Source organism: Phytophthora cinnamomi, assembly GCF_018691715.1.
Source record: "Phytophthora cinnamomi strain GKB4 chromosome Unknown Contig11, whole genome shotgun sequence".
NCBI classification, from domain to species: Eukaryota; Oomycota; class Peronosporomycetes; order Peronosporales; family Peronosporaceae; genus Phytophthora; species Phytophthora cinnamomi.
In genome coordinates this window covers 466,329-531,515 of record NW_027150944.1, presented here as the reverse complement: position 1 = coordinate 531,515, position 65,187 = coordinate 466,329, and the positions used below count along the sequence as shown (strand labels likewise).

The following is a 65,187-nucleotide window of genomic DNA, read 5'->3' as shown; positions in this document are numbered from 1 at the left end:
GTTCAAGCGTGTAAGGGACAGTCCCTGACCCGAAGAGGTCAGGTCGACAACGACGCGTCGGCTACGCACCCTCGGTCATGAGGGGCTCCGCCAATGAATGGCGTCGAGGTGACGAAGGCGTGGCGCTGCAAACAGTGCGGACGGTTGCAAACGTACCGCACTGACGCAATTTGCATGCTGTCGTGCAGCCGGGCTGCGCGACGAAGCGCCATGCGATCAAGCCGGGCTTGATATCGCGCGCCCGCAGACCGGGTCTGCCGGCGAAAGGACACATTACCGTGCAGCCGGACTGCACGAAGGAACATGCGGTCAAGCCGGGCTTGATACCGCGCGCCCGCAGACAGGGTCCGCCGGCGAACAACTGTCCACGGCCGGGACTGGACCAGAAGAACAACTGTGCGGAGCCGGGCTCCGCACAACAAGAAGACGGCGCAAGCGGAGAACGCTGCGCAAGTCTCGGTCCGGAACCGAGACGCAACAAGAGCAGTCTGCTGGGCAGACTGGGGCGGTGACGCCGGATGTCGAGACGCTAAGCGTCTTGACGCGCACCGATACTGGATTCCAGTATCGTGAAATGGAACTCGCTAGCCCTCCGACGAGGGCGTCGGAGTTGACTTCGCTTCCAGCCATGAGCTGGAAGCGCTTCACACGCGACTTGCACGATGGACGCATCGAGCAGGTCTGCGTTCTTTCGAAGAGCGAAAGAACGGAGAGCGAGAGCGAAGAGCTGAGGCAACTCTTCATGGGAAGTACCACTGAGAGTGAAGACACTCTCAGTGCGAAGACGAAGCGAGAGCTCTTCGAGGAACAAGGTTGGGACTCGCTGAAGTCGATTCCCTATTACGAATTGTTGAGGGAGTACAAAGGCGTGCTCCCGGAAGAGATTCCTGCGGAGCTTCCGCAGGATAAGGGCATTCAGCACGAGATTGATCTCGTGCCGGGCACGAAATACTGTGTCACGCGGCAGTGGCCACCGCCGCGAGAACAAGTAAAAGCAATTGACGACTTCTTTGAAAGTCGTCGCAAAGCAGGACAAGTGCGGGAATCAAAGTCCCCGCACAGTGCTCCGACGTTCTGTGTCAAAAAGCCACAGGGCGGATGGCGCATCGTTTATGCGTATAACAAGCTGAACGATGCGACGGTACCGGCGCAGACGCCGATACCGCGAAAAGATGTTATCATCGATTCGATGGCCGGGAGCACCGTTTACAGTGCTCTCGACTTGCGAGATGGATTTTATCAAATCCTAATGCGTGAGAGCGATATCCCTCTCACGGCAGTGAGCACGCCAAGCGGCATGCTCTGGGAATGGCTAGTAATGCCACAGGGGCTTAAGAACGCCCCTGCGACCTTCAACAGGTGCGTGACGCACTTGTTGCGCTCGGTGCGCGACTTCGCGCCGAGCTACTTCGATGATGTGTTCATCCACAGCCGGGCTGTGGACGGGAAGACCGACGTAGAGATGCACAGGGTGCATCTCCGGAAGCTACTTGAGCTTATGCGAAAGCATAAGCTCTACGCGAACCTGAAGAAGTGTATCTTCGGGGCGAGCGAGATACCCGTCCTCGGGTGTCTCGTAGGGAAGAATGGTGTCCGCCCTGACCCAGAAAAGGTCAGAGTGATAAATGAATGGCCAACGCCTTCAAGTGTCAAGGAACTGAGGCAGTTCCTTGGTTGGCCACGTACTTGTGCAAGTACGTGGAGGATTACGCGGGTAAGATCCGCCCGCTGTCACAGCTTCTTAAGAAGGAAGCTGTGTGGAATTGGACAACCGATTGCCAAAAGGCATTCGATGCAGTCAAGCGGGGCTTGACTGAGGCACCGATCTTGGCAGTGGCTGACCAAGATCGCCCATTTCACGTAGTGTGTGACGCATCCGATTTCGCGATCGGATGTGCGTTGATGCAGCACGATCACGAGGGCCGTGATCGTGTCGTCTACTACCAATCGCGTCAGCTGAAACCAGCTGAGCGCAACTATCCGGTGCATGACAAGGAACTCCTTGCCATGAAGTACGCACTCGCAAAGTTCCGAGTGCATTTGCTTGGAAGTAGACCATTTGTGGTCTACACCGACCATGCTTCACTGCGTACCGCAGTGAAGTCGCCACACATATCACAAAGAATGGCGAGATGGCTCTCATTCTTTGCGGAGTATAACTTCCGGGTCGAATACAAACCCGGAAGATTGAATGTAGTGGCCGACGTGATAACGCGTCGGCCAGACTACGCAGAAGCTGCTGACGTCAATGACATTGACACCATGCGATCGAGCAAACCCACATCGTCTCTGTTGGACGACGTGAAGGCCGCGTACGCGCACGACGCGGACGCGAAGCTCTTGCTGGCCTATGGCACAGCACCTTCTGACAAGGCTCGTCAGAAGTTGCCCAAGCACCTTCGTGCGCGTGCACACCGCTTTCGAGTGCACGACGGACTGCTTCTTTACAACGCAGTCGACGACAACGCGGACCGCGTTGTCGTGCCGAATGACCATGACCTGCGACTTAGGATCATGTACGAATACCATGATGCCCCGACAGCGGGACATCTCGGACGTGAGAAGACATACGTCCTTCTCACGCGCGACTTCTACTGGCACCACCAGTATAAGTGAGTGCGCAAGTACATCCGTGCTTGCGAGGTATGCCAACGCGTAAAGCCTGCGCCATTCGCGCAGGCTCCGTTACAATCACTACCGACTCCGTCGGAGTGTTGGAAGTCCATGTCTTTGGACTTCATCTTTGGTCTTCCCCCGGATAGCGGAGGGAACACCGGTGTTGTGGTCTTCGTCGACCGCTTCAGCAAGATGGTACATCTTGCTGCGGTGCCAGCAGAGGTGACCGCGAAGCAGACAGCCCGTCTGCTCGTCGACATGGTGTTCAAACACCATGGCATGCCGTCCGACATCGTGTCGGACAGAGACCCGCGCTTCACAGCGCATCTGTGGCAAGAAGTGTTTACACTTCTTGGGAGCCAGCTTTCCATGTCGACTGCGGATCATCCGCAGACGGACGGTCAAACCGAGCGCGTGAATCGCGTGCTCGTCGATATGTTGAAGAGCTACGCTCACTCGTTCCAATACTGGTGCGAGTGTTTATCGATGGCAGAGTTTGCCATCAATAACTCAGTGCATGCCTCGACCGGGCATACACCGTTCTACGTGAATGCCATGCGGCATCCACGCCTACCGAGTTTACTCGGAGTGATGGCTCCCACTTTAAGTGGGGGAGGATCTACGACTGCAATACAGCAGCCGCCGAAAACCGCTGACACTTGCACAGTGTCAGCTGCAACAATGGACAAACCACATGAGTCTGCGCAGGGCGCAGACTCCCCCAAGAACAAGACTAACGACCACGGGTCTGCGCAGGGCGCAGACACCGCAAAGAACCACGCAGAGGCCGGGCCTCTAGCGGAGAGCGAGCTGAATAACTTCAGCTCGGATGCAATCAACTTCCTTACAAAAAGACAAGCCGTGATTCGGTTTGTCCAAGACACAATAGCAGCTTCTGTTGATCAACAGAAGCTGAACGCAGACAATGTGGGCAGAGGCAACACAAATGAATTCGAAGTTGGTTCATTAGTTTTGTTAGCTACACAAAACCTGCCTAAACATGCAGTTTCGAACTTCGGAGCAAGCAAGCTTGCTCCACGCTTCATCGGGCCGTTCACTGTGTTAGCACGGCACGGCAACGCTTACACGCTAGACATACCGTCTAGCATGCGCCTCCACCCGACCTTTTACGTCGGACGGCTGAAGCCATACCTGCAGCACGAGCCATCTAGCTCGGCTGACCCAAAGCCTCGGCAGGAGCCGAGGCAGAAGCGGAGGACTTGGCCTCGGCGACGAGCAGCCTCTCCTCCAGCGCGCGGACGCGCTGGAGCAACCCCTTCATCTGGGTCCCCAGCTCGACCTGGATGTTCGAGGCGGTCTGCGAGACCGCCGCGACTTGAGCCTTCTGGTTCGCCAGCTCCTGTTTCAGGGCGGCGAACTCAGCGCCCTGCAGACGCTCCACGGCGGTCACCCGGTCGTGGAGAGGCGCATACTGATCAGCCCGGGGCTGATCATACCCGGGGCGTGTTCCCACCCCCGCCACCGCCGATCCGTGACGCCCACGGCTCAACCCGCTGGATTGTTGAGCGGATTGTTGACCATAGTATCCCGAAAACGAACCCTCAAGGGGCTCGTTTTCGTATTCGTTGGAGAGGATTTCCTCCCCATCAAGATACATGGGAGCCGCGGAACGACTTGCTGGAGGACGTTCCGGAAATGGTGAGGGCGTACGAGGAGCAGTACGCGCTAGCGCAGCGGAAGTAACACGAGCGCTGCGATCATCGCTAGCGCCCGAACCCTCACGTGCTAAGAATTTAGCACGGAGCTCTTTGAGACTCTCGGGCACACGGAATGACGTGTACCCGTTCAGGTCGCGGTCGCTCAAGCGGACCGCGCCTGGGAAGCACTTCGCGCACTGAAAGCCCTCGGGCACAGCGCACGGCACATTAGCCTCCTCCGCAGCAACGTGGAGTTGCTCCAACTTTCCACGCTTCGAGACGTACTCGAAGCGATCACGCGCTTGCTTAATCCGATCACGGTAAGCACTCGGCTTCTTGTTGAAGTTCTCAACAAAAGCATTCTAACTTTGACAAAGTGCCTGCCATTCGGGCACTTTGCTGCGAGAAGAGGTCTTCTTGCTTTGAAACCATCGGAGCTCATGAAATAGTCCGATGTAGTAATCGCGCCTTTGATGCGTTTCCGCATCAAAGTGCAGCTCGGCAGCCACAGCGTCATCTTTGATGGCGCTGCATACATACAGCGGCACCTCATTCGGAGGTACCGAGTTCCCATACCGGTCCGTGATCTCGGACGTGGACGGCATCCACGGATTGCGCGCTGCAGCAGCAGCGCGCGGAGTACTGAGAGCCCCAGCGGAAGCGAGTGGGGTATCGCTCTCAGTTCGCGAACGCTTCGATCTCCGCGTCCGATTCGTCCCCTTCACGCGGGCGAATGTTCTTGGCGTGAGGGTCGAGCGATTCGCTCGACACTGAGTCTTTACGCTCTGAGGGCGAGTCCTCCTCGCCCTCCATGTCTTCATCGTCGTCGTTGAAGTCGACGACGTCGCCGTACTTCGCCTTCTGGCGTTCGAAGTAGTCGTCGATGGAGAGATGACTCCCCACCGACTTTGAAGTCTTCTTCTCTTGAGGCGCGCTCATCGTTGAATGAGCGCGGATTTCTTCTCCAAACGCGGAGAATTGACGAATGGTCAATTCCGAAGATTGACGTGCGGAGACCCCGCGCGTCTAGCCTTAAGGGGGGGATGGTGTAACGGGGTTACACGTACAAGTGGCTACAAGCCACTTGTGAATTTAACAGATAGGATATCTGTTAAAAGTTTTAGATACTTCCTCACCTTGGTGTAAGTCACACCAATGGATACATTGAAGTGGACCACCACAATGAGTGGTCCACATCTACCCAAAGATCCTATTGGTAGAAAGCAGCATCTTTCTACCAATCAGAGACATGCATATTAGCGGGGCTCTGACAGCCAGCCGCTGTCAACCCCTTTCATAGATGATAAACAGTTTTTAGCAGATTTAGGAGGAAGATCAATTTACAAACAATACAGTTCTCATTTTACCTTAAACTAGCTACTTGGAGTCTTGTCTAAGTTAAATTATATTTGTGTATTCAAATATAATTAACCTAAGTACTTACTAAGTACTTGCGCTTCCTCATACACGTTGCGCAACGTGTAAGCATAAGTAGTGAGTCAACTTAGACCCACTACAATACAAGCAAGCCGCCGGAGCGAAAGGTGTCACCGAAGAGTGAACCAAAGGAGGATTGGCGAAAGTCCGCCACTTGTCATAATTGTGGACAAGTCGGTCATATCAAGCCGCAATGCAAGTCCACCAAGGAAAGCGATCACTATGTTGGGGGATCATTCTACGCCATTTTGGAAGTAATAGCTTTAGCCTACAATCAGGAGGAGACAGCGACTGACGTCTCAATATTCGTCGACAATGGAACCACCTCAACGGTGTCACTGAAGATCTAGTTGAACGACTTCAGTTGGACATCAAGGAGCATCCTGACGACATGATGACAGTTCGTCTAGGATACAACCAACCAGTGCAAAGACCGAGACGTACCGTCGAAATGATGTTGCAGATTCCGGATTTCCCGGTGACGTGTGAAACGTTTATGGTCACGCCTGTCCCGGAGGATAAGGATCTGCTCCTCGGAATGAAGTGGCTTCGGGAGAATAACCCGGACATCGATTGGGAACGTTTACTATTGCGCCCGCGTACAAGGACTGAGGAACCCCAGGCTCTTCAATTGGTGGTACCTAACAGACCTCGTGCGCGTATGATCGGAGGCCGTCGTTTCAAGAACGCAAACCAGAACCGCGAAATCTTCCATTACTATTGTCGGTATGGTCACAAGGGTGCGTTCGGTGAAACGAAACTGATCACAACGAAGCAATTTCTGAAGGAACTCCGCAAAGGGTAGGGTATCGAAGCTGTATTTGTTGTCAATCCACACGACTCAGAAAAGTCTGAGCGTTTTAAGCAACAAGGATAGGAGGCACCGGTGAACAACCCCACATATGAAGTCTTGCTCATAAATCGCGATACTGTGTTTCGCACTGAGCTGCCAAGTACCACACCCCCTGTCCGCGAAGGGATTGAACACGAAATTCAACTCCAGCCGGGAACACAACCGATTTCGGTGAAACAATGGCGCCAAAGCCCGGAGCAGCGAACGGTGATCCAGGATTGGACGAAAGAGATGGCGCAGGCAGGTATTATTCGACCTAGCACCTCTGCATTCAGCGCTCCGACGTTCTGCGTCAAGAAGCCCGTGGGTTGGCGCATTGTGCACGATTATCGTCAACTCAATAGTGCCACTATGTGCCAGCGATACCGATGCCGAGAAAGGAAGACACATTTGATGCGATGGGCGGTAGTTACTGGTTCTGCTGCATGGACCTCTTGTGGGGATACTATCAGGTTAAGCTTCGTGAATCTGACATTCCATTTACTGCTTTTTCAACGCCCGATGGGCTGTTTGAGTATCTTGTAACCCCGATGGGTTTGAGCGGTAGCCCGGGCACATTTAACAGGCTGTTACAGCTAGTGTTCAGTGACTTGCGCGATGTGATGCGCATCTATTTTGACGACATCTACGTTTTTAAGCAAGACAAGGACGTGCAGGTGCATGTCGACGCGTTGGACAGAGTGCTTCAACGGTGTCAAGAACAGCAATTGTCATAAAATTGTCGAAGTGCCAGTTCTGCGTTGATGAGATCCCCTGTCTCGGTGACTTTGTGGGTCGACATGTTGTTCGAATGGACCCTGACAAAGTGCGCGTGATCAGCTACTGGCCGATTCCACGTACCAGAAAACAAATGGAAAGCTTCTTAGGTACGACGGTCTACGTTTCGCGTTTTTGCGCCAACTTCGCACAATTTGCAGGCCCATTGCACGAAAGTACTAAGGGTTTACGCCCAAAGGAAACGTTACACTTGTCTGAGCATCAGTTGGAATGCTTCCATGAACTCGAACGCCGTCTCCCCACCCCTCCTGTACTACGACTTCCTGATTTCGACAAACCATTTGGTATTCGTATGGATGCCTCGAACTTTGCCATAGGGGGAGTCTTGTTTCAAAACGAGGGAGGGTTGGAGCATCCAATTGCATACACAGGACGCAAAATGAAACCAGCGGAACTCAACTACCCTGTTCGTGAGCAGGAGTTACTGGCTATCATGCATGTCCTTCGCGTGTGGAGAGTTTACCTTCTCGATCGCCCATTTACCGTGGAGACAAACCACAAGAGCATCGAGACTATATTGACGCAAAAGACAACCAATCGTCGTGTTGCGCGCTGGTTTAACGAGCTAGCTGAATTCCAACAGCAGTTCAAGTGGATTCCAGGAGAAAGTAACCAAGTGTCGGATGCAAGTCCCGAAACCCACTCTTTGAGCATAAAGTCGCTCAGGTTAGTCTCAGTGAGCTCATCGAAGCTGCTCGAAACCGTGAAATTGTTACTAGTATCCAAACGACAAGTGCGACTGTGACGCACTCGGCCAAACAACTGAACTCCACCGACCAGAGAGTTCAGGAGTTGTTGCAGAGTATTTCTAGTGGTAAAGACGTACCACGCTACGCTGTGAAGAATGGATTGCTATTTTACCAAACGAGAGATGACGAAAAATGCTCGACTGGTAATTCCGGATAATGAAGATTTGAAGAACTGTGTTATTTGTGAAAACCACAATGTGGTCACGGCAGGTCACTCCGGATACTTTAAGCCATACTTGGGTGCCCAGAAAAAGTATTACTGGCCCAAGATGTCGAAATACATTCAACGCTATGTCAACACATGCGAACGTTCTGTCGTGTAGGAACACGCGCTAAATTATATATGGCACACTTTCCCCACCAACAACACCCACCGAGTCACCGAAGACTCAATGGGCTTGTTAGGGTTAGAACCTGAAGGCCCAGGAACTTTCCCTTGCACCGGGTTGATGTTTCCCCTGTGTACCGAGCTTCCGGTAGTCGACCGACGGAAGACTCAGCGTCACTAGCCACGAGCAAAGGCTAGCACGCTCTCACACACAAAATATACCTCGCAGGCCCTCAGAAGGAAGGGTCCCGGCCTTTTACGGCGTGATACGAGGGTGCCGGAGCTATACTCCGGCGGGAAGAAATAAATGGAGTGCGCTCTCGCTCCTCCAGTTCCTGGCGACGACTCGTCGCTACCAATACACCGGCCACTAACTCTTGGCCCTGCCAGGGATGAACACACGCTACACTAGTAGATGTGCCCACCGACAGTCATAATCCTACCTACCAGGTTTACCTTGAGCTGCAGGTCGTTCACTGCAGGCACCGGTGTCGTCCTTGCGTGGTTGGGAGGAAAAGCGGTTCTTTTATTGTTGCCCGAAGGCTTATCTTGTCTTCTCTTAAGTTTCCAATCGATCAATACAAATATCAAGTATAAACGCGTCCGTTTTTGGACCGCCAGTTGTAACTCACGACTCTTCGGCGCTTTCTCTGCGACGTGGCGGCGTTACCGACGACTCAAACGGCCGCTGAAACGCCACCGACGACTCGGGACAGGCGCTGATGACTCATAGGTTCGGATCTTGCCAGTAGGTTCGCACCGTACTTAGCGAGCTGCAACCGCCCGCGCTTGACTTGGGACCGTCGACGAGTCATCGTCACCGGCCTATTTTAGGCCAATCAGCGATCGGGGTGTTTGGTCCAATGACTGGCGATGGGTTGTGAATTACCAGTCGGCGCCGGCGCCTCGAGTCTTCTGCGCACCCTGTCTCGGCTGCATTTCTCGACACCACAACTGCCCCCACCACTAAGCGAACCATTGTCTGGCGAGCGTCGTGGTGCTCCTTGTGTCTGCTTCAACGCTCGTGGTGTCCAGCGCTCTCGTACAGGTCTCGCGAGCTTTGCCTGCCTTGGCTCAACGAATGTACCCATCTCTGACTTGGTAGCACAGGGATATGCCACAGTAGGCATCCGCAAAGCAGGTGTGTCTTCGAGAGTCGCTGCTGTCGGTGCAGCAACTCGTACTAAAGCTGTAGCGATCACTCCCGACGACTCGCAAAGTCACGCCGCAGCCTGGGTCATCGGCTGCTGAGTCTTCGGCGGCAGCTGAGTCATCGGCAGCTGAGTCCTCGGTGCGGTTTTCTGCAACAGCGCCATGGCACCTAACACCGCACCGACTCCGGAGCAGCTTCAGTTCCTTCTGCTGCTTGGTGAATCTGAGGGTGCACGTGCCCTACTAGCCGATTGCACGTCTTGAAGGCTCAGAGCCGCGAGCTCCAGCTGACGCTAACAACGTGACACCCAGTGACCGTTCGAACTGTCTCTGGTCACCCAGCTGGTTATCCAGAAGCATATGCTGATCACTTGATTGACACCTGCTGATTACGCGGATGAGTTTGTTGAACCCGTGAACATCGTGTTGGTTCCGGCATCCGAGTCGTCGGGAGCCGCCTGCGCACTCCCGGGGCAGCTTGTAAATGTAATCGCTGCCATCAATGTCGTCTTCAGGCTGTCGTAGTCTGTAATAATCCATCGATTTTGTGATTTCCATCCAAATTGGCCGCGTTCGGTCTCCATGTAGTCATGCAATACTGCAGTAGTCATCTTCGTCTGTGGCTTGGGCTGCATTGCCCAAGTACAGGTCATGGTGGCGACGAGTCTTCGTCACCTATTCCGCTTCAACAACCAGGACCATTTGCGGGTGCTGACTGCTAGTGGCTCCAGGATCAGTCGTCCAAAACGATTTTAAGCACCCATACTCGAGAAAGAGAGCTTGAGTCATCAATTGCATCACGCCCAACATCAAATCCAAGTCGCGAGTCTTCGGCGACGCTTGGAGCGGCTCGGGACGTTAGTTGAATATTATAATTGCACGTCCGCTTCAATTGACAGTCGTGACCTGATGACTTGAGCTCGCGTTTGAACTTGGTCACGGCTGGGAACATATGGTTGTGTGGATGCCTCTGTCTTTTGGTGGGCGGTGATTTGCCCCGCTCCATGTACTGCCTTGATGCGGTTACCTGGTACAATGAGAGCTTCTGGAACGCGGTGTTCTTGTCCTTTGTATGAGTAAATCAACCAGTGGGCGGACGACTTGTTGTTTTGAGTCGTCGGCCACGGTGGCTTTGCCTTCGGTGGCTTGCTGCGAGGTCTGGTCTGCTTCTTTTTCACCTCAGCTTGTGCGTGAGTCGTCGGCATGGTGGCGAGAGCTTCCGTATACATAAAAACAGAGTCGGGAACATGGGGCTTGTCACACATCGTCGCGATAAATGTCTGTTCGGGTACCGCCAATGAGTCGTCGGGGGCACGGGCAGGTATCGTTTGAGTCATCGAGGCATGTCCCGGCGCTCTGTTTGCCTTCTGTACTTCCTCGCCACTATGCGCCGTCGACTCACTAGTACTCGAGTCTTCCTCAAGTGCTTCCGAAGATATGGCAACATCTTTTTCGGCGTCGGTCACCTCCGCTGTGTCGTCGGCGGTGGCAAGGAGGTTCCGGTAGTGCTCTTGCACTGCTGATTTCGAGTCATCTTTCACTGGCGAGTCATCGGGGTTGTCACTCCCGTCGTCAGCATCGACATTTCCGCCTTCTTGCCCCTTAGCGACCGCTTCTGGACGTCGTAGGATGCCCCTGGGCGTTGGGTAGCTCGGTCGATCCACTATCGGTTGTGGTTTGACTAACCACTGTTGATAGCGTTCAGCCTCCCACTTCAGCAGGGTCTCATCACGCGCTTTCTTGTCCGACTTCTGCACCGACCACCATCCCATACGCTCGCCGGGTAATAATCGCACTACAGTAGCGAGTCGTCGGGGCATGTCTCCGTGCACTGCACTTATCAGCAAGTCATCGGCAGTATCTCCAATCACTTCATCGTCATCTTCTCCACTTGTAACACCTTCATCGAGGCTTCTGCCTCTCTCTCCTCTTCAAGCACCGTCGTTATCACATCATTGCCTTGCTCATTTTTCGTCCATTCGCTCTTGCCCACGAAAGCGTAGATACACTCCGCTTCAATCGCAGGCTCGGCTAACTGTGGCAGCCCGATTGGGACCAACCCAGTCGTAGTTGGCGGGCTGCCTAGTTTAAATGATCCGAGAAGAGCAGCTCCTGGAGCTCCGGCGTGAGGTATTTCTTGTCCACCTTGGACTTGACGAATTTTGTGAGTTGTTGGAAAACCTCGCACGTGTCAACATCGTGGACCTGCATGCACAGCTGGCAACGGTGTCGACAGTAGTGCGCTAAGTGATGTAAGCCTCCGCAGGTTGCACACGGCCCGTACCGGTGAGATTTCTCGTGGCGGTAGCCACGGCTCTGGAGCCGATTGTCCCGGCCTTGGCTGCGGCCCGCTGAGTCACTTCTGAGTTGTCGGTTGTCTGACCACGCGCAGGTACCTTCAGCGGCGACTCGTCGCTGCTTGTCGTTGACTGCTGCGAGGTAGTCGTCGCTGCTGTAGTGGGCCTACTTTGGTTCACTATTTTAGCTTACACGTCGCGCTACGTGTATGAGGAAGCGTAGGAGTTTATTAATAATTTGAATTAATTATACTTGAGTCCACAAGTATAATATAAATCAAATAAAACACCAAGTAGGTAGTTTAAGGTAAAATGAGAACTGTATTGCTTGTAAATTGATCTTCCTCAAAAATCTGCTAAAAACTGTTTATCATCTATGAAAGGGTTGACAGCGGCTGGCTGTGAGAGCCCCGCTAATATGCATGACTCTGATTGGTAGAAAGATGCTGCTTTCTACCAATAGGATCTTTGGGTATGTGTGGACCACTCATTGTGGTGGTCCACTTCAATGTATCCATTGGTGTGTCTTACACCAAGGTGAGGAAGTATCCAAAACCTTTAACAGATATTTATCTGTTAAACCATAAGTGACAAATGTCATGCACAAGTGACAGTTGTTACTTGTGACCGTTATCGTGCACAAGTGACTGTTGTCACTTGTGTGTGTAACCCCGTTACACCATCCCCCCGTTAAGCTTCGACGTGTCGGTCTCGACACGTCAATTAATATTGACTGCTTGTCAATTGTTTGTGCTGGGGTTTCCGTGCTCATCCGCAATGAGCACGATCAAGCTGAAAACCACCATTGCAACAGAGTGTAAACTCTCTGTTGCTGTGTACAATGCGCGGTAGCGCGAGGTGCGCCGCTACCACGGGGACAGACAACACAGTGTCTGTGTACGATTCTTCGATGTCGACCGCGTCTGTGCGTCGACATCTCTAAGCGAATTTCTGTTGCTTACCGTGATCGGGTAAGCAAGTGCCAAAGCACTTCGAGTCCTTCTCGAAGTGGCAAGTATTAGCAACTCCACGCTGTTGCGGTGGAGGCTGGTGTCCGTGCGCCGTGCGCACTGTCCGTCCAGGTGGCGGTGCATATTAGCAACCGCGACCACAACAGGTATACTATATGTATACCTGAGAGCTTCAATGATCTCCGTGCTAATTATCTAGCACGCGAGTTGTCAGGCGTTGTAGATTACTACAGCGCTCGCACTACCTTCTTGCTGGTAGTGCGTGTTGGGTTTCGTACTCCTTCACCATGTCCGGAACGTCTTCCATCAGGACGTTCCGTGGTTCCCACGTGTCGTGTTGGGGAGGGAAACCTCTCCAACGAATGCGAAAACAATCCGGACCTCGGATTGTTTTCCTATGATCAACAATTCGCTGGACGATCCAGCGAATTTCTCCGCGTGCGTCTCGCAGCGGTGGCGGAGGTGGTGGAAACACGCCCCGATGGTCAACGCCGTGTTGACCTTCATCTCGTGTTGCTCCACGACCAAGTGATGGTCGTGGAGTACATTCAGAGCGTGGCGGTTGCCGCTCTGTTCCTTCGTGTCCCGGCTCTGGTGGTCTCCCAGACCGCCTTGAACGTGCCGGTCGGGCTGTAGGCCCGACTGTATTAACTGCTCCAGCGCGCCTACGCGCTGGAGAGGGTTTCCCCTGTCGAGTTTGTCTCTTCGGGTCAGACGAGCCTCTTGGTTCGTGCTGGAGGTATGGCTTTAACCGCCCCACGTAAAAGGTCGGGTGGAGCTGCATGCTAGACGGTATGTCTAGCGTGTATGCATTACCGTGGCGTGCCATCACCGTGAATGGCCCGATGAAGCGCGGAGCAAGCTTGCTTGCTCCGAAATTCGAAACTGCATGTTTGGGCAGGTTTTGAGTAGATAACAAAACCAATGAATTCACGTTGAATTCATTTGTGTTGCCCCTGCCAATATTATCGGCGTTCAGCTTCTGTTTATCCACAGAAGCTGCAATCGTGTCCTGGACAAACCGACTTACGGCTTGTCGTTTATTGATAAAGTCAATCGCATCCGAGCTGAACTCGTTCAGTTCGCTCTCCGCAAGAGGCCCGGCCTCTGCGTGGTTCTTCGCGGTGTCTACGCCCTGCGCAGACCCGTGGTCCTAGTTCCTTGTGGAGTCTGTGCCCTGCACAGACTCGTTCTCCTTGTTCTGGGGGTCAGCGCACTGCGCTGACCCTTGGTTCTTCCTGCCAAGGTCTGCGTCCCGCGCAGACCTGGTTGTCTTGCTCCTTCTTGTCGCGGATGACACTGTGCAGGTGTCAGCGGTTTTCGGCGGCTGCTGTATTGCAGTCGTAGACCCCCCCCCCCACTTAAAGTGGGAGCCACCACTCCGAGTAATCTCGGTAGACGTGGATGCCGCATGGCATTCACATAAAACGGTGTATGCCCGGTCGAGGCATGCACTGAGTTGTTGATGGCAAACGCTGCCATCGACAACCACTCGCACCAGTATTGGAACGAGTGAGCGTAGCTCTTCAAAATGTCGACGAGCACGCGATTCACGCGCTCGGTTTGACCGTCCGTCTGCGGATGATCCGCAGTCGATATTGAAAACTGGCTCCCAAGAAGTGTAAACACTTCTTGCCACAGGCGCGCTGTGAAGCGCGGGTCTCTGTCCGACACGATGTCGGACGGCATGCCATGGTGTTTGAACACCATGTCGACGAATAGACGGGCCGTCTGCTTCGCGGTCACTTCTGCCGGCACCGCAGCAAGATGTACCATCTTGCTGAAGCGGTCGACGAAGACCACAACACCGGTGTTCCCTCCGCTATCCGGGGGAAGACCAAAGATGAAGTCCAAAGACATGGACTTCCAACACTCCGACGGAGTCGGTAGTGATTGTAACGGAGCCTGCGCGAATGGCGCAGGCTTTACGCGTTGGCATACCTCGCAAGCACGGATGTACTTGCGCACTCACTTATACTGGTGGTGCCAGTAGAAGTCGCGCGTGAGAAGGACGTATGTCTTCTCACGTCCGAGATGTCCCGCTGTCGGGGCATCATGGTATTCGTACATGATCCTGAGTCGCAGGTCATGGCCATTCGGCACGACAACGCGGTCCGCGTTGACGTCGACTGCGTTGTAAAGAAGCAGTCCGTCGTGCACTCGAAAGCGGTGTGCACGCGCACGAAGGTGCTTGGGCAACTTCTGACGAGCCTTGTCAGAAGGTGCTGTGCCATAGGCCAGCAAGAGCTTCGCGTCCGCGTCGTGCGCGTATGCGGCCTTCACATCATTCAACAGAGACGATGTGGGTTTGCTCGATCGCATGGTGTCAATGGCATTGACGTCAACAGCTTCTGCATAGTCCGGCCGACGTGATAACGCGTCGGCCACTACATTCAATCTTCCGGGTTTGTATTCGACCCGGAAGTTATACTCCGCAAAGAATGAGAGCCATCTCGCCATTCTTTGTGATATGTGTGGCGACTTCACTGCGGTACGCAGTGAAGCATGGTCGGTGTAGACCACAAATGGTCTACTCCCAAGCAAATACACTCGGAACTTTGCGAGTGCATACTTCATGGCAAGGAGTTCCTTGTCATGCACCGGATAGTTGCGCTCAGCTGGTTTCAGCTGACGCGATTGGTAGTAGACGACACGATCACGGCCCTCGTGATCGTGCTGCATCAACGCGCATCCGATCGCGAAGTCGGATGCGTCACATACTACGTGAAATGGGCGATCTTGGTCGGCTACTGCCAAGATCGGCGCCTCAGTCAAGCCCCGCTTGACTGCATCGAATGCCTTTTGGCAATCGGGTTTCCAATTCCACACAGCTTCTTTCTTAAGAAGCTGTGACAGCGGGCGGATCTTGCCCGCATAATCCTCCACGTACTTGCACAAGTACGTGGCCAAGCCAAGGAACTGCCTTAGTTCCTTGACACTTGAAGGCGTTGGCCATTCGTTAACCACTCTGACCTTTTCTGGGTCAGGGCGAACACCATTCTTCCCTACGAGACACCCGAGGACGGGTATCTCGCTCGCCCCGAAGATACACTTCTTCAGGTTCGCGTAGAGCTGATGCTTTCGCATAAGCTCAAGTAGCTTCCGGAGATGCACCCTGTGCATCTCTACGTCGGTCTTCCCGTCCACAGCCCGGCTGTGGATGAACACATCATCGAAGTAGCTCGGCGCGAAGTCGCGCACCGAGCGCAACAAGTGCGTCACGCACCTGTTGAAGGTCGCAGGGGCGTTCTTAAGCCCCTGTGGCATTAGTAGCCATTCCCAGAGCATGCCGCTTGGCGTGCTCACTGCCGTGAGAGGGATATCGCTCTCACGCATTAGGATTTGATAAAATCCATCTCGCAAGTCGAGAGCACTGTAAACGGTGCTCCCGGCCATCGAATCGATGATAACATCTTTTCGTGGTATCGGCGTCTGCGCCGGTACCGTCGCATCGCTCAGCTTGTTGTAGGCATGAACGATACGCCATCCGCCCTGTGGCTTCTTGACACAGAACGTCGGAGCACTGTGCGGGGACTTTGATTCCCGCACTTGTCCTGCTTTACGACGACTTTCAAAGAAGTCGTCAATTGCTTTTACTTGTTCTCGCGGCGGTGGCCACTGCCGCGTGACACAGTATTTCGTGCCCGGCACGAGATCAATCTCGTGCTGAATGCCCTTATCCTGCGGAAGCTCCGCAGGAATCTCTTCCGGGAGCACGTCTTTGTACTCCCTCAACAGTTCGTGATAGGGACTCGACTTTAGCGAGTCCCAACCTTGTTCCTCGAAGCGCTCTCGCTTCGTCTTCGCACTGAGAGTGTCTTCACTCTCAGTGGTACTTCCCATGAAGAGCTGCCTCAGCTCTTCGCTCTCGCTCTCCGTTCTTTCGCTCTTCGAAAGAACGCAGACCTGCTCGATGCGTCCATCGTGCAAGTCGCGTGTGAAGCGCTTCCAGCTCATGGCTGGAAGCGAAGTCAACTCCGACGCCCTCGTCGGAGGGCTAGCGAGTTCCATTTCACGATACTGGAACCCAGTATCGGTGCGCGTCAAGACGCTTAGCGTCTCGACGTCCGGCGTCACCGCCCCAGTCTGCCCAGCAGACTGCTCTTGTTGCGTCTCGGTTCCGGACCGAGACTTGCGCAGCGTTCTCCGCTTGCGCCGTCTTCTTGTTGTGCGGAGCCGGGCTCCGCACAGTTGTTCTTCTGGTCCAGTCCCGGCCGTGGACAGTTGTTCGCCGGCGGACCCTGTCTGCGGGCGCGCGGTATCAAGCCCGGCTTGACCGCATGTTCCTTCGTGCAGTCCGGCTGCACGGTAATGTGTCCTTTCGCCGGCAGACCCGGTCTGCGGGCGCGAGATATCAAGCCCGGCTTGATCGCATGGCGCTTCGTCGTGCAGCCCGGCTGCACGCCAGCATGCAAATTGCGTCAGTGCGGTACGTTTGCAACCGTCCGCACTGTTTGCAGCGCCACGCCTTCGTCACCTCGACGCCATTCATTGGCGGAGCCCCTCATGACCGAGGGTGCGTAGCCGACGCGTCGTTGTCGACCTGACCGCTTCGGGTCAGGGACTGTCCCTTACACGCTTGAACGTGGGTGTTGGTTCCCGGAACCAGCACGTCTTTTTCTTCCGATGTCGGCAGCATTGCCGACGTTGGTCTCACTTGTGCGCGCCCTCGCGCACTTCCTGGGCACTCCAGGACAGCAGCATTAAGCGCTGTCTCGACTGGTGAGCCGCGCGCACCTGTTGGTGCGTGCGCTGCGGTAACAGGGTCATCGCTCTCTGTTCCGCTGTCGCGGCCGAAGCGCACGAGCGTGCGCTTCTTCCAGTCTATCACCGGATCATGCCGTGCAAGCCACGGCATGCCCATTACCACGTCGAACTTATCGTCCAGGTCCAGGACGATAAAGTGTTCGACAAACACTCGTTGTTTGTACGAGAAGCGCACGTTCACGACGCGCTTCTCGGTCTTCACGATGGCACCTGTTGCCAGTCGTACCTCCAGGAGACTTCGAGGTACATTTACCTCCTCGAAGTCAAGTCTCGGCAGGCTTCGTAGTCGAACAAAGTTGTTCGACGCGCCTGAATCTACCAAAGCTCGAAGAGAGTCACTCGCTCTCTTCGAGTAAACCTTCAAGATGACTAGGTTCGGCCTGTCATCTTGTTTCTTGCGGTGGGAGCTGGTCTCACAGGGGGTTGCAGTCCTCAGTGTCGCGTGCCCGATGTCAGCACGCGCGACTGCATTACCAGTAGGGCGCCCCGCGCCTACTGGATGTTCGCGTTTTTTGTTGGTTCGCGGCGATGCCTAGCATCGCCACGACGGCCACCTCCAGGGGGCATGGGAGCTGTGCACTCCCGTGCAAAGCGACCGATCCTTCCGCAACGGAAGCATCGCACGTTGCCTCCCTGCTACTGGTAACCAGCAGTTGTTGCGTTCGAGAGGTCCATTGGTTCCGGACCTCCCGTGCTCACTACCGGGCGCGGTTGCGACCTCGGTACGTTTACATGGAGTTTAGCCTGCCGCAGGCTAAACTCTTCTTGCATTGCGAGAGTAATCGCAGCTTCGAGAGTACTCGGGTACTCTCGGAAGAGATAGGTCTTCACAGGCCCATCTCTCAGTCCCTTCATGAACGTGACGACTTTAGTCGCCTCGTCAATCGGGTTGGTCACGATATTTGATACCAAATATCGTGCACGCTGCGCGTAAGCATGGACGTCATGCTTACCCTGCTGAAGGTCGAGGAATTCCGCCCTCGACCGGAACTCATTTTGCGGGGGCTCAAACGCTTGTCTGAGCTCCTCTTTGAACACTTCGTACGTGCTAAAGCACGTAGGATCGGAGAGTCGGCGTCCGTACGCCCAACTCCTCGCTCGTCCGCCAAGACATGACATGGCGAACGCAACCTTTGACAACGGGTCGACGATACGTCGAGCCGCTATGGCTGTGTCGAGCTCGACAAGCCATCGGAGGAGAGGCTCTCCCTCTCTTCCTACATAATTGCTCACGCTCAATTTTAATGATTGAGCAAGCGGTGTCGTCCCCGACGACGCCGTAACTGAGGAAGCAGCATCACGCTGCTCCTTCATGATGAACCCCAGAGCAACACCATGTTGCTCTGTCGGCGATAGCGTACGCAGCATCGTAGCTATCGCCGCCTCCCCAATGACTGCTGACAGTCGTTGGAGGGCCTCCCACTCTGGATCTGACAGGTGGGGGCAGTCCGCGCGTGCAACATGCGGTGCAGGCGTATTGGAGCTCTCCATGGGCACCTCCGTGCTCATGGGGTTCTCGGCTCCGCGTTCGTACACCCTGTACGAACGTCAAGCAGTCGGTCGTTGGACGGACTACAAAGTGCTACCAGGTGTAGTGGGTCTAACTTGACTCACTACTTTAGCTTACACGTTGCGCAACGTGTATGAGGAAGCGTAAGTACTTAGTAAGTACTTAGGTTACTTATATTTGAATACACAAATATAATTTATATCAGATAAGACTCCAAGTAGCTAGTGTACGGTAAAATGAGAACTGTATTGTTTGTAAATTGATCTTCCTCCTAAATCTGCTAAAAACTGTTTATCATCTATGAAAGGGTTGACAGCGGCTGGCTGTCAGAGCCCCGCTAATATGCATGTCTCTGATTGGTAGAAAGATGTTGCTTTCTACCAATAGGATCTTTGGGTAGATGTGGACCACTCATTGTGGTGGTCCACTTCAATGTATCCATTGGTGTGACTTACACCAAGGTGAGGAAGTATCTAAAACTTTTAACAGATATCCTATCTGTTAAATTCACAAGTGGCTTGCAGCCACTTGTGCGTGTAACCCCGTTACAGCTGCCGTCCGACGAGTAGCAGTCACCCCAGTCTTCGCCAGAGCACTGTGAGTCGTCGGAGCCGTGTTCACTTCCATCTTCGCTGTTGCTGACGTCATAATTTCGGTGGCGCGGGTGCTGCAGATCGCTCCGAGCGTCCCGCATGTTCCGTCCATGAAGTTCGGCGATTCTGTCGGCGACAGATGCTTCAGCTAGGCTCACTCGAGGCATGTTGAGTGAGTCGTAGCGACGGCGCTCATAACCTCGTTCGCGTCGGTCACGACGGTTGTAGGCATCTCGCGAGTCGTCGGGGCGGCGGTCATCACGTCGTCGAGTGTCTTCCGAGCGCTCGTGGCGGCACGAGTCGTCGCGACGCCTGTCATCACGTCGTCGGGAGGCATCACGAGCTCGGGAGTGAGACAGCGACGACGACTGGCGGGACGAAATGCGCTCGTCAATCTTCAATATCGCTTAGATCATTTCCTCCAACTCATGGATATCCGCGATGCGCAGATGGCACAAACGCCGTTCGAGTCCCCGGTCGCCGCAGGTCTCGAGGAACCGCTTGACGTGGTCGCGTGCTTTGCGGTCGTTGCTCTCAAACCGGATTCCGGCGTTCCTGGCATAGCCATTGAGCCGGTTTAGATAGTAGCAGACATGTTCCTTGTCTTCACGCTTGGCAGAGTAGTAGCGAGTCTCTGCGGACTGGCTGGACTGAGACCAATAGTAGTTGATGAAGGCTTCGCTTGAGAGGCTCCACGTTCGCTTGGTTTTCTTGGGCAGTTGTCGATACCAATGCAGAGCGCCGTCCCGAAGACTCAGCTCGAAAGGCATGCACCACTCATTGGGTGATGCTCGCGTCCCTTTCATCTCGTAAACAAAGGCGCGAAGCCATTGCATCGCGTTCTCGCTCTTGTTCTTGGTGCCCGAGAACGCTTTGATCTGCCCCAGTGATCGATGTGTTGCCACTTCGATTCTTGGGGTTGCGTTCAGCAACTCGAATTCGGTCACTTCATAGATTTGACGCGGGTATTCGTTCGTCTGCGCCCTTCCATCACCGGTGAAGACTGCTTCTTCGTCTGACGAGTCGTCGGTGGACTGGTAGCGACGACTCATGCTCCGTCTGGAACTGCTTCGCGTGCTTCTGTACAATTTTGAGTCATCGGTGGTGCGTCTAGCGCGGTCCGAGTTGCCCGTAGGTGGTCGAGTCACCATGTGGGGGTCTTGAGAGTACGGGGATCGCTCTCCAGACGCGCTGAATACCCTCCCGGTGGTTTTTTTGGCTTGGGTTTTCGAGGTTTGTCCTTTTAGGAGTCGTCGGCAGCAGTACGCTAGCCTGGTTGACGACTTCACGGGTCGCACGAGACTTCTGTGAGTCGTCCAAAGTGAACGAGTTCACGCCAAAGGCTGTGCGGAGCCGCTTCTTCCACTTCCAGAGCTCCGCATCTGCTTCAGCTGGTACCCAGCACTCTAGCGTCGACGGTGAGGGGTGTTGCGAGGTCAGAAGCCCCAATGCATTCAGGAACCACTCCGTGTCTTTCGCCACTTGATCAATGGTCACGAAGCTCACGGGGCGAGACAACTCGTGGTACAAGTCGGTCCAAACAGCTTGGCGATTCATCGTCGGTTCGAATAACTCGCCCTAGTCACTCTTTTTCATTTCTTCATAGGCGCGACCGAGAACCTTGTTGGTCGCCGGCGTGTCACCGTTGAGTGGCGGCCGGTTGCCGGAGGTTTGTTCGGTCACTTGAGTCGTCAGGACCGGTGACCTTGAGTCGTCGGTGGCGTCCTCAAAGTCTTCCAAGTCATCATACACTGGCCCAGGGCCATCCATATCATCCAGTTCGTCCGCGAGGTTGCGCGTCACGGAGCGCATGTCATCGTCAAGCTCAACCGCGAGGTTTCGCGACAACGAACGCGTGCCCACGCTGCGTCCCGCAGACAGCACTGCATCTTCCGGAGTCTCGGGTGTCACCACCGCTGGCGCAGGCGCCTTCTCCTCCAGGTAATCGTCGTAGTCTTCATCCATTTCTTCGTCCTTGGCGTCGGATCCAGTCATCGAGTCGTCGAAGCTGACGGTCCGCTCAGCAATCGGGTCGAGGTGCGGCGTGATCAGGGCCGCCGTCGAGTCGTCGCCACGCGTTCCGCCAGTCTTCATCGGAGTTGCTGGTACCGCTGAACGTGATCCTTTCGCCATTTTCTTCTTTCTTCGTCTTTTTTTTCTTTTTCTTGTTCTTCTTCTTCTTCTTGGTTGCTCGTAAAGTCGATCGACCTGCCGTTGCACGAATCACAGAAGGTCACACCAATCCCGGGTCGCGGCACCAGTTGTCGTGTAGGAACACGCGCTAAATTATATATGGCACACTTTCCCCACCAACAACGCCCACCGAGTCACCAAAGACTCAATGGGCTTGTTAGGGTTAGAACCTGAAGGCCCAGGAACTTTCCCTTGCACCGGGTTGATGTTTCCCTGTGTACCGAGCTTCCGCTAGTCGACCGACGGAAGACTCAGCGTCACTAGCCACGAGCAAAGGCTAGCACGCTCTCACACACAAAATATACCTCGCAGGCCCTCAGAAGGAAGGGTCCCGGCCTTTTACGGCGTGATACGAGGGTGCCGGAGCTATACTCCGGCGGGAAGAAATAAATGGAGTGCGCTCTCGCTCCTCCAGTTCCTGGCGACGACTCGTCGCTACCAATACACCGGCCACTAACTCTTGGCCCTGCCAGGGATGAACACACGCTACACTAGTAGATGTGCCCACCGACAGTCATAATCCTACCTACCAGGTTTACCTTGAGCTGCAGGTCGTTCACTGCAGGCACCGGTGTCGCCCTTGCGTGGTTGGGAGGAAAAGCAGTTCTGTTATTGTTGCCCGAAGGCTTATCTTGTCTTCTCTTAAGTTTCCAATCGATCAATACAAATATCAAGTATAAACGCGTCCGTTTTTGGACCGCCAGTTGTAATTCACGACTCTTCGGCGCTTTCTCTGCGACGTGGCGGCGTTACCGACGACTCAAACGGCCGCTGAAACGCCACCGACGACTCGGGACAGGCGCTGATGACTCATAGGTTCGGATCTTGCCAGTAGGTTCGCACCGTACTTAGCGAGCTGCAACCGCCCGCGCTTGACTTGGGACCGTCGACGAGTCATCGTCACCGGCCTATTTTAGGCCAATCAGCGATCGGGGTGTTTGGTCCAATGACTGGCGATGGGTTGTGAATTGCCAGTCGGCGCCGGCGCCTCGAGTCTTCTACGCACCCTGTCTCGGCTGCATTTCTCGACACCACAGTTGTCAGCGGAATAAGGCACGCCAACCGAAGCCGCCCGGACTACTTCAGCCTTTGGAGATTCCAGGAGGTAGATGGGTTGATGTGTCGATGGACTTTATGATTGCACTGCCGAGCACGGAAACCGGAAAAGACGCCATTATGGTTAGTGTGGACCGGTTGACGAAGCGTGCGAAGTTCATCGCGACCAATACGAATGCGACAGCAGAAGAGACTGCTGCGCTATTCATGGTCAATTATGTGAAAGACCATGGCGTGCCGAAATCGATCGTTTCAGACAGAGACTCCAAATTTACGTCCCAGTTCTGGCAAGAAGTGACCAAGACTTTGGAGACGACCCACAATCTGTCGTCTGCCTTTCGCTCACAGACTGATGGTCAGACCGAACGTACTAATCGGTTATTGAAGACTATCTTTGGGGTGTTGTGAACCCATTCCAAAGTGACTGGGATGAATATTTGCATCTCGCTGAATTCGCGTACAATAGACGTGTTCATTCCTCAATCGGTATGTCACCGTTTGAGGCCGATCTGGTTTATGTGCCCTATATGCCAGATGGTGTGGCTAGGAACCTGGAATTTGAGCTGTTGCACATATCGGCGCAAGAATTTCTGCTCAAGCAAGATGCAATTTTGAAGATGGCACAAGATGCAATGAGTGGAGCACAAACTCGTATGAAGTCTTACTACGACAAGAACAGGCTAGCTCAAGACTTCAAACCTGGAGATATGGTACTCCTAGATGGACGAAACTTGGACATTCGTCATAAAGGCTTCGCACAGTCAAAGAAGCTCGCACTGCGGTTTATTTGACCTTACCCGGTTGTGAAACAAATTCATCGTGACTCATACGAGCTGAAGTTATCGAAGGGTCTCAAGTTGCATCCCGTATTTCACACCTCATTGCTCAAGGCATATCGCAGTGACGAATGACGGAGCCAAAGTGTGAACAAAGTGATTTTGAATGACGGTACGGAAGGTCAACTTGTGCGCGAAGTCATTGGTCATCGTAACAAGAATAAGAAATTCCAATGTCGGATTGGGTGGCTTGGTGATTCACGCGAAGAAGCAACGTGGGAACCAGTAGAGAACCTGAATCAGATTCCAGGTCTCATTGACAAGTACTGGGAAACCAAGAAGAAGAGAAAGCCAGCTTCGAAATCGCGGGGTCTTCTTGGAAGGGAGGTCATGTGACGTGGACGACCGTCTGCCAATGAGATGGCAGAGGACTCCCACGTCAATTTGGAATGCATACCTTTCTGTTTACGCTGTACAGCGTAATAAAACATTGCATGGTTTATATTCGTTACATGCTATCCTACTGGTCAATATCAAAAATAATCATGATTATGGGACGCATAAACATGGATCTTCATGCGACCTCATTGGCTAAAAATCCTTGAGATGTGCAAGAATCAACTTTTCGAGCCGAACTTTTGATAATGGGACGCTAGTCGCATATTTGGATCAAGCTACGTTTTGGATTAGTAGATTCTCATTGGTAGATCAGTATAGAATTAGGATCTGAGATTGATAGACTTGAGGATGGGACCTGGGTACGTGTTTGCGTGTCCAGGTCGCCAAGAACTACTGGTTGTGTGGCGGCAATGAGCCGACGCCAAACTAACGATTCAATCAATCACTTTTCAACTTCCAATCTTCCTCTTAAGTGTTCACGGGCGCCCGCCACTGCGCCATCAAGCTTCGGGTCTTCGCATCGGTTTGTGTGATACTCTGTAACTGGAGGCTGCTTCGGGTTTCCACCTTTCGTGTACTGCACGCGGTTCGACGATTTCCATTCGTTAATGAAACAGTCGAGAGTTTGTCCTGGCGGCCCTTCCTGGGACCTCTCGGTGCTCCTCGATCACGTGACGACCTCCTTCTTCTCCGACATGGTCTTGGCGAGGCGGGATCCAGGCATGGTGGCGTTGGTTGGTTGGTGCAGGTGCTTGTTGTTGACAGCGAATTGAAAACTGACAGTATTTCCGCAGCGCAAGTGCCGGATGTCGTGCTCTAGAATGCCAACGTGAGGTACATTATACTAATTGGCGTAGGTACAGTACAATAGGAATTGTATAGTCAACGAGGTGATCGGATTCTACAGGGGGTATTCAATTTGGCACCGCAATACTAATTGACATTTTCCGTTAATATCGAAAGCAGCTAGCGCGGCTAGGATGCGCTCTTCCGCCCTCGCGTAGAGGTCATCAAAGCTGCCCTCTGGGTCGAAGCGAAACACCGCGTCCTCGACACGGACGCTGCTTCTGCTCGTCCTGTTGATTCCTCCTATTTTGACTGATATCTTGGCTAGTGCTTGCATAGCCGCTTGCTCGGTGGATTTATTTGTGCGGACTTCCTCTGTAGTGAGTCTTACTTGACTCACTACTTTAGCTTACACGTTGCGCAACGTGTATGAGGAAGCGTAAGTACTTAGTAATTACTTAGGTTAATTATATTTGAATACACAAATATAAGTTAAGTAACAAAAGGATTCCAAGTGACTTAGATTAGGTAAAATGAGAACTGTATTGTTTGTAAATTGATCTTCCTCTAAAATCTGCTAAAAACTGTTTATCATCTATGAAAGGGTTGGCAGCGGCTGGCTGTCAGAGCCCCGCTAACATGCACGTCTCTGATTGGTAGAAAGATGTTGCTTTCTACCAATAGGATCTTTTGGGTATGTGTGGACCACTCATTGTGGTGGCCCACTTCAATGTATCCATTGGTGTGACTTACACCAAGGTGAGGAAGTATCCAAAACGTTTAACAGATAACCTATCTGTTAAATTCACAAGTGGCTTGCAGCCACTTGTACGTGTAACCCCGTTACACCATCCCCCCCTTAAGGTTAGACGCGCGGGGTCCCCGCACGTCAATCTTTGGAATTGACCATTCGTCAATTCTCCGCGTTTGGAGAAGAAATCCGCGCTCATTCAACGATGAGCGCGCCTCAGAAGAAGTCCGCAAAGTCGATGGGGAGTCATCTCTCCATCGACGACTACTTCGAACGCCAGAAGGCGAAGTACGGCGACGTCGTCGACTTCGACGACGACGATGAAGATATGGAGGGCGAGGAGGACTCGCCCTCAAAGCGTAAATACTCAGTGTCGAGCGAATCGCTCGACCCTCACGCCAAGAACGTTCGTCCGCGTGAAGGGGACGAATCGGACGCTTCGAGTTCGAAGCGTTCGCGTACTGAGAGCGATACCCCACTCGCTTCCGCTGGGGCTCTCAGTACTCCGCGCGCTGCTGCTGCAGCGCGTGATGTCAAAGCTCAAGGCTCTCCGCGCGCTGCGCCTGCAGCGCGCGATCCGTGGATGCCGTCCGCATCCGAGATTGCGGACCGGTTTGGGAACTCGGTACCTCCGAATGAGGTGCCGCTGTACGTATGCAGCGCCATCAAAGATGACGCTGTGGCTGCCGAGCTGCACTTTGATGCGGAAACGCATCAAAGGCGCGATTACTACATCGGACTCTTTCATGAGCTCCGATGGTTTCAAAGCAAGAAGACCTCTTCTCGCAGCAAAGTGTCCGAATGGCAGGCACTTTGTCAAAGTTGGAACGCCTTTGTTGATAACTTCAACAAGAGGCCGAGTGCTTACCGTGATCGGATTAAGCAAGCGCGTGATCGCTTCGAGACATACTCGAAGCGTGGAAAGCTGGAGCAACTTCATGTTGCTGCTGAGGAGGCAAATGTGCCGTGCGCTGTGCACGAGGGCTTTCAGTGCACGAAGTGCTTCCCGGGCGCGGTCCGCTTGAGCGACCGCGACCTGAACGGGTACACGTCGTTCCGTGTGCCCGAGAGTCTCAAAGAGCTCCGTGCTAAGTTCTTAGCACGTGAGGGTTCGGGCGCTGGCGATGATCGCAGCGCTCGCTCTACTTCCGCTGTGCCAGCGCGTACTGTTCCTCGTACGCCCTCACCATTTCCGGAACGTCCTCCAGCAAGACGTTCCGCGGCTCCCATGTATCTCGATGGGGAGGAAATCCTCTCCAACGAATACGAAAACGAGCCCCTTGAGGGTTCGTTTTCGGGATACTATGGTCAACAATCCGCTCAACAATCCAACGGGTTGAGCCGTGGGCGTCACGGATCGGCGGTGGCGGGGGTGGGAACACGCCCCGGGTATGATCAGCCCCGGGCTGATCAGTATGCGCCTCTCCACGACCGGGTGACCGCCGTGGAGCGTCTGCAGGGCGCTGAGTTCGCCGCCCTGAAACAGGAGCTGGCGAACCAGAAGGCTCAAGTCGCGGCGGTCTCGCAGACCGCCTCGAACATCCAGGTCGAGCTGGGGACCCAGATGAAGGGGTTGCTCCAGCGCGTCCGTGCGCTGGAGGAGAGGCTGCTCGTCGCCGAGGCCAAGTCCTCCGCTTCTGCCTCGGCTCCTGCCGAGGCTTCGGGTCAGCCGAGCTAGATGGCTCGTGCTGCAGGTATGGCTTCAGCCGTCCGACGTAAAAGGTCGGATGGAGGCGCATGCTAGACGGTATGTCTAGCGTGTATGCGTTGCCGTGCCGTGCCAACACAGTGAACGGCCCGATGAAGCGCGGAGCAAGCTTGCTTGCTCCGAAGTTCGAAACTGCATGTTTAGGCAGGTTTTGTGCAGCTAACAAAACTAATGAACCAACTTCGAATTCATTTGTGTTGCCTCTGCCCACATTGTCTGCGTTCAGCTTCTGTTGATCAACAGAAGCTGCTATTGTGTCTTGGACAAACCGAATCACGGCTTGTCTTTTTGTAAGGAAGTTGATTGCATCCGAGCTGAAGTTATTCAGCTCGCTCTCCGCTAGAGGCCCGGCCTCTGCGTGGTTCTTTGCGGTGTCTGCGCCCTGCGCAGACCCGTGATCGTTAGTCTTGTTCTTGGGGGAGTCTGCGCCCTGCGCAGACTCATGTGGTTTGTCCATTGTTGCAGCTGACACTGTGCAAGTGTCAGCGGTTTTCGGCGGCTGCTGTATTGCAGTCGTAGATCCTCCCCCACTTAAAGTGGGAGCCATCACTCCGAGTAAACTCGGTAGGCGTGGATGCCACATGGCATTCACGTAGAACGGTGTATGCCCGGTCGAGGCATGCACTGAGTTATTGATGGCAAACTCTGCCATCGATAAACACTCGCTCCAGTTTTGGAACGAGTGAGCGTAGCTCTTCAAAATGTCGACGGGCACGCGATTCACGCGCTCGGTTTGACCGTCCGTCTGCGGATGATCCGCAGTCGATATTGAAAACTGGCTCCCAAGAAGTGTAAACACTTCTTGCCACAGGTGCGCTGTGAAGCGCGGGTCTCTGTCCGACACGATGTCGGACGGCATGTCATGGTGTTTGAACACCATGTCGACGAATAGACGGGCCGTCTGCTTCGCGGTCACTTCTGCCGGCACCGCAGCAAGATGTACCATCTTGCTGAAACGGTCTACAAAGACCACAACACCGGTGTTCCCTCCGCTATCCGGGGGAAGACCAAATATGAAGTCCAAAGACATGGACTTCCAACACTCCGACGGAGTCGGTAGTGATTGTAACGGAGCCTGCGCGAATGGCGCAGGCTTTACGCGTTGGCATACCTCGCAAGCACGGATGTACTTGCGCACTCACTTACACTGGTGGTGCCAGTAGAAGTCGCGCGTGAGAAGGACGTATGTCTTCTCCTGTCCGAGATGTCCCGCTGTCGGGGCATCATGGTATTCGTACATGATCCTGAGTCGCAAGTCATGGTCATTCGGCACGACAACGCGGTCCGCGTTGTCGTCGACTGCATTGTAAAGCAGTAGTCCGTCGTGCACACGAAAGCGGTGTGCACGCGCTCGAAGGTGCTTGGGCAGCTTCTGACGGGACTTGTCAGAAGGCGCAGTGCCATAGGCCAGCAAGAGCTTCGCGTCCGCGTCGTGCGCGTATGCGGCCTTCACATCATTCAACAGAGACGATGTGGGTTTGCTCGATCGCATGGTGTCAATGGCATTGACGTCAACAGCTTCTGCATAGTCCGGCCGACGTGATAACGCGTCGGCCACCACATTAATCTTCCGGGTTTGTATTCGACCCGGAAGTTATACTCCGCAAAGAATGAGAGCCATCTCGCCATTCTTTGTGATATGTGTGGCGACTTCACTGCAGTACGCAGTGAAGCATGGTCGGTGTAGACCACAAATGGTCTACTCCCAAGCAAATACACTCGGAACTTTGCGAGTGCATACTTCATGGCAAGGAGTTCCTTGTCATGCACCGGATAGTTGCGCTCAGCTGGCTTCAGCTGACGCGATTGGTAGTAGACGACACGATCACGGTCCTCGTGATCGTGCTGCATCAACGCGCATCCGATCGCGAAGTCGGATGCGTCACATACTACGTGAAATGGGCGATCTTGGTCGGCTACTGCCAAGATCGGCGCCTCAGTCAAGCCCCGCTTGACTGCATCGAATGCCTTTTGGCAATCGGGTTTCCAATTCCACACAGCTTCTTTCTTAAGAAGCTGTGACAGCGGGCGGATCTTGCCCCCATAATCCTCCACGTACTTGCACAAGTACGTGGCCAAGCCAAGGAACTGCCTTAGTTCCTTGACACTTGAAGGCGTTGGCCATTCGTTAACCACTCTGACCTTTCCTGGGTCAGGGCGAACACCATTCTTCCCTACGAGACACCCGAGGACGGGTATCTCGCTCGCCCCGAAGATACACTTCTTCAGGTTCGCGTAGAGCTTATGCTTTCGCATAAGCTCAAGTAGCTTCCGGAGATGCACCCTGTGCATCTCTACGTCGTCTTCCCGTCCACAGCCCGGCTGTGGATGAATACATCATCGAAGTAGCTCGGTGCGAAGTCGCGCACCGAGCGCAACAAGTGCGTCACGCACCCGTTGAAAGTCGCGGGGGCATTCTTAAGCCCCTGTGGCATTACTAGCCATTCCCAGAGCATGCCGCTTGGCGTGCTCACTGCCGTGAGAGGGATATCGCTCTCACGCATTAGGATTGGATAAAATCCATCTCGCAAGTCGAGAGCACTGTAAACGGTGCTCCCGGCCATCGAATCGATGATAACATCTTTTCGTGGTATCGGCGTCTGCGCCGGTACCGTCGCATCGTTCAGCTTGTTGTAGGCATGAACGATACGCCATCCGCCCTGTGGCTTCTTGACACAGAACGTCGGAGCACTGTGCGGGGACTTTGATTCCCGCACTTGTCCTGCTTTACGACGACTTTCAAAGAAGTCGTCGATCGCTTTCACTTGCTCTCGCGGCAGTGGCCACTGCCGCGTGACACAGTACTTCGTGCCCGGCACGAGATCAATCTCGTGCTGAATGCCCTTATCCTGCGGAAGCTCCGCAGGAATGTCTTCCGGGAGTACGTCTTTGTACTCCCTCAGTAATTCGTAATAGGGACTCGACTTCAGCGAGTCCCAACCTTGTTCCTCGAAGCGCTCTCGCTTCGTCTTCGCACTGAGAGCGTCTTCGCTCTCAGTGGTACTTCCCATGAAGAGCTGCCTCAGCTCTTCGCTCTCGCTCTCCGTTCTTTCGCTGTCCGAAAGAACGCAGACTTGCTCGATGCGTCCATCGTGCAAGTCGCGCGTGAAGCGCTTCCAGCTCATGGCTGGAAGCGAAGTCAACTTCGACGCCGTCGTCGGAGGACCAGCGAGTTCCATCTCACGATACTGGAATCTAGTATCGGTGCGCGTCAAGACGCTTAGCGTCTTGACATTCGGCGTCACCGCCTCAGTCTGCCCAGCAGACTGCTCTTGTTGCGTCTCGGTCCCGGACCGAGATTTGCGCAGCGTTTTCCGCTTGCGCCGTCTTCTTGTTGTGCGGAGCCCGGCTCCGCACAGTTGTTCTTCTTGTCCAGGCCCGGCCGTGGACAGTCGTTCGCCGGCGGACCCTGTCCGCGGGCGCGCGGTATCAAGCCCGGCTTGACCGCTTTTTCCTTCGTGCAGCCCGGCTGCGCGGTAATGTGTCCCTTCGCCGGCAGACCCTGAATGCGGGCGCGCGATATCAAGCCCGGCTTGATCGCATGGCGCTTCGTCGCGCAGCCCGGCTGCACGACAGCATGAAAATTGCGTCAGTGCGGTACGTTTGCAACCGCCCGCACTGTTTCCAGCGTCAACTCCCGGTGTTGACACGCCTTCGTCACCTCGACGCCAATCATTGGCGGAGCCCCTCATGAACGAGGGTGCGTCGGCTCCCGGAGCCGACGCGTCGTCGTCGACCTGACCGCTTCGGGTCAGGGACTGTCCCTTACACGCTTGGACGTGGGTGTTGGTTCCCGGAACCAACACATCTTTTTCTTCCGACGTCGGCAGCATTGCCGACGTGGGTCTCACTTGTGCGCGCCCTCGCGCACTCGTTGGGCACTCCGGGACAGCAGCATAAAGCGCTGTCTCGACTGGTGAGCCGCGGTAACAGGGCCATCGCTCCCTGTTCCGCTGTCGCGTCCGAAGCGCACGAGCGTGCGCTTCTTCCAGTCTATCACCGGATCATGCCGTGCAAGCCACGGCATGCCCATTACCACGTCGAACTTATCGTCCAGGTCCAGGACGATAAAGTGTTAGACAAACACTCGTTGTTTGTACGAGAAGCGCACGTTCACGACGCGCTTCTCGGTCTTCACGATGGCACCTGTTGCCAGTCGTACCTCCAGAAGACTTCGAGGTGTATCTACCTCCTCGAAGTCAAGTCTCGACAGGCTTCGTAGTCGAACAAAGTTGTTCGACGCGCCTGAGTCTACCAATGCTCGAAGAGAGTCACTCGCTCTCTTCGAGTAAACCTTCAAGATGACTAGGTTTGGCCTGTCATCTTGTTTCTTGCAGTGAGAGCTGGTCTCACTGGGGGCTGCAGTCCTCAGTGTCGCGTGCCCGATGTCGGCACGCGCGACTGCATTACCAGTAGGGCGCCCCGCGCCTACTGGATGTTCGCGTTTTTTGTTGGTCCGCGGCGATGCCTAGCATCGCCACGACGGCCACCTCCAGGGGGCATGGGAGCTGTGCACTCCCGTGCAAAGTGACCGATCCTTCCGCAGCGGAAGCATCGCACGTTACCTCCCTGCTGCTGGTAACCAGCAGTTGTTGCGCTCGAGAGGTCCATTGGCTCCGGACCTCCCGTCCTCGCTACCGGGCGCGGTTGCGGCCTCGGTACGTTTACATGGAGTTTAGCCTGCCGCAGGCTAAACTCTTCTTGCATGGCAAGAGTGATTGCAGCTTCGAGAGTACTCGGGTACTCTCGGAAGAGATAGGTCTTCACAGGCCCATCTCTAAGCCCCTTCATGAACGTGATGACCTTGGTCGCCTCGTCAATCGGGTTAGTCACGATATTTGATACCAAATATCGTGCACGCTGCGCGTAAGCATGGACGTCATGCTTACCCTGCTGAAGGTCGAGGAACTCCGCCCTCGACCGGAACTCATTTTGCGGGGGCTCAAACGCTTGTTTGAGCTCCTCTTTGAACACTTCGTACGTGCTGAAGCACGTAGGATCGGAGAGTCGGCGTCCATACGCCCAACTCCTTGCGCGTCCGCCAAGGCAGGACATGGCGAACGCGACCTTCGACAGCGGGTCGACGATGCGTCGAGCCGCTATGGCTGTGTCGAGTTCGACAAGCCATCGGAGGAGAGGCTCGCCCTCTCTTCCCACGTAATTGCTTACGCTCAATTTTAAAGATTGAGCACGCGGTGTCGTTCCTGACGACGCCGTCACTGAGGAAGCAGCATCACGCTGCTCCTTCATGATGAATCCCAGAGGAACACCATGTTGCTCCGTCGGCGATAGCGTACGCAGCATTGTGGCTATCGCCGCTTCTCCAATGACTGTTGACAGTCGTTGGAGGGCCTCCCACTCTGGGTCAGACAGGTGGGGGCAGTCAGCGCGTGCAACATGCGTTGCAGGCGTGTTGGAGCTCTCCATGGGCACCTCCATGCTCATGTGGTTCTCGGCTCCGCGTTCGTACGCCGCGTACGAACGTCAAGCAGTCGGTCGTTGGACGGACTACAAAGTGCTACCAGGTGTAGTGGGTCTAACTTGACTCACTACTTTAGCTTACACGTTGCGCAACGTGTATGAGGAAGCGTAAGTACTTAGTAATTACTTAGGTTAATTATATTTGAATACACAAATATAAGTTAAGTAACAAAAGGATTCCAAGTGACTTAGATTAGGTAAAATGAGAACTGTATTGTTTGTAAATTGATCTTCCTCTAAAATCTGCTAAAAACTGTTTATCATCTATGAAAGGGTTGGCAGCGGCTGGCTGTCAGAGCCCCGCTAATATGCATGTCTCTGATTGGTAGAAAGATGCTGCTTTCTACCAATAGGATCTATTGGGTATGTGTGGACCACTCACTGTGGTGGTCCACTTCAATGTATCCATTGGTGTGTCTTACACCAATGCGAGGAAGTATCCAAAACGTTTAACAGATAACCTATCTGTTAAATTCACAAGTGGCTTGCAGCCACTTGTGCGTGTAACCCCGTTACATCCTCGGAATGCCGAGGTTGGAGCTGACATTTCAGCCTATTTAGAGACCAAATCGATTCCGACTCTAAAATAGCTTTGACGCGATGGTGCATTAGACCGATTATAATTAGGGGTACCCAATTCTAAATAAGGGGTGGGTCGAAATAAATAAGGGTTCCCGTCTCTAAATAAGGCACTAAATCAGCCGATTTACTATCCGATTAAACATTCTGCTGCTTTTCACAATACATCCAATCATGTGCACGGGATAAGAATAGTGCGCTTCTGTTGGCTGTAATAGATTTTCATATGGTTTGGAGGGAAACCTTCGAGGTCTTATCATCTTCAAGCTGTCCGCAGGGCGGTAAGATCTCATTGCCAGAATGACCAAGGAGCGGAAGACCTACATGGTGACCGAGAAGCAAGAAGCCGTTGATGATGTTCACAACGGTGCTACGACGGAGGATGTCGGGAAAGCAAGAGGAATTCCTGTGCGAACGCTGAACCGCTGGTTAAAGTTGGCTACTGAGAGCGGCGACCCCATCGACAACAAGCGCTGAGGACCACCCCCTCGACTTCCGACGGTCCCTCTCGGAGTTCGACAAGCTGGAGGCTGACGTGTCATCCGACGACCTGCTTCACTTCGGCTACCTGGAGACCGCCTGTCGTGCAGAGAACAACACGGTGCTGCCAGTGTCGTACACTGCGCCCGGTACAGTCGACGGATCGCTTCAACCAAGTGCACACTATAATCCGGCACTGTGCCATGAACGCGATCCAAGACGCTCTGCCTATGCCCCGACGGGGATACCTACATGCCGGTGTCGGCGCGAGACCCGACCGGGTGTGCTCAAGTTCCTGCAGTCTCGACTGCTGCCAGATTGGGCGTTCGACGCAGTCACGTACGGCATCCCGGCGAAAAAGTACACCACGTACTTCGATCTGTGTCCGCACACGCCCATGCTATTCCTGTCGCCCGAGCGCGTGTTCAAGCTGACAAAGCACGCGGCGTGGCCAGCCATCAAACCGGTGTGTCTCCTGCCACCAGGTTTGGGAGCTGATCAGCTACCTGCCGGCATAACCCGCTCGGTCGCTGGAGCTCACGGACACCAACCGTAGGTGGTAGAATACAGACACGTGAGATTTCGACATCAGCACTGCGTCCAGGAAAAGTTGCGGAAGCGACGAATGTCAAGAGCGTCAAAGAGGACAAGCAAGACTCAACGGATTACGTGTTATCGTCTGCAACTTATAGCCTCTATAATTGAGTTAAGGTCATCGGTATAAATTTATGCGTCTATAATCGCACTTACCAGAAATTATAGTGTAGTACCAAGCATGTGTTAACGCCCAAAACTAAAGGCAAGATATTTCTTGGTCTTAAACCAGTCGGCGGCTCAAAAAGTAGGCATCTTTTTCGCAAGGATGCCACGAGACAGGAAGCTGTGACGAGACAAACTGCAACTGTCCAAAACATCGTTGGAATAGCGCAGGTTTCTTATCTGCCAAGAACGTTTCCATAGCCATCTTGGGTCAAAAGTTATAGGCTGTCTAAGTTGCGTAATCTGTTTTCGGCCTTAAACTCATGGTTTACCTTACTTGTATAATACCTGTACGATGTAACGGCGCGCCCCGTTCTTCTTGCCACCAGATGTATATACAGTCAGCTGTATGCAATGTTCCCTAGTAGGTGAGGCTTGTAGATGTGGTCCAAACGATCTCGGCTGCGGTCCAAACGAAGTTGCCAGTCGTAAGACTGATCCGCCTAGTCACGGCTGCGGCTCAAAACGGTTGAATCAACACATGCAAATCATAGGCACCCAAATTGATGTTGTCGTCCAATCACATTTCAGTACCAGAGATAGTCCAGCCAATCCGGTTGCGAGATCTTCCCATCTTCAACCACAGACGTGCCAGCACGCGCAGGCCGTCTGCCTCGCGGTAGGGATCGAGTCGATCAGACAGCGAAATGCAACCTCAACAGACTACCAGCAAAACTCTTTCAGTCATGCCTGCTGGACTAGGAGGCATGACTGAAAGGGTTTCGCTGGTTACCGTCGAACTCGAAGCGACTGCAAGGCTGTCCTTAGCGCGGCAAATTCTGTTACGTGTCCGAGAGATGCCACCACAGCGGCACCACCGGACGGCTGATTCATTTCACAACTTGCAACCTTCTGCACAATCGAGAAGATCTAGCCACCATGGCCGAGACTGGGCTTACCTACGCCATCCAAGTCGAAGAAGGCCGAATTGTTTCTAAGAACGGCTTGGGCATCACCGTCGGCAAGTAGGAAGTCGGTTTCTGCGACTGCTTCACTGATATGGTGCCGAACTGCCTGGTGGCATTTTTCTGCCCGTGCATCTCGATGGCCCAGATCTCGGCTCGCCTCGGCATGATGCAGTACGGCCTTGCGCTGGTGATGTTCTTCGTTCTGTTTGATATCGCTTCGGCACGGGTGGTATTATCAGTGCGATCTGTCTCTGCACAGCGCTTTCAAATCCCTGGGAGTTGCTGTGGAGACTACTGCGCCGCGTTTTGCTGCCTGAACTGCGCGCTTGCCCAAATTGCCACGCACATCAAGAGCTACCAGCCTGGAAGCTGCGACTTTGGCGCTCAAGAGACCCTCCCACCCTACATCCGCAACTGAGCTCGAATTGTGGCGCGGACGTTTAGTTTTTGCTGGTAATACTCATCAATCTACTTCATTCAAAAACCTGCTACTGTATACAGACATGTTCGGAAAGATCTCACCGCCAAGAAGTACATTTCGTACTGGTCCAGGATTTGAAAGTACAGAGCCTAAACCGAAGGACAATAGTGAGCACAAGCTACACGTACTACATGTACTTATCGCACAAAAAATATCTGCATGTTTTTGATCATCACATGATTACACTCGTTGATCACTCCAACCGATTGCCCGCTTTGGGCTCGTAACCATGGGAATCCTGCCATCTTGAGGAGCTCCGATAGTTGGTAGCATTCGGCAATTTGCTACATTGCAGTTCAAGGCAGACCAGCAACACAAATACCTAGCTTTCAAGATGGCGGCTGCGGCACAGAACGACAAGCACTACGCTATCAAAGTGGCGGCCGACAGGAACGACGAGCAGTTCACAACCGGGGAATGGGACGTCGGTCTCTGCGGGTGCTGCACAGACTGCGTGCCCAACGGCTTCATGACCGCATGCTGCCCCTGCGTGAGCATGGCTCAGATCTCGGCGCGCCTGGGCATGATGGAGTATTGCTGCGCCCTGTTGGTCTACCTGGTGCTCTTCAGTGCCACCGGCGGGTGCGGAACTGCGGTGTGGCTTTGCCTTGCGCGGAAGGAGACGCGCGCGAGGTACCAGATCCCGGGCGGTTGCTGCGGAGACTGCATGGCCTCCTTCTGCTGCGGATGCTGCGCCATGGCGCAAGTGGCCACACACATCAAGAGCTACAAGCCCGGCAGTTGCGATTTCGGGCCCCAGGACACGCTGCCGGCCTACGCGCGCGGCTAGCGAGACGGCTAGAGACAAACCCAGACAAGTAAATCGATTCACAGTGATCGTAGCTACGCTTCCTGCACACGTATCCTTGTCACCTTAAGTAGCACCGGTGGTTGATGCGAACCCGAGATGTAGGCCGTGGGAGACTCCTACTGCAACAGGAAACAGCCCACACGCTTGTTGGCGCTCCCACCCAAACACACACAGCGCATTTCTGCATGTACACCCCATTGAAAGCCGCCAAATCTATATCACTGCCGCTTTTCGATTCCAGAACGGAGTAGTAGAGGTGGCCCTTTGTCCGCCGGGACGAAGTGCACCAAGTTGCGTGACGACTAACATGTTGACAGGCAAACCATCCCTGCGTTGAACATGTTGAAGCTACTTTCGCTAACGTCACGCATGATTCGCATCCATGGCATTATTGTACCCAATGTACGCACTGCAAGCTTCATTCTACAACTTGCAAGGACCAAGTCGAAGCGACTCCAGTACACCATGGGCGAGGCGGACGCACCCTATTCCATCCACGTCGAAGACGAACCGAGCTCCAAGGACAACTATGGCATCACGGTCGGCAAGTGGGAGGTCGGATTTTGCGCCTGCTGCACGCACTGCGTGCCCAACTGCCTCATGGTCTGCTGCTGCCCGTGCGTCTCGCTGGCCCAGATCTCGGCACGCCTAGGCATGATGCAGTACGACCTCGCGCTAGTGCTGTTCATTTTGCTGTACGTGTTCACCGGGGGCATCGGCGGCATTGTCGGCGCCATTTGGCTCTGCCAGGCGCGCACCCAAACGCGCGAGCGCTCCCAGATCCATGGAAGTTGCTGCGGAGACTACTGCGCCGCGTGCTGCTGCGGATGCTGCGCCATGGCGCAACTGGCCACGCACATCAAGAGTTACAAGCCAGGAAGCTGCGACTTCGGCGCTCAAGCCACGCTTCCAGCGTACAGCCGCATCTAAAGCTGCAACTGAGGACCAAAGGGTGATCATATATGTACTTCAGTGAGCACGTACAGGGAGCTGTATGGTACTCACGTTGGCTGAGACCGTTGAATTCTATTGAAAGGTGGTAAGGTACGTCACCTTCTTTGGGTCGAGCTATCGATTCCTATATCAATCGCTGGCATGCGAAGTTCCTTACCCACGCCTGAGCTTTTCTTACCCTGGTGTTTTTGGTGAAGAGCTGCTTCACTCTGCAATTCGCAACCAACCAGCGCAGCAACAGCAAGAAAACCAGTGCTCAAGATGGCCGACCTAGAAGCGGCAAAGCCCTACATGATTGCGGTGGAGGAGCCCAAGGCGGGCCAGGCTGGGGAAATCACGACTGGCAAATGGGAAGTGGGCTTCTGCGAGTGCTGCACGCCCTGCGTGCCCAACTGCCTCATGACGAGCTGTTGCCCGTGCGTCACCTTGGCCCAAATTTCGGCGCGTCTCGACATGATGTCGTTCAAGTGGGCTCTGCTGCTCTCGATCGTGCTGCTCTTCATTCCCAGTGTCGGGTCGATCGCGTTCCTCGTCTGGATCTGGGTGGCCAGGAAGGAGGTTCGCGAACGCTTCAAAATCCCGGGTGGGTGCTGCGGAGACTGTTTGGCCTCGTGCTGCTGTGGGTGCTGTGCAATGGCCCAGATGGCCACCCACATCAAGAGTTACAAGCCTGGTAGCTGCGCCTTCGGGCCCCAAGATACGCTGACCCCGTACCAGCGTGCTTAGTGCAACACGTGCCAACACAAGATAGAGAACTACCAACTCGAAAAACTTAATTAAAACTAGCAAATGACTGACTGTCGTGAAAGAAAAGGACTATTGCATACCTCCTTGTGCAGTGCAAACCCAGCGTTATCTAGATGAATGGGGCGCTATTTTGGAGACTTCGTGACAATTTCTCCATCCCATGATGCAAAGATGCTATATTTTCGCCGCAGCCACCGCTCAAGAGCTCTATTCTAGCATTCGGCAAGCTTCTCGATAGCACCAATCTACCGACATCACCCCTAGAAGCATGGAGACACCCTACGCTGTTCCAGTCGATGACCTCGTCAAACCCAATGCACCGCCTGCGGAAATTGCGGTGGCGATCCCGGTAGAAGACCCGAAGCCAGACAAGGATCCGTCCGGGATCATCCTCGGCGAATGGGAAGCGCAGTTTTGCGGTTGCTGCACGCACTGCGTCCCCAATTGCCTCATGACAACGTGCTGTCCCTGCGTCTCAGTGGCGCAGATATCGGCTCGCCTGGGTATGACGACTTACACCTGTGCGTTGATCACTCTAGTGCTGCTGTTCTCGTTCACATGCGGAGTTGCGCACGCGATACTCTTCGTGTGGATCTGGCAGCTACGTCAGCTCACCCGAGAGCGATTCAAGATCCCCGGTGGCTGTTGCGAGGACTACTGCGCATCGTTTTGGTTCCCCTGTTGCACACTCGCACAAATTGCTACACACATCAAGAGCTACAAACCCGGCAGCTGCGACTTTGGGCCGCAAAACACCCTGCCTCCGTACAAGCAAGCCTAGACCACATCAGATAACGATTGCGGCTAGAATCTATGAATTATTGAAGGTCAGTCAAGATGCCTAGAAAATCGAGCATACCTGACAACAGCAATGGTTCATTATTACGAACAGGGGTGATTCACTACCTTTTGTTTTGGAAACCCAACACGCCTTACATGTAGGCACATATTTGCGCTGGAGTCTGCCTCAGTTGTTTACTAGGCCACTTTCCCCGTAATGCTTGATGGTAAGTACTTCGACTCCCACTTTGGGTACTTATATTTCCACAGAGAATAGTGCCTCCTCAACAACAGCATCGAGGGGCTCTCTTGGGTAGTAATGACCTTGTCAACTCGGTTTGCTGGCTTGTTGAGACTTCGGGCTTTGTAAATCTGGACGGGGTTGATGCTCTTGTCGACAAATTTCACCGCAGCCTTATCCAAGTTTGTAGCGTTCAATTTCAAGAATGCAGTTCTCTTGAGGCAGACATCTTTCATCCAGGTCTTTGTGCTCGTGCCTAGCTGTTTGACAACATCGGTGATTCCCGCCTCTTCATCTTCTGGGTCGAGAATCTCGCTCGCTATCGCATCCGTTCGAAGCTTTTGCCGGTTGCTGGCTTCCATCTCGGTTGTAGCTTGAGCCAGGTTCGTGAGATCTTCTTGCTTCGTTTAACGCTGTCACAGTATTCATGCTGGCAATAAAGATACTCACCACCTGGGTGAGGACCTCGTTCAGAGTTATGTTGTTGTTATCGCTGTTAACTTCAAAGCCAAGAAGGAGGCAGGCGACGGCACCAGAAACCACACTGCCGAATTAATACCACAATCCCACCCCAGAAACCAAGGCTTCCTCTTCGTGGCTTCGAGCTGGTCGTCTCACATAGTGTCGCATCATGGCAATCGTCCAGCAATGTGATATCCTGCTGCAAGCACCACTGTCAAATTTGCTTCATCCGCCACCAGCGTCAAACAAACCAACACGCTCCAACGCCATGTCCAAGCCCGCCTCGACGTTCTCGCCAACGCACAATGGGAACGACCACCCTTACGCCATCCAAGTCTTGACGCCGCCTGACAACCAGCACCATGACACGCCCACTGCACGGGACGACCGCCTGAACAACATCAAGGTCGGGGGCTGGGAGACGACCTTGTGCTGCGGCTGCTTCACGCACTGCGTGCCCAACTGCTGCATGGTCACCTTCTGCCCGTGCGTGACGCACGCGCAGATCTCGGCTCGGCTGGGGATGGCGCCGTACTGGTGCGCGCTGGCCACGCTGTTCACGCTCGTGCCGCTCACGGGCGGCACGGTGCACGTGATCCTGTTCGTCTGGATCTGGAAGGCGCGCGCGCTCACCCGCGAGCGGTTCCAGATCCCCGGAGGGTGCTGCCGAGACTGCTGCGCCTCGCTGCTGTGTCCGTGCTGCACATTGGCGCAGATCGCCACGCACATCAAGAGCTACACACCCGGGAGCTGCGACTTCGGACCGCCCGACACACTGCCGCCCTACGAGCGCGCGTAGCTCATCAATTGGCGTAGGGTAGACTACCCACCGCCTAGGCAGTTCAATGCAAACCAATACTTTCAACATGCAAGTAGAGCTGTTCTACCTAGGTAGTGGCGTTCCGTTGGTCGAGGTGTCCATCTGAAACGCGCTCTCTCTGGTCGATCGCTCCAGCTCGCGTCTAGCGAAGTACAGCAAGTTGAAGTGCTCTCCCGGTCAAGTGCAGTCGCACGTCGCCACCATCATGCACTCGTGGTACACACACACACACCGCCGGGCAAATCCCTGCCCTCCGCGCACGGTCTCTGTATAATCGCGCAGCTCCGAGCCAGTGGCTCCGCCTCCGCCTCCACCTCCCGCGGCGTCGTTCGAATCTCTCGCCTTCAGTCTCCAAGTCTCCACTTCAAGTTCACGAGCCAGCCATGCAGGAGGGGGTCAAGTTCCAGTTCCTGTGCTTCGGCTTCGGCCAGCTCATCATGCTGCTCAACGTGGCGTCGGGCATCCTGTCCAAATACCTGACGCTCGAGGACGCGAGTCTGCCCACGCTGCAGAGCACGTGCCTGTACGTGCTGCTGGGCGTCGTGTACCTGTCCGTGCGATTCGTGCGCAAGACGCCGCTCATCGGCGTGCCCTGGTGGTTCTACGTGCTGCTGGCGGTCGTGGACGTGGAGGGCAACTACTTCGCCGTCAAGGCGTACAACTACGCCAACTACGCGACGCTGAGCCTCATCCTCAACATGACGGTGCCCTTCGTGACGCTCTTCTGCTTCCTGTTCCTCAAGACGCGCTACTCGCTGCGCCACTACCTGGGCGCCGTGGTGGCGCTCGGCGGCTCGGTCGTCATCTTCGTGTCCGACTACACGTCGTCCGCCAACGGCACGAGCAGCCGCGAGGTGCGCGGCGACATGTACGCGCTCATCGCCGCCGCCTTCTACGCCACGTCCAACGTGATGATCCAGGCCGTGGTCAAGACCCGCGACGTGGACTCGAACGTCGAGTGCCTGGGCTTCCTGGGGCTCTGGGCCTCCCTCGTGTCCATCGTGCAGGTGCTGGTGCTCGAGCGCAGCCCCATCGAGGCCGTGGACTTCACGGGCCGCGTCTACGGCTACATGGCCGGCTACGTCTGCGTGCTCTTCGTCTTCTACACCATCACGTCCGTGTTCCTGCGCTGGGCCGAGAGCCTTATGTTCAACCTGGGGCTGCTCACGGCGCCGGTCTTCACCGTGGCCGTGTCCTACCTGCTCTTCGACGAGGCCGTCAACAAATGGTACTGGCTGGCGCTCGCGCTCGTGTACGTCGGCCTCATCTGCTACAGCTCGGCGCCGGCGCCGCAGGAGAGCGCCAAGCCCGACGACCACAAGACCGACTACGGCGAGGCGCTCACCCCGGTCGACGCGTCTACCCGCCACGCATAACGCTGTTTAAAAAGTAATACACAACGCCGCAGCCGCCGACATGAAGGAATGCAGCGCCTCCCGAAAACCTCATTGCGCCGCCGTGTCATAAAGTTATAAAGCTCACGACTTGAGTTGAAGTTGCCTTTTTTGATCGTACAGTAGGTACCGGTGTCGGTATCGCTCCAGTCGCGCACCTGGACTGTATCCATTCTTCATCTCCGCTTACGTCCGATCCTTCTTCCATACTGAGCCATACAATTATCCGGATATTATCTACCCATTCGATGGACGCGCAGCTGTACCAGCAGGTGCTGCTGGCCGTGCGCGTGAGCCACTCGCCGCTGGCGGCGGCGGCGGAGCGGCAGGCCGCCTACGCCTTCTGCGAGGACTTCAAGGGCCGCTCGGACTGCGCGCTGTACGCGGCGGCGCTGTACCGCAACCCAGGAGGAGGAGGAGACGGAGACGCCAACGCCGCCGACGTCGACGCGCTGGAGCGGCACCGGCGCCAGCACTTCGCGCTGCACGTGCTGGAGCACCACGTGCTCACGCGCTGGGGCTCGCTGCCCGCCGAGGAGCAGCAGCACCTGCGCGCCGAGCTGGCGGCGCTGCTGCTGCGCCCGAGCGACGAGGAGCAGCCCGTGTTCGTGCGCGAGAAGAGGGTGGCGCTGCTGGCGCACATGGCCAAGCGCCAGTTCCCGCAGCGCTGGCCGCAGCTGCTGCCGGAGCTGCTGCAGCTCTGGCAGCAGGGCGACGCTCGCCAGGCGGAGCTGGTGCTGCTGGTGCTGCGCTCGCTGGCCGAGGACTGCGTCAGCAGCTCCTTCAACTCGTCCGTGCCGCCGGCGCGCCGGAAGGACATCCTGCAGGGCCTGAACGTGTGTCTGCCGCAGCTCTTCCCCGTGGTCTACCGCGAGCTGGAGACGCAGTACGCGCTGTACAGGGCGCCCACAACCGCCGCAGCGCAGAGGAACAGCAGCCAGAGACTCATCCACGCCGCGCTGGACATGCTCAAGGAGTTCCTCGACTGGATGCCGCTGGAGAAGCCCGTGGACCCCAGCACCAACTTCATCATGGTGGCCGTGCTGCTGCTGGACGACGCCGAGTTCCGCGTGGCCGCCGCCGAGTGCCTCGAGGTGTTTATGACGAGGGGCTTCGGCAAGGACCACAGGGCCATCATGTTGCAGAGTATCAGCCAGATCATTGAAAAGGTGGACACGCTGGACGTGACCACGCTCGAGCCCGACTTGGAGGCGACCTTGCTGTTCCACAAGAAGCTCAACGATATGCTGGTGGCGTGGGGCACGTGCCAGTTGGACGTGCTGCTGCTGGATGGACCGGGAGAGCAGGAGATGGCGCTGCTGCGCGTGATCCTCAAGAACTTGTGCAAGCTGTTTGCGCACCCGAGCCTCATTTTGACGGAGGCGCAGATCATTTTCTGGCTCACGGTGTTGAAGAACAAGACGGTGCTGAAGCAGGGCGAGGCGTATTTGGCCGATATCCTGGAGCAGCTGCGCCAGGTTTCGTTTGACAAGTACTTCAAGCTGGGCTCGCCTGACCGGGATGACCCCGGACCGCAAGCGGTTGCCTGTGCGTGCAGCACGGAAGAGTTTGATGATCACAACGAGTATATCTCGTACTACGGCAACTTCCGAGGACGGCTGTACGCGCTGATCCGCATGTTGGTGCAGCTGAACCCCATCATCGTGCTACAGTCTCTGCATGAGCGTCTCGCCTTCGTGCTCACACAGTACCCCGCAGGAACAGACCACCTGAGCGCTGATCGCGGCCTCTGCACTGACCTCAGCACGGCTTATTTGTACCACGAAGGCATCTCGTCCCTGATAGACTGCATCGTCAAGCAGCTTCCAGCAAATGCAATGCAAAACCCCACAAATCACCAGGCGCTGCAGGCCATCTTGCAGGCGATTCTGTCATTCGACACCCCTGATCCTCTTCTTAAGTTCCGCCAGCTTCTTGTGCTCGCGTCGTTTGCAAAGTACTACGTACTGGACGGTAGCACGCTCACGGCAGTTTTTGAAATGCTTTTCGCGAATATCAATTTTGTGATGTCTGGAGAGGACGTGCATGGCAAAATGAGCAGCGGGACTATCAACGTTCGGAGGCGGGCGCTATCGTCGCTGGTTTCCATCTGCCAGGCGATCCCTGCTCACATTTTACCGGTGCTCCCCGTGCTGTGTACGAAGGCGCAAGAGCTATTTGCTGCCGATCGCGTCACCGATACGGAAGGCGTGATGCTCTATGAAATGTTGGTGTTGGTATCCAACTCGATGGAGAACAAAGAGGAACGTGTGCAGTTTGTGCAGCAGATCGTGCAGGACCCGCTTACTCAGTGGACGTCACCAGATATGACCGCGCTCGTCAGCTCTCCGCAAAGTATTGTGACTGCTATTGAAGCAGCAGCCAACGACGAAAAGTCGAAGAAGCTACTCGGAATGATTATTAAGACCTTGACGACATTGTACGGCATTGCCAAGCGAGCAGGAGTTACCTTCTCGCCAAAGGCTTCCGAAGACACAGGAGCTTTTGAGGGCGCGTGGCCGCACTTACTACCGAATTTGTTGGCGCTCGTTCGTTCGCTTCATGGCCTTCAGGAACCCGCTGTGAAAGAAGCGGTGCTTAAAACCTCAACTGCGTGCTGGTTGATGAGCGTTTCCGTGGATGAAGTTGCCCAGTTGCTTGGAGGAAAGAACCAGCTCGAACAAGAGGAAGTTGAGAAGCTACCCGCCGCATCGAAGTGGTCAAAGTGGCACAAGAATGTGCGCGATATTACATACCATTTAGTGGGGGTAGCCGTGAGCCAGGCCAGCTTCTACAAGAACCCGCAGGTGGCGTCGGTGCTACAGAATAGCATGCTCAGCGACTTGGACTTGATGGAGCACCGCCATCTCAAGGGCGCTCTAGCTTACGTGTACTTGCCTTTCCTGAAGAACTGCCCACGTGAACTCTACCCGTCGCTGCTGGATCCCGTGCTTGTGACTTTGTTCGGCCATTTCGCCCAGCGTGCTACATCTATTTTCCAGCGTCCTGCTGCTGGCGACAAGCCCGTTCAAACTCCTTGGAGCGCGTTGGTGGTTGGCATTGAAGACGCGAAACAAGAGATTGCACGCGAGAAAATGGTCATGGAGCTGACTCGCCAAGTAATCGATTTTATTGAGTACGCCATCGACCCAAAAACTGTTGTGGGTACAGACACCGACAACCCGAAACACGTGACAAGTCCTGAGGATGCTGTCCTACGTGACTACATCCTCACGCAGTCTCCTTCGCTGCCGTTTGCTATAGGCGCCATTTTGGTTCATGGCATTTGCTGGAAGGACACATTGAGCTGCCGCAAGGCTGTACTCCTGGGCGACAAACTTGTTAACGTGCTTCACGCTGACACAAAGTATCACGCTCTGCTGGGCCGCGAGCTCTTCTCTGCAGCGTTACAGGGAATTCTGCGCGAGCATGTCGGCCACGTGAAGGAAGATGGGCTCAAGTGGGAGATCATCAACCTGGCGCGTAACATTTACTGCAGGCTCACGCTGGGCCTGACTCCTGTGGAAGAATGCAAGGGCATCGACCCGTGCAACCAGCCACTTCGTCCCGCGTCGTTACTTTGCACAGCACCTCGTGAGATTTTGTTATCTCTTCCCGATGTCACACCCGGTCAGGTGGAAGCGCTCGACACTTTGTTGCGCGAGAAGCACAGTATGAAAACACAGAAGAACGCTTTCAAGGAGCTCCTGGAGATGCCCATTCTGGCGATCCGTCGCGAACAAGCTCTGGCTTCCAGTTCTGCGTCTCCTCTAGCTGGCATTTTGGGCAGCAACACGAGCGCTTCGATCAAGAAAATCCTCGACATCCCGGAGAAGCTTGTGATCTCCAGCCGAGAATTCGAGGCCCAGGCCAAGTGGCAACAGGCGCAGAACCCGAATCTCGACACGCAGTCTCTCTTCGGTGCTCAGTGACGAGAAACAATTCAACAAGAAGATACTCACAAACATTGTTCGCGTTGACATGCAACGTGATCTAATCCAACGATAGAAAGCAATCGCCACTAATAAAGCAAACAACTAGGACAGCGAGTTCGCTAACGTAACGATGGCTCTCACTAACTCTCTGCGTTGGCGACGCCTTCTGCTTGGCCTGGAGCTTGCGTCACTGCTGGTTCCTCTATTGGACGGGCTTCTTCTGTGCCAGGTCCTGGAACACCATGACGTCGTCGCCGATAGCGAGCCCGTACTTCGCGTTGAACGCAGTGACATCCGGCACGTCGTCTCCAGCTCGACACAAGTACAGTGTCCGCTCTAGATGGTACATCAGCGGCGGGCTGATGTAGTGGAAGGCCACGCTGTCGGGCGCAGCCGATTCCTGTTTCCACCGCACCCCACCGATGTGGTAATGATACTGCACGTACCAGTAGTTGTCTCTGTTGGGGTTCGTGAAGAACACGCCCTTGGGCTTGTCCGCATGCCAGCGCTCTCTTCCCTGATGGTCACGTGTATCCCACGGGAAGACATCGTGCCACATCATGCAGAACGAGATGGACGCGTCGTCCGGCAGCATCTCGCTGTGTCTGTCGGACAGGCACGTCCAGTCCGGCAGGATCTCGACGATCTTGTCCATGTACAGTCGGTTCATGACGTACCCGGGTCCTCCAGAGTTGAACACCCAGCGCTCCCATCTGGACCTCCAAATGGCCTCGAGCGAGTCGTCCACAACGTAGTAGCTCACGAGCTCCTGGGTCAAGTTGAATCGGTGGCCCATCTGCATGGGCTCTCTCTGATAAGCCTGCAGGATCTCGGGCCTGCGCAGATACTGGCGCAGGTTCTCCATGACCACGTAGGCGTCGTCGTCGGCCTTGTAGAACCAGTCGAAGTCGTGCCGGAAGTGCGCGTGCACGTAGCGCAGCGTGGCCTTGTGCTTCTGCCACAGGTGGTTGTGGTCGGCGATCACGTCCATCTTGACCACCTCGTAGCGCTGCTCGCGGTCTGTGCCGGCGGCCACCACGATCGTGTCTGTGGTGTTGCTGAAGAACATGAGCTTGTCGCAGCGCTGGCCCCAAGTCTCGGCCACGGCCTGCGCGCGCGTCTTGTGGTGCACCGAGATGGTGTTCACGAAGCAGAAAATCCGCGGATACACGCGATTTCCCTCGGATTTTCGCGCGGGCGGCGGATCCGGCGTCACCTGCACCAGCCCCAGCGCGAAGTGGGAGCGGTCGATGTCTCTGGCGCACAGATCGGCCTTGGAGAGGCCGAGCACGGGCGGCGGAGGCGGCAGCATGTCTGGGTCCGCGCGCGATGAAGGGATGAGAGTTGAGAGCTGCAAAAACACCAGCAATAGCAAGAGATGGCGGAGCATTGGTAGGCCGAATTGCAACGCGCACGGAGGCCTGTGTCCGCGGCAGGAGAGCGCCATCGCGAGGTCTTCCGACTGCCGAGAGGAACGGTAGAGTCTAATGTGGCAGCGTGGCAGGTGTTGTCAATTGTGGCGAATCAGCTTTTATCTACTCGAATAAGAGCATGGATACAGTCGGGATAGAGAGCATGCGTATAGTCGGGATGAAGAGCATGCATACATAATATGTACCTATGATGAAACGCATGAATTCAATAATTGTATATGCAACAATTATTATTGGATGGTCGCATTTTACAATACGGCACACTGCGCAGCAGTCATTAAATAAATTTTATTTGCTAATCCAGCAGAGCGCCTACTCATCGATTACACCTTGTCAAACCGGTCAAGCAGCTCGTTGTAGCTATCTTCGTCGAGTCCCGGGACTTATGAGCGTATGCGTCTAATCATCTCCTTCAAAAGATAGAAGTGGTAGACGAACACGTCCTCGGCTTCGACCAGTAGCATTTTCTTGGTCGTCAGCTAGCATAAAAGACTGAAACTAAAAAGAAAACATAGGGAAAGACGCTGGTAATGTAGGAATAAAATTACGTAAGGATCGGTTTGCAGATTTTCGATAAAAAACGCAAAGTGCATCGCTTTCACCGGTTCGGCATGCATATAAACCCTTTGGGACCAGGTGTGGGACCGGAGTCGAACTGGTAGAGCCCGTAGCTTACCGGTTGGACTTGCCCACGCATATAAGGCCCCAGTGCAGCACCGCGGTCATACCAGTGTGATGGATAATAATGTAGCAGACTTGACGTGCCACGGATATCATCCTATTTGGGCTGCGCAGCATTAACGTTTCTACTATTACGTTTTGCGCGCTGCGAAGTCGATTGCGAAGTGAGTTCATTTAGGCAAGTATTTATCGATCCTCTCCTACTCCTGCCTGCCCAGTAAGGAGGGCGTGCCCTGTATGGCAGCACCCTCCAGCTCCGCAGCATCAGCCAATGGCGTTTGGATAGTCTATTTCTGGGATCGTGTACGGATCGGGTCGGGGATTTGGTCGGGCAGCAAAATTGTTAATGTGATGATCGGGCTTGTGCGAAGCTGCTTTTCACGGCTCCAGCACAAGCACTGACGTACGTGCATATTCACAGGGTGCCGTGCCGTCCGGAGGTTGTTGCTATCTATTCGTAGACGGCGGTCGCAGATAGCTTGCCGGCTATCAACGAAAATAATAGCATACATGACAGTGCCTAACTTATAAGAACCACAGGCATCTCAACCGCGCGAGAAACGGCAGCTGTTCTCACTTTGGCATCGACCTCCTGGCAACAACAACCTCAAGCATCTCGGCGACGTCGCGCGACCTGGCCCCCCCTAGAGCTGTGCGTAGATCATGACACGGCAGGCAATCGAGGAGCTAGACACCAACATGCCTCAGCCGGCTGCGTCGATGCCGCGAACGACGCGAAAGGCTCAAAGTCGTCCAGGCGAGACGTGCGTATACCACAACGGAATTCGGTATACCAAGGGTTGGGACTCGATGGTGAAGATCACGTTTCGGTGCAGCGTATACCGAAGCGCACAGTGCAACGCTCTCCTTCACGTGTACGCCACCGGTGGATGTAAAGTGACTGGGAAACACACATGTCTACCTACTCAAGATCCAGAAGCCGATACAATTGACGTGCCAAAACAAATGAAGCAAATGGTGGATACGTTGGCTATTATGGACCTCGCGGTGCCGTATTATCAAATCTGGGATGCGGTTAACAAGAAGTTTTATCCTCAGGACGACGTTATCCGGAAGGGGCTCAGTGACGACCAGGTTAAAAATCGAGTCTATCGAATGCGACGCAAGCACTACGGATCGCACCTACTAGGTTTGATTGAGGTTCCACCGCTTTCTATGGTGGTGGGCAAGCCATTAAGCTTCTTCCAGTTTCACCAGTCTCGACCCAGCAACGATCCAACGGCCAAGGCTCAGCGAATCATAGGTTGGGCCCACCCAGAGATTCGACATCTTCTGATGTATCACAATGTATCCATCTTCTTTGATGGCACATTTCGCTCAGCTCCAAAGGGCTTTAAGCAGTGCGTTATCATGATGGTGCATGACAGATCCAGCGAGTTGTACGTACCAGTCTATTATGTGCTTTGCACAGGAAAAGAGCGCGATATGTACTTCGGCATTGTGGAGCAGATATATCGAAATACATCAGAAATCTTGCACAGAGTGAAATTGTGTGCGACTTTGAGCATGCATTGATCGAGGCATCGCAAAAGCAATTCGAGAATGCCTTGATTATCGGCTGCTTGTTTCACTGGAAACAAGCCGTGAGCCGCCAAATGCAAAAAAAAAACGCTACATCTACCGGAAGCCGAGATCGCCATTGCTATGACCAAAGGCGTGCTTGACATGCTCACGGTTATCGAGCCTGATTTGGTGCCTGATAAGGGTATTAAATGTGTAGTGGGTCTAACTTGACTCACTACTTTAGCTTACACGTTGCGCAACGTGTATGAGGAAGCGTAAGTACTTAGTAAGTACTTAGGTTAATTATATTTGAATACACAAATATAAGTTAAGTAACAAAAGGATTCCAAGTGACTTAGATTAGGTAAAATGAGAACTGTATTGCTTGTAAATTGATCTTCCTCTAAAATCTGCTAAAAACTGTTTATCATCTATGAAAGGGTTGGCAGCGGCTGGCTGTCAGAGCCCCGCTAATATGCATGTCTCTGATTGGTAGAAAGATGCTGCTTTCTACCAATAGGATCTATTGGGTATGTGTGGACCACTCACTGTGGTGGTCCACTTCAATGTATCCATTGGTGTGTCTTACACCAATGCGAGGAAGTATCCAAAACTTTTAACAGATAACCTATCTGTTAAATTCACAAGTGGCTTGCAGCCACTTGTGCGTGTAACCCCGTTACACCATCCCCCCCTTAAGGTTAGACGTGCGGGGTCCCCGCACGTCAATCTTTTGGAATTGACCGTTCGTCAATTCTCCGCGTTTGGAGAAGAAATCCGCGCTCATTCAACGATGAGCGCGCCTCAGAAGAAGTCCGCAAAGTCGATGGGGAGTCATCTCTCCATCGACGACTACTTCGAACGCCAGAAGGCGAAGTACGGCGACGTCGTCGACTTCGACGACGACGATGAAGATATGGAGGGCGAGGAGGACTCGCCCTCAAAGCGTAAAGACTCAGTGTCGAGCGAATCGCTCGACCCTCACGCCAAGAACGTTCGTCCGCGTGAAGGGGACGAATCGGACGCTTCGAGTTCGAAGCGTTCGCGTACTGAGAGCGATACCCCACTCGCTTCCGCTGGGGCTCTCAGTACTCCGCGCGCTGCTGCTGCAGCGCGTGATGTCAAAGCTCAAGGCTCTCCGCGCGCTGCGCCTGCAGCGCGCGATCCGTGGATGCCGTCCGCATCCGAGATTGCGGACCGGTTTGGGAACTCGGTACGTCCGAATGAGGTGCCGCTGTACGTATGCAGCGCCATCAAAGATGACGCTGTGGCTGCCGAGCTGCACTTTGATGCGGAAACGCATCAAAGGCGCGATTACTACATCGGACTCTTTCATGAGCTCCGATGGTTTCAAAGCAAGAAAACCTCTTCTCGCAGCAAAGTGCCCGAATGGCAGGCACTTTGTCAAAGTTGGAACGCCTTTGTTGATAACTTCAACAAGAGGCCGAGTGCTTACCGTGATCGGATTAAGCAAGCGCGTGATCGCTTCGAGACATACTCGAAGCGTGGAAAGCTGGAGCAACTTCATGTTGCTGCTGAGGAGGCAAATGTGCCGTGCGCTGTGCCCGAGGGCTTTCAGTGCACGAAGTGCTTCCCGGGCGCGGTCCGCTTGAGCGACCGCGACCTGAACGGGTACACGTCGTTCCGTGTGCCCGAGAGTCTCAAAGAGCTCCGTGCTAAGTTCTTAGCACGTGAGGGTTCGGGCGCTGGCGATGATCGCAGCGCTCGCTCTACTTCCGCTGTGCCAGCGCGTACTGTTCCTCGTACGCCCTCACCATTTCCGGAACGTCCTCCAGCAAGACGTTCCGCGGCTCTATGTATCTCGATGGGGAGGAAATCCTCTCCAACGAATACGAAAACGAGCCCCTTGAGGGTTCGTTTTCGGGATACTATGGTCAACAATCCGCTCAACAATCCAGCGGGTTGAGCCGTGGGCGTCACGGATCGGCGGTGGCGGGGGTGGGAACACGCCCCGGGTATGATCAGCCCCGGGCTGATCAGTATGCGCCTCTCCACGACCGGGTGACCGCCGTGGAGCGTCTGCAGGGCGCTGAGTTCGCCGCCCTGAAACAGGAGCTGGCGAACCAGAAGGCTCAAGTCGCGGCGGTCTCGCAGACCGCCTCGAACATCCAGGTCGAGCTGGGGACCCAGATGAAGGGGTTGCTCCAGCGCGTCCGTGCGCTGGAGGAGAGGCTGCTCGTCGCCGAGGCCAAGTCCTCCGCTTCTGCCTCGGCTCCTGCCGAGGCTTCGGGTCAGCCGAGCTAGATGGCTCGTGCTGCAGGTATGGCTTCAGCCGTCCGACGTAAAAGGTCGGATGGAGGCGCATGCTAGACGGTATGTCTAGCGTGTATGCGTTGCCGTGCCGTGCCAACACAGTGAACGGCCCGATGAAGCGCGGAGCAAGCTTGCTTGCTCCGAAGTTCGAAACTGCATGTTTAGGCAGGTTTTGTGTAGCTAACAAAACTAATGAACCAACTTCGAATTCATTTGTGTTGCCTCTGCCCACATTGTCTGCGTTCAGCTTCTGTTGATCAACAGAAGCTGCTATTGCATCTTGGACAAACCGAATCACGGCTTGTCTTTTTGTAAGGAAGTTGATTGCATCCGAGCTGAAGTTATTCAGCTCGCTCTCCGCTAGAGGCCCGGCCTCTGCGTGGTTCTTTGCGGTGTCTGCGCCCTGCGCAGACCCGTGGTCGTTAGTCTTGTTCTTGGGGGAGTCTGCGCCCTGCGCAGACTCATGTGGTTTGTCCATTGTTGCAGCTGACACTGTGCAAGTGTCAGCGGTTTTCGGCGGCTGCTGTATTGCAGTCGTAGATCCTCCCCCACTTAAAGTGGGAGCCATCACTCCGAGTAAACTCGGTAGGCGTGGATGCCGCATGGCATTCACGTAGAACGGTGTATGCCCGGTCGAGGCATGCACTGAGTTATTGATGGCAAACTCTGCCATCGATAAACACTCGCTCCAGTATTGGAACGAGTGAGCGTAGCTCTTCAACATATCGACGAGCACGCGATTCACGCGCTCGGTTTGACCGTCCGTCTGCGGATGATCCGCAGTCGACATGGAAAGCTGGCTCCCAAGAAGTGTAAACACTTCTTGCCACAGATGCGCTGTGAAGCGCGGGTCTCTGTCCGACACGATGTCGGACGGCATGCCATGGTGTTTGAACACCATGTCGACGAGCAGACGGGCTGTCTGCTTCGCGGTCACCTCTGCTGGCACCGCAGCAAGATGTACCATCTTGCTGAAACGGTCTACAAAGACCACAACACCGGTGTTCCCTCCGTTATCCGGGGGAAGACCAAATATGAAGTCCAAAGACATGGACTTCCAACACTCCGACGGAGTCGGTAGTGATTGCAGTGGAGCCTGCGCGAATGGCGCAGGCTTTACGCGTTGGCATACCTCGCAAACTCGGATGTACTTGCGCACCCACTTATACTGGTGGTGCCAGTAGAAGTCGCGCGTGAGAAGGACGTAAGTCTTCTCACGTCCGAGATGTCCCGCAGTCGGGGCATCGTGGTACTCGTACATGATCCTGAGTCGCAGGTCATGGTCATTTGGCACGACAACGCGATCCGCGTTGTCGTCGACTGCATTGTAAAGCAGTAGTCCGTCGTGCACACGAAAGCGGTGTGCACGCGCTCGAAGGTGCTTGGGCAGCTTCTGACGGGACTTGTCAGAAGGCGCAGTGCCATAGGCCAGCAAGAGCTTCGCGTCCGCGTCGTGCGCGTATGCGGCCTTCACATCATTCAACAGAGATGATGTGGCTTTGCTCGATCGCATGGCGTCAATGGCATTGACGTCAACAGCTTCTGCATAGTCCGGCCGACGTGATAACGCGTCGGCCACTACATTCAATCTTCCGGGTTTGTATTCGACCCGGAAGTTATACTCCGCAAGAATGAGAGCCATCTCGCCATTCTTTGTGATATGTGTGGCGACTTCACTGCGGTACGCAGTGAAGCATGGTCGGTGTAGACCACAAATGGTCTACTCCCAAGCAAATACACTCGGAACTTTGCGAGTGCATACTTCATGGCAAGGAGTTCCTTGTCATGCACCGGATAGTTGCGCTCAGCTGGCTTCAGCTGACGCGATTGGTAGTAGACGACACGATCACGGCCCTCGTGATCGTGCTGCATCAACGCGCATCCGATCGCGAAGTCGGATGCGTCACATACTACGTGAAATGGGCGATCTTGGTCAGCTACTGCCAAGATCGGCGCCTCAGTCAAGCCCCGCTTGACTGCATCGAATGCCTTTTGGCAATCGGGTTTCCAATTCCACACAGCTTCTTTCTTAAGAAGCTGTGACAGCGGGCGGATCTTGCCCCCATAATCCTCCACGTACTTGCACAAGTACGTGGCCAAGCCAAGGAACTGCCTTAGTTCCTTGACACTTGAAGGCGTTGGCCATTCGTTAACCACTCTGACCTTTTCTGGGTCAGGGCGAACACCATTCTTCCCTACGAGACACCCGAGGACGGGTATCTCGCTCGCCCCGAAGATACACTTCTTCAGGTTCGCGTAGAGCTTATGCTTTCGCATAAGCTCAAGTAGCTTCCGGAGATGCACCCTGTGCATCTCTACGTCGGTCTTCCCGTCCACAGCCCGGCTGTGGATGAATACATCATCGAAGTAGCTCGGTGCGAAGTCGCGCACCGAGCGCAACAAGTGCGTCACGCACCCGTTGAAAGTCGCGGGGGCATTCTTAAGCCCCTGTGGCATTACTAGCCATTCCCAGAGCATGCCGCTTGGCGTGCTCACTGCCGTGAGAGGGGTATCGCTCTCACGCATTAGGATTTGATAAAATCCATCTCGCAAGTCGAGAGCACTGTAAACGGTGCTCCCGGCCATCGAATCGATGATAACATCTTTTCGTGGTATCGGCGTCTGCGCCGGTACCGTCGCATCGTTCAGCTTGTTGTAGGCATGAACGATACGCCATCCGCCCTGTGGCTTCTTGACACAGAACGTCGGAGCACTGTGCGGGGACTTTGATTCCCGCACTTGTCCTGCTTTACGACGACTTTCAAAGAAGTCGTCGATCGCTTTCACTTGCTCTCGCGGCAGTGGCCACTGCCGCGTGACACAGTACTTCGTGCCCGGCACGAGATCAATCTCGTGCTGAATGCCCTTATCCTGCGGAAGCTCCGCAGGAATGTCTTCCGGGAGTACGTCTTTGTACTCCCTCAACAATTCGTAATAGGGATTCGACTTCAGCGAGTCCCAACCTTGTTCCTCGAAGCGCTCTCGCTTCGTCTTCGCACTGAGAGCGTCTTCGCTCTCAGTGGTACTTCCCATGAAGAGCTGCCTCAGCTCTTCGCTCTCGCTCTCCGTTCTTTCGCTGTCCGAAAGAACGCAGACTTGCTCGATGCGTCCATCGTGCAAGTCGCGCGTGAAGCGCTTCCAGCTCATGGCTGGAAGCGAAGTCAACTCCGACGCCATCGTCGGAGGACTAGCGAGTTCCATGTCACGATACTGGAATCCAGTATCGGTGCGTGTCAAGACGCTTAGCGTCTTGACATTCGGCGTCACCGCCTCAGTCTGCCCAGCAGACTGCTCTTGATGCGTCTCGGTCCCGGACCGAGACTTGCGCAGCGTTTTCCGCTTGCGCCGTCTTCTTGTTGTGCGGAGCCCGGCTTCGCACAGTTGTTCTTCTTGTCCAGGCCCGGCCGTGGACAGTCGTTCGCCGGCGGACCCTGTCCGCGGGCGCGCGGTATCAAGCCCGGCTGCACGGTAATGTGCCCCTTCGCCGGCAGCCCTGTCTGCGGGCGCGCGATATCAAGCCCGGCTTGATCGCATGGCGCTTCGTCGTGCAGCCCGGCTGCACGACAGCATGAAAATTGCGTCAGTGCGGTACGTTTGCAACCGCCCGCACTGTTTGCAGCGTCAACTCCCGGTGTTGACACGCCTTCGTCACCTCGACGCCAATCATTGGCGGAGCCCCTCATGAACGAGGGTGCGTCGGCTCCCGGAGCCGACGCGTCGTCGTCGACCTGACCGCTTCGGGTCAGGGACTGTCCCTTACACGCTTGGACGTGGGTGTTGGTTCCCGGAACCAACACATCTTTTTCTTCCGACGTCGGCAGCATTGCCGACGTGGGTCTCACTTGTGCGCGCCCTCGCGCACTTGTTGGGCACTCCGGGACAGCAGCATAAAGCGCTGTCTCGACTGGTGAGCCGCGCGCACCAGCAGGTGCGTGCGCTGCGGTAACAGGGCCATCGCTCTCTGTTCCGCTGTCGCGTCCGAAGCGCACGAGCGTGCGCTTCTTCCAGTCTATCACCGGATCATGCCGTGCAAGCCACGGCATGCCCATTACCACGTCGAACTTATCGTCCAGGTCCAGGACGATAAAGTGTTCGACAAACACTCGTTGTTTGTACGAGAAGGGCACGTTCACGACGCGCTTCTCGGTCTTCACGATGGCACCTGTTGCCAGTCGTACCTCCAGAAGACTTCGAGGTGTATCTACCTCCTCGAAGTCAAGTCTCGACAGGCTTCGTAGTCGAACAAAGTTGTTCGACGCGCCTGAGTCTACCAAAGCTCGAAGAGAGTCACTCGCCCTCTTCGAGTAAACCTTCAAGATGACTAGGTTTGGCCTGTCATCTTGTTTCTTGCAGTGAGAGCTGGTCTCACTGGGTGCTGCAGTCCTCAGTGTCGCGTGCCCGATGTCGGCACGCGCGACTGCATTACCAATAGGGCGCCCCGCGCCTACAGGATGTCCGCGTTTTTTGTTGGTCCGCGGCGATGCCTAGCATCGCCACGACGGCCACCTCCAGGGGGCATGGGAGCTGTGCACTCCCGTGCAAAGTGACCGATCCTTCCGCAACGGAAGCATCGCACGTTACCTCCCTGCTGCTGGTAACCAGCAGTTGTTGCGTTCGAGAGGTCCATTGGCTCCGGACCTCCCGTCCTCGCTACCGGGCGCGGTTGCGGCCTCGGTACGTTCGCATGGAGTTTAACCTGCCGCAGGCTAAACTCTTCTTGCATGGCAAGAGTGATCGCAGCTTCGAGAGTACTCGGGTACTCTCGGAAGAGATAGGTCTTCACGGGCCCATCTCTAAGCCCCTTCATGAACGTGACGACCTTGGTCGCCTCGTCAATCGGGTTAGTCACGATATTTGATACCAAATATCGTGCGCGCTGCGCGTAAGCATGGACGTCATGCTTACCCTGCTGAAGGTCGAGGAACTCCGCCCTCGACCGGAACTCGTTTTGCGGGGGCTCAAACGCTTGTTTGAGCTCCTCTTTGAACACTTCATACGTGCTGAAGTACGTAGGATCAGAGAGTCGGCGCCCATACGCCCAACTCCTTGCATGTCCACCAAGGAAGACATCGCGAACGCGACCTTAGACAGGGGGTTGACGATGCATCGAGCCGCTATGGCTGTGTCGAGCTCGACAAGCCAGCGGAGGAGAGGCTCGCCCTCTCTTCCCACGTAATTGCTTACGCTCAACTTTAATGGTTGAGCACACGGTGTCGTTCCTGACGACGCCGTCACTGAGGAAGCAGCATCACGCTGCTCCTTCATGATGAATCCCAGAGGAACACCATGTTGCTCCGTCGGCGATAGCGTACGCAGCATTGTGGCTATCGCCGCTTCTCCAATGACTGTTGACAGTCGTTGGAGGGCCTCCCACTCTGGGTCAGACAGGTGGGGGCAGTCAGCGCGTGCAACATGCGTTGCAGGCGTGTTGGAGCTCTCCACGGGCACCTCCGTGCTCATGTGGTTCTCGGCTCCGCGTTCGTACGCCGCGTACGAACGTCAAGCAGTCGGTCGTTGGACGGACTACAAAGTGCTACCAGGTGTAGTGGGTCTAACTTGACTCACTACTTTAGCTTACACGTTGCGCAACGTGTATGAGGAAGCGTAAGTACTTAGTAAGTACTTAGGTTAATTATATTTGAATACACAAATATAAGTTAAGTAACAAAAGGATTCCAAGTGACTTAGATTAGGTAAAATGAGAACTGTATTGCTTGTAAATTGATCTTCCTCTAAAATCTGCTAAAAACTGTTTATCATCTATGAAAGGGTTGGCAGCGGCTGGCTGTCAGAGCCCCGCTAATATGCATGTCTCTGATTGGTAGAAAGATGCTGCTTTCTACCAATAGGATCTATTGGGTATGTGTGGACCACTCACTGTGGTGGTCCACTTCAATGTATCCATTGGTGTGTCTTACACCAATGCGAGGAAGTATCCAAAACGTTTAACAGATAACCTATCTGTTAAATTCACAAGTGGCTTGCAGCCACTTGTGCGTGTAACCCCGTCACAAAATGGGTGAAACGAGAGATTAGGAAGCGCTGTGCCGAAAAGGGAATCCCGTACTCCCATCCCAAATGGAAGGAATTCTGGGGCTACTTTCGTGTAACATGGCTGGACCGCTACAAAATCGAGGAGTGGAATGTGCACGGTGTTCAACAAGATCCCGTGGCGCGAACTAATAACCCGTTGGAGCGCTTTCATAGGGAACTCAAGCTTTCACGGCTCGTCCGAATATCGTCACATTTGTGTCAACCATTCGCAATATCTCACAGGTCTACGTTACAAAACTAGCTGACATCGCTTCTGGGCGTCGAAAACCAGGCACGAGGAAGAACGCGAACACACGCAGGAAGAAGAGGCGTGGAAAGGGTATGAATAAGCGTAACAAGCACCAAAGCCAAGATGAAGAGCACAGTGGTGCCGACGGGTTTAGCGTGCCAGTTCCATTGGATCTACGTAGTGTAGCAGGACTGTCAGATTCGGAGAGCGAGGGTGAAGCTCCGACACTCGAAGAGCTGGAAAGGGATGCAGACAGCGACAATAGCGACGATGCAGAAACTGGAGATACCAATGAGAACACTGCCGACAATGATTTTTATGCCCGACTTCTCGTTCGAGTTCCAGGAGGAGGATCTAGATGGCGCTGGGACAAGCGACACCGAGCCAAACATGATTGTATCAGCACTAATGTAGGACCAGCACCAAACGCGCGTCTAACAAATGTGCGCCGAACATGTATTTCACTTAAGATATTCACATAAGAGCCCCCGATTATTCAAAACCCTACTTTTGATCGGGTCGGTATATTAGGTCGGGGTTTGATGCCCGACCTAATCCCCGACCCGATCCGTATACGATTCCAAAAGAACTCTACGGGCGTTTGATTATGCAGTTTCGCTGTTGATGCGGCACTCACGCACCAGTTTATGCAGTGGCAACGTTGACGTGGTCCTCAGGTGTCGGTCGGGCTCTCGGTGTCGGCGACAGCGCAGTGTCGTCGGCTCTATCACCATCGCCGCCAACGTCGCAGTCGTCTGAAATAATACTCGACAGCTTCCTATCCCAGTAATATTTCACTATTGGTCGTTAATTAGATAATGTTTTCATACGAAGCGAACCGATACAACGTCTGCCCTTGGTCGTGGCCTGCGCCCCGTAGACCATCTCTTCCATCGCTTCCGCAGCATCATGTCGTACGCGAGCGTCGCCCGCATCGCTTCCACATGAACATGCGAGGTTGCAATGCGGTGTAAGTTGATGAAGGCGCACCACAAAGCGTGGAAGCACGGCGGGGACTATTTCCTAACGAGGCAGCGCTGACACACAAAGCCTCGAGGCGATCGAGACATTGTTTGCAGCGTACAGCAGCGCGAACCCAATTTTCAACATTGAAGCCACATCATTCGTCGAATTTAACTTATACTGGGTTTAAAGTCTTGAAAGCCTACTGTACCATCACTTGCCCATGCTGGTGTCGATGTAAGACCTTAGCCTTTAAAATGATCGCTTCGACCCCACTTGCTCACTGTGACAACTATACTCAACTAGGTCAGGCCAGAGCAGGCGCGCTGCAATACCATTTTGACCTACCTCCGCAATACGTTGTTGCGCGGGGCTTCAGACCTTGAAAATAAAAAATCAATATACTGCTATAATTTTAAGTACAAAATGACACCTTTTATTTGTAGTTAAGAGAAACCTTCTCAATTTACGCGTTGACAAAAGGGGCTGCTTGTTGCCATCTCGATTCGAAATGAGGCTTAAATGCTAGCAGAGAGTCGCGAACGCGCTAACACGCCAACGCCAACTATGAAGAAGCCGTCCTTTAGACGAAAAAGAAAAACAGCTGCGGCAAAAGTCATAATTACGCAAAAGCGCTGTTTTAAATCCGTAAAACATACTTTGTAAAAAGTCGGATTGTAAGATATTGCACTTTCTCTGACACAGCGGAAAATGTATTATGGCACTCGTTGCTGTACCCAACTGAAAAATGTGTGACATGCTACGAGCACCCAGCCGTAACCAAGCATGACCAACCAAACACAAACACGCCCTAGCAGCGCCCATGTAGCACCCATCGGACTCCCAACTCGATCAAGCCAGTGCATTTTTGTATACACCTGAGCTGTATAGCCGGAAGGCGATGAAGTCAGATCGCCACGGATGGACGAGCACTTCGGCGAATTGACGCGCGTCATGCAGAGGTTCGAACTTATGGAACCGAACTTACACGTTGTGAACCTACAACAGCGAACTTACGAGCTCCGGGATGACCAGAAGAAAAATGGTGCGATGACACAAGCGATTATTTGGCAAAGTAAGAGACCAGCAAGTATCTTAAGAAACGAAGAAATGCGTTGATTAAGACATGTTACCACGTGCTAGCTACAGCTACCTTAGTCTTGTAGGCAGATACGCAGGTAGCGGTATCGGAGACATTACAATGTCTTTTTGTCAAGGTGGCCAAGCGGCTCAGCTCCGCAAAACATCTCGAACGCGATCAGCACGTAGACGCCACAGTTGTAGCTATCTGTCTGTACTCCGAGTCCAGACTCGTACGTCTGCACGCGCAAGCTCCTTTGTACAGTAGCTGGCAGAAGTGGCATTAATGTGTGGGCAACTGCACGGACGCCTAGAAGGTAGGAGAAGGAGCTAGAGTCATAGATGTAGACCTTGCCTTTGGCAAGGTTCACCACGATCGAGCACCAATGGTTATTGTTGCAGTTCACCGGGAAGAGTACCATCTCTGTTGACAGTCCCTCCATTGCCCGCCGAATGTTTGAAGTGTCCGCACTGACGCTTCCATCTACGGTAACACCGAGTGTTGAAGCGTCGAACACCACGACATTAGGATCAGGCCCAAATTTCTTCGTCAGTACCATTTTCATGACTTCATCACTTAGGCATTCCTTTGCAACAAGGTCGAAGACTTCAGTCTGTCCGTGGCACACAAAGTGTTGTCAGCAACATTATAAACACTCGCACAATACATAACCAAAATATATCTTAACCAACTTACCTCAGGAGGTAGAATGGGGATATTTTTTGTCTTGGCAGGAAGCTCAGGATCTTTTTCAACTTTAAAACGTTGGTTGACGAGGCGGGAGAGATCAAGCTGCTCGATCCACGATAGTCTTTCTCCATTTTCTCCAATACGCTATAAGCCTTGTGCCACTTTTTCATGAGCGCTACCGTAGAATTCGCAAATACTCCGACCCCAATGATCTCGAGAGCAATATCAAGTCCTCGAACACCACTGTGCTTTCGTTGATAGGCCGATACCTTAGCCACGCACTTCTTTATCAAGTCCAACGGGAATACACGAACAATCTCTTCGGGCCTCATCAATGGTTTGCTTGTAGGAAGTTTGGCTATCTCGTGAGCGATAGGAGGTTTCAACTTGTTTGCAAATATACACAGCTTGAACTGGTGTAATTCTGTGAGATTGGGTTTTGACTTCGGAGTGGAGTCACCAGACCAAGGTCTAACGGCGTCGAGAGTTTGAGAGAAGATGACCGAGGTCTCCTATTGGCTACTCACATTTACCGCGCCAGAGTGACAGGAAGCTAGTTAGTGACTGTGAGGCTCGGCGGGTCCTAATAAATTATCGCCGATCTCTCCGGATAGTCATAGTGGATACACCTTTTGCCTCTTATTAGGAATCCGGACTTAAGACGAAGGCTCGTCCGGTTGTAGGATTAAACCGAAAGCTCGGTCTATATTAGATATTTGTATAGACGTTAGGGATTAGTTATAGTCGAGGCCGTACCACCTCTAACTATTAAATCAGAACAGAATATTCCCCCCAAGCCATCAGGGTCAAGTCCGTCTACGGTAAGTCTAGCTAGCTTAGCTGTAGGGTCTGGAAACGCTCGGCCGACGCGGGGTATTTCTGCCGGTGAGCTTAAGGTACATTGACCGAGAGTTCGCCCTGGTAAGGCCAAGAGCGGATAGTGGCCGAGTGTTGGGAGGTAGAGAGTCCTCCCTGTACGTTTGTACGTTGACCTGGGTGCGTAGCGTGGCCCCCCAATGTATTTGACTCTTATGCCGACGTTTCACCTCGGCGCCCCTGTCAAAGGCCTTGACCAGCCCGGTACCCTTCCATTCTGAGGGACCACAGTGGGTTTAGCGCGAAAGCGTTTATATTTACGCACCCCAGCCGTTGCTCGTGGCTGGCGGTGCCTGTGTGTGGGCTCTACCTACCTGACCGATACTTCAACACAAGGCATATTTCCAGCCCGGTGTAAGGGATCGGACGTGGTCTTCAGGTTTAATCCCAACAATCTTCGATGACCTTTCGAGGGAAGCGTGTGTTGTTGGTAGGACTCGTCCCATTTGTCGAGGCTGAGGGACGAGGACTCGTAAAATCGTGAATTCCTACACGACAACTCTTTGTGTGCTGAATCGAAGGTTGGGCCGCTCTCCAATTCCTCAAAGACAGATGCCAGGTATGGCGACTTTCGTGCATCTCAATATCTTGCTGAATCCCCAAAAGTTCTGTTTTCGTTTTGCCTTGTTAACTTGAGGTTTTTGCTTAGGTCGTCCTCGGGCTCGAGGTGGACTTTGTATTTCAAATTAGTCACTGGCTTGGTCAAGAACGACAGTTTGCTCACGTGTTGCGTTCGTCTCGGTGACAGGTATCGGATGCACGCTCTCCGCAAGTAACGCATCTTCTGCAGGATCACAAATAACGTCATCCGCGTTCACCTCTCTTCCTCCAGAGCCGAACTGTGACCCATCCATCCCCAACCGCGCACCATCCACGCCCAACTGGGAACCATCCGTGCCCAACTGAGTTGTCTGTACGCTAGCAGAGGACTCATCATCAGGACCCGTTCCGACACCTTCCTCCTCTCCACAAGATACGTGGCTTGATTTGGCTGCCGCTTGGACCTCGCTAGAACTGGCAGGGTCCACCTCTCCTGTAAGCAGAGCCAACTTATCACGGGTTGCTTCAGTAGAGCGCGATGCATCCGAAGACTGATGCAGTGCTATCATTCTGGATATGCAGCATACTCTCCATGCTTGAACAGGGAGGCCACACCATGCAGGACTTCCTTTGCCACCTTGTACTCTTGCATACCCAAACTACTCAAATGTTCGCTAATAGACGACGTGACTGCGTTTGCCTCCCGACACTTACGATTCGAATCCCAGCAAGGATTAGAATCTCGCAAAATCCGAGATACAGCAAATCGTTCCCCAGACAATAGTGGTATGTCGGTGCTTGACCGCAGCGTCGTCAGAAGCGACCGGTGATGTAGAAGCTGTGTAGGAATTATGTTCTCGAATTTGAGGAACATCGGAAGGAAGAAGACATGCCGACACAGAAGCAGCCGTGACGTCATGAACATATACGAACACGATCAGTCACGTTTCGTAACGGAATATTCGCTCCTTAGTTGGTCGAGGGCGTCTTCGTCATCAGAATCATACTGGATCAAATATACACCAGGAATCGCATCGTGAAACTTGTTATTGCCTCGTGTAGTTGCAAAAACGTACTGCTCGTAAATGACCTCGCACGCGTACTCACTAATCCGGTTCGAAAGCCATCGCATTTCGTGATCGTACTTTGGGTCGCGTACAATTGCCAACTTGTACAAGCAATACAGAAACGTTTTCTCCTCTTGTACCTGGTAATACATAATTGACGCAATACACTCATCTACTTCCATAAATGAATTCACCAGACCTTTCAGTTGCTTCCATGATGCTTCAATCCTGTTGTTTGTATTGTTACCAAGAGTAACAGCGTTTTGTCTCTCAAATGAGCACCACATCGGCCGACACTTGTCCCAATTCGTCACGAAATAGGCTTCAAAGGGGTGTTTTGGATCTTCATCAACTCTTGCATATCCGCCCAACGCAGCACAACCAGCTCCCACTTCAACACTTGTGCCCAACTCAGTACTTTCAACCCCCAACTCGGTCATTGCGCCCAACGCATGCATTGTGACGCCCAATAGCCATTATATACCGCATGTAGTCTCGATACTGGCTGTACTTCCGCTCCGTCTTCGCATACACGACAAGACTCACAAGGCCTTGTAATTGCTGCTTTTGTCATCCACTGAATCCATATTCGGCTGAAGAAATCTCCTCCCGGAGATATGTTATGACGTGAAATTGACAGAGTAAAATCACCGCGTCGGGAAAAGCCAACTTGAGGTCCGTGATTTCAGTGAAATCCTTATCAATTAGGATACACTTAATCCGAATCCAGGCTGGATTGTTGTTCTTGAAATCTTCTAGCGCAGTGAGTAAGGTAGGAAGCCGCTCGTTTTGTAGAACAACATGCTGTACGAACTACCCTTTGCCAAATGCATCATGAGCCATGATCGAGAACACCTTGTACTTGGAAATATTGGTGCCATGAGTGGCGTCAATCGTCAAAACTTCAGGGAAAAGATCAAACAACTGCCTCGTGTGTGCTGTTTGAAGTGTAATGCATGTAGCGATACTCTACAAACAAGTATATACAATTGTTAGATAAATCCTTCAATCGCCACTCCATACAGTTCATACATTATTATTCACCGAATCAACAAAAATATGGCCAACATTGCCGTCCTCCTCAGTAAATTCAAGCATCCACTGCTTCAACCGCTTTGCGCTGGTTGGAGCCGCATGTGTAACGGGGTTACACGCACAAGTGGCTACAAGCCACTTGTGATTTTAACAGATAAGATATCTGTTAAAAGTTTTAGATACTTCCTCACCTTGGTGTAAGTCACACCAATGGATACATTGAAGTGGGCCACCACAATGATTGGCGGGGCTCTGACAGCCAGCCGCTGTTAACCCCTTTCATAGATGATAAACAGTTTTTAGCAGATTTTAGAGGAAGATCAATTTACAAGCAATACAGTTCTCATTTTACCTAATCTAAGTCACTTGGAATCCTATCTTACTTAACTTATATTTGTGTATTCAAATATAATTAACCTAAGTACTTACTAAGTACTTACGCTTCCTCATACACGTTGCGCAACGTGTAAGCAAAAGTAGTGAGTCAAGTTAGACCCACTACACCTGGTAGCACTTTTGTAGTCCGTCCAA

At 53.9% G+C, this 65,187-nt stretch overlaps 7 protein-coding genes across 7 annotated transcripts; 6 read left to right on the top strand and 1 right to left on the bottom strand.

Annotated features, from left to right (window-relative positions):
- Positions 1 to 33,960: 33,960 nt before the first annotated feature.
- On the top strand, positions 33,961 to 36,855 carry IUM83_18931 (PLAC8 family protein; the record flags this gene model as incomplete). Its single annotated transcript, XM_067943956.1, has 2 exons — positions 33,961 to 34,383; positions 36,361 to 36,855. 2 exons carry the CDS (start codon positions 33,961 to 33,963, stop codon positions 36,853 to 36,855), a joined length of 918 nt encoding a protein of 305 aa, XP_067797978.1.
- A 486-nt stretch (positions 36,856 to 37,341) lies between these two features.
- IUM83_18930 (PLAC8 family protein) lies at positions 37,342 to 37,806 on the top strand (the record flags this gene model as incomplete). Its single annotated transcript, XM_067943955.1, has 1 exon — positions 37,342 to 37,806. The coding sequence occupies one exon, from the start codon at positions 37,342 to 37,344 to the stop codon at positions 37,804 to 37,806; it is 465 nt and encodes a 154-aa protein (XP_067797979.1).
- Positions 37,807 to 37,838: 32 nt separating this feature from the next.
- On the top strand, positions 37,839 to 38,556 carry IUM83_18929 (PLAC8 family protein; the record flags this gene model as incomplete). The annotated part of the gene is made up of 4 exons (XM_067943954.1): positions 37,839 to 37,856; positions 37,913 to 37,920; positions 38,028 to 38,388; positions 38,473 to 38,556. The coding sequence occupies 4 exons, from the start codon at positions 37,839 to 37,841 to the stop codon at positions 38,554 to 38,556; spliced, it is 471 nt and encodes a 156-aa protein (XP_067798014.1).
- A 1,772-nt stretch (positions 38,557 to 40,328) lies between these two features.
- IUM83_18928 (PLAC8 family protein) lies at positions 40,329 to 40,859 on the top strand (the record flags this gene model as incomplete). Its single annotated transcript, XM_067943953.1, has 1 exon — positions 40,329 to 40,859. One exon carries the CDS (start codon positions 40,329 to 40,331, stop codon positions 40,857 to 40,859), a length of 531 nt encoding a protein of 176 aa, XP_067798013.1.
- A 404-nt stretch (positions 40,860 to 41,263) lies between these two features.
- IUM83_18927 (Drug/Metabolite Transporter (DMT) Superfamily) lies at positions 41,264 to 42,256 on the top strand (the record flags this gene model as incomplete). Its single annotated transcript, XM_067943952.1, has 1 exon — positions 41,264 to 42,256. One exon carries the CDS (start codon positions 41,264 to 41,266, stop codon positions 42,254 to 42,256), a length of 993 nt encoding a protein of 330 aa, XP_067798009.1.
- Positions 42,257 to 42,522: 266 nt separating this feature from the next.
- Positions 42,523 to 46,206, top strand: IUM83_18926 (exportin-5-like protein; the record flags this gene model as incomplete). The annotated part of the gene is made up of 1 exon (XM_067943951.1): positions 42,523 to 46,206. One exon carries the CDS (start codon positions 42,523 to 42,525, stop codon positions 46,204 to 46,206), a length of 3,684 nt encoding a protein of 1,227 aa, XP_067798006.1.
- A 205-nt stretch (positions 46,207 to 46,411) lies between these two features.
- Positions 46,412 to 47,521, bottom strand: IUM83_18925 (Glycoprotein-N-acetylgalactosamine 3-beta-galactosyltransferase; the record flags this gene model as incomplete). The annotated part of the gene is made up of 1 exon (XM_067943950.1): positions 46,412 to 47,521. The coding sequence occupies one exon, from the start codon at positions 47,519 to 47,521 to the stop codon at positions 46,412 to 46,414; it is 1,110 nt and encodes a 369-aa protein (XP_067798008.1).
- Positions 47,522 to 65,187: the final 17,666 nt, after the last annotated feature.